The following is a 70,655-nucleotide window of genomic DNA, read 5'->3' on the forward strand; positions in this document are numbered from 1 at the left end:
TTTCAGGTGAGTTGGGAAAAGATAATGATACTGGGGTAACTGGGTAGTTATTTGGAAAAAAATTTATGGATTCCTGCCTCACATCTTACACTGAAGGGAATTTATGATGGAACAAAGATTGAAATGTAAAATATGAAACCAAGTAGAAGAAAACAGAGAATTATTTTTAGAGTATCAAGCTGGAAAAAGTCTTCATAAGAATGACATAGAACCTGGAAACCACAAAGGAAAAGACTCATACATTTAATTATATAGAAAATAAAAGTTTTCCTATGGTAATAAATAATATGTTGGGAAACTATTGATAACTTATATGTAGGGGAGAAAAAAAAAAGGATAAACATTCTACAAATCAATGAGAAAAAAGTTCAACAGAAAGACCAACTGAAAAAAAAGGGCGAGCAAAATAAACAGAGAATTCATCAGAACAAAACCTCACCCCCCAAAAAGACTCATATAAATATGAAAAATTGCTCAACTTCACTCAATAAAAAGAAATGAAAAATAAAAGTGCCTCTCAGTTTTTACCTATCAGATTGGCGAAGATAAAAAAGTTTGATAACACTCTGTGTAGCTCAGGATGTGAGGCAACAATCAGTCTCATGCTTTAATGCTGGGGACAAACTGGTGCAGCTGCTATGTAGAGCACATTGCCAATATCCATTAAAACAAAACCAAACCAAATTCATATATTCAGTTACCGGCAATTCCACTTCCAGGAATTTACTTAACAGATAAACTCCCACATATGCAAAATAACCAATGAACAAGTTATACCTTTATTTATAATAAGATAAGACTGGAAACTACCTAATTGTCCCTAAATAGGGGATTGGGCAAGTACATTACGGCATATCTTTATAAAGTGTTAGTCACTCAGTTGTGTCCGACTCTTCACGACCCCATGGACTGTAGCCCACTGTCCATGGACTTCTCCAGGCAAGAATATTGGAGTCAGTAGCCATTCCTTTCCCCAGGGACTCTTCCCTACCCAGAGATCGAACCTGGATCTTCTGCATTGCAGGTGGATTCTTTACCGTCTGAGTCACCAGGGAAGCCCATATTTTTATGAAGTTGTGTGTTAATTTAAAAAATTAAGGGAGAGTTATATGGGAAAAGAATCCAAAAAAGAATGGATATATGTATAACTGACTTTTTTTTTTGCTGTACATCTGAAATTAACACAACATAGTAAATCAATTATACTTAAATATTTAAAAAATAAAACAAAAAATCAGGGTAGACTGAAAACAGCACTCAGCAAAAAAAAAAGCAAGATGTAGAAGTGTTTATAGCAAGTTACCAGTTGTGTAAAACATTTTTACGTATACATTTGCTTGTGAATACAGTGACCGTCTCTGAAAGACTCCAGAAGAAAGGCTTGAGAGTGATGATCTCTGAGACTTGCCTGATGGTCCAGTGGTTAAGACTCTGTGCTCCCATTGCACGGAGCATGGGTTCAATCCCTGGTTGGGGAACTAAGATCCCACATGTCACCCAGTCAGCAGAAAAATTAATTAATTAATTGTGATGATCTCTGTGAGGGAAATCAGAGATTAGAAAGCAGGAGTGGGAAGAGGACTTTCTATGCTCTTTGGTATATATTTTTTTTAATTTTATTTTATTTTTAAACTTTATATTTTTAATATTCTATTTTTAATCAACTAAATTACCACAAAATAAAACTTTTCAATGTTTAGAATCAATTCCAACTCATTCCCTTTAGAATCAATTCCATCTCATTCCCACGGTCAACTTCTCAACATCCTCTCACATAGTATTTGCCCTCCCTCAGTCACAGTGCTTTTCCTTCAGTTTCTGGGACATGCCAGAAGCTTCCTGCCTCAGGACACATTGTACAAGCCATTTCCTCTGCTAAGGCTGATGTTCTCTACACTCTTTCAACGGGTTGGCATATTCTTACACTTCTGGTCTTGGGTTCTATGTCATTTCTTCAAAGAGGCCATCTCTGGCACCCTACACAAACAATTAAAAAAAAAACAGTTTAAAAAAATGTGTTTCCCTCACTGGGCAGAGAGGGCACCCATTTTAATGGACCACCTATTCCTTCAACCTCCTTATGAAAATACCCTGATTTGTTTTCTTCAGAGCCATAGTCACTATTTGAAATTACCTTGTTTTCCCAGTCGGAGAAGGCAATAGCACCCCACTCCAATACTCTTACCTGGAAAATCCCACGAACGGAGGAGCCCGGCTCAGTTATTTACTATCTCTCTCCATCTCAAGGGTTTTAGTCTCTATGAAAGCATGGGTCATGTCTTGTCTTGTTCCTAAGTCTATTTTCAGCAACCCAAACAATAAATATTTGCCGAATGTATTTATGCAGCAAAGACTATGGACTTCACAAATAACTCTAAAATCACCACAATAACTCAAGGAGGGAGGCTGGTTTTTACTCTATTTTTAGAGTTAAGGATAATTGAGGAGCGCAGCAGTTGAGTAACTTGCCAAATCGGCAAGACTAGAATCCCAAACACAAGGTTCTTAGCCACAAGGCAACGGTTTTTCGATATACAAACTGATCGGTGGATTAAACTGACCAAAGGAATGAATGGAAATGTGAATGTTTCCCTTGTGTGTCCGGAATCCTCAGATCTATCGCCAGGGGGCGCTCTCGCCCAGTTCTTGACGCCAGTCCTCCAGGCGCGCACTCCCTCTGCGTCTCGGGCTCGCGCGCGCTGCCGCGGCACCGGAAGTGACTGAGCTTGCAAGTTCCCCCGGTCTCTTCAGGGAAACTGAGGCCGGCTCGTTCGGAAGAGACAGCGCGAGCCGTCAGCCAGGTAGGCCGGCCCCGGTCCGCAGCGCGGAACTTGGCCGCGAAGAGCACTCGCGCCCGGAAACGACCTGGCCGATGAAGGGGGTATGTGGCCCCCCACGGCTCGCGGGGCTCGCAGGTGAGAGCGCCGCCTCTCCCGTGCGTGGCAGGCGCTGCGCCCAATGGGAGCCCTCGCCGTTCTGCTTCCGTGCTACCTGGGCTCACTGATTGGCTACGCTGGGGCGGGCCGCCGGGGGCGAGACCCCACCTCCCAGAAAGGTCTAGGGGGCGCCCCTGAGGGAGAGCGGTTGCCTAGCAACGGGGCGGTGGCCAGGCGGGTACCCGGCCTAGCGCGCGGAGGAAGCCGCGAGGCCGCAGCCCACCCACCCCGGGCTCTAGAGAGGTGCAACCCCGGGCCCCTAAGCCCTCCCGGGGGTGCCAAGAAGCCGACCTGGGCTTGTCCCCAGGAAAACGTAGTCTCAGCTGTGGGGGCTCTCGAGCAGGCCTCGACCCTTGTCTCTGACCGGTGGAGAGGCTCGGCGCCTCACCCTCGCCGGGTCTTTGTGCAGGGCGCCGGCGGCCATTGTGTCCGTGCGGGGAATGGAGGACCCGGCAATCCCCCACCGCCACCGCCACGACCAGGGCCTTTGGGGAATTCAAAGAAAGCCAGCGGCGTTTCTGGGGGGTCTCCGGCTTTCAGCCTCCCAGAAAGATCCGGGGATGGCCTTTCCAAACTCAGACCGCAGATCCAAGGCAGTGTTCCCCTCCCTCTGTTTCTCATCGAAACCTTGAGCCCCATCGAGAAGTCCCTTCAGGGTTTCTTCGGAAGCCTCACCCAGGGCTGATACTGAAATAGAAAAAAACAAAAACTAAACCTCACACCAGCCACCTCCGAGAGAGTTCTCCTAGCTCCCAGTAGGAGGCGGAGAGCCAAGGGGCGTGCAAGAGCGAGGGGGCTGGGCTCCCGGGTGGCAGGAGGCCGCGGCTGCTAAGCGGCCGCCCTCGATCGGGGCGATGGAGGAGGAAGCAAGCGAGGGGGCCGGTTCTTGAGCTTCGTAATTCCTGTGTCGCCTCCTGAGCTCTCAGTCCGCCGGGTCGCATGATCCCTCCAGCCGGAGCTGCTTTTTTTGCCAGCCACCGCCGCGAGGCCGGTTGACTTACCGGCATCCCCGCTGCCACCTCCTCTCCCACCTATGATACAAAAGATCTTCCGGGGGCTGCACCTGCCTGCCGTCGCCTGAGACGGATTTGAATGTAGGTGGTGAGGGGGTATGGGGGTGGGGGGCAGACTGCCCATGGGGGTGACTTTTCGAGGAAGACATTTCAGAGAAAAGGGGGTGGCTGGGATAAAAGGGGAGGGAAAAAAAAAAGGCCGGTGTGATGATTCAGAGCCCACTGGTGCTTTCAAATTGACTTCATCGAAGTACCTGGGAAGCTAGACCCAGATCTTCATAAGAGCGGCAAAGAACCCAGTTCAAGTACCTGGAGTGGGGAATGGGATGTTGTAGGTAAATGGCTTGCATATTCATTTTTTCCCCCTGAAGCTCTTTCTCTCCCTTCAGAACCTTGTCTTGGCTTTGGATCTTCGAAGAGAACCACTAAGCAGAGACCAGACCCAGTGAGTGAGCAGGTGTTTTGGACAATGGACTGGTGGAGCCCATCCTTATTATAAAAATGTCTCAGAGTAACCGGGAGCTGGTGGTTGACTTTCTCTCTTACAAGCTTTCCCAGAAAGGATACAGCTGGAGTCAGTTTAGTGATGTGGAGGAGAACAGAACTGAGGCCCCAGAAGGGACAGAATCAGATATGGAAACCTCCAGTGCCATCAATGGCAACCCATCCTGGCACCTGGCGGATAGCCCTGCGGTGAATGGAGCCACTGGCCACAGCAGAAGCTTGGATGCCCGGGAAGTGATCCCCATGGCAGCGGTGAAGCAAGCCCTGAGGGAGGCAGGCGATGAGTTTGAACTGAGGTACCGACGGGCATTCAGCGACCTGACATCCCAGCTCCACATCACCCCAGGGACAGCATATCAGAGCTTTGAACAGGTAGTGAATGAACTCTTCCGGGACGGGGTGAACTGGGGTCGCATTGTGGCCTTTTTCTCCTTCGGTGGGGCACTGTGCGTGGAAAGCGTAGACAAGGAGATGCAGGTATTGGTGAATCGGATCTCAACTTGGATGGCCACTTACCTGAATGACCACCTAGAGCCTTGGATCCAGGAGAACGGCGGCTGGGTAAGAACCACGCCCCTTACATATTCATTTTCCTTGGCTTCTGGTCAAATCCCCAACAACCTTTCCCCTGTGTCTGTTGTGCTGGGTGATTATTATTGTTTGTTAAGGAGACATAATTGGCCTCATTGTATCACAGAGGTTAACTTCTGAAATACAGATAACCTAGTTCTGTGAGGACCAGACATCTTCATTCTGTCTTCCTTGTGACCCTACTCTGTCATATTTGTGTTCCAGTTTCTCTGCAGAAGATAACATAGCCTGTGTGTTCATTTGGCCCCAAACCTTTGAGAATGCAAAGGTAACAGGTTACTCCTCACCTTGACATAATGGCTCACAACGTTAAGGGGATGATGAGTGGAATGCCTGGAGAAGATAGTGAATATCAGTGACCCACCAGCCCCTTCAGTCTTACTCCATTGAGATGTCAATCCTGTCCTGGGCTCCCCTCCTCAAAATCAGGTTCCCTTTATTTCAGAGTTTGCATGGCCTGGCTTTGCATCCCTCTGGCTTGGATGGCTGAGGATTGTCTGATTTTAGGTTGTAAGCTGCGCCAGTGGGCCAGTTATGTTTGTGCTATGCCCCATGTTTATTGGCTCTAAAGATGTGACTTTTCTGTGTGGTTGGCCAGTTTGCGGAGCACTTGCTGTGTCACGCATAAGCCCAGGGACTTTGCACCTCACTGCCTGGGTTGGTTGGGGAGCTCCAGCTGTTATGCTTGTCACTTTTCTGCCATGGCCCTGGGGCCTCTTCACTGAGCACTGTTTGCTGGCAATGCAAGAACCTGGTCTTTGGGGCTCCTTGGGACATTGAGATTCAGTGACAGACTTCAGAAACAAATTGACACGGGTGAGTCCCAGCCCCGCCACTTAACTAGGTGTGTGACCTTGGACAGGCCAGTTTACCTTGAGCCTCAGGTTCTTCCACTAAAAAAATGTGGCCAACCCTCCTTGCCTTGCAGTCCTTGTAAATCTTGGAGCTGATGTGAGCATAGCAACAGGAAGTTTGCTCTAGTAGTTATTGTCAGATCCAGGTACACTTTCTGAACCCGAGTCGTGCCACATTCCTTTGCCAGGGAAGAGAATTCCCTTGCCCTGATATCACCAAGTCAGGATGAGCTGGTGTGGAGGGATTCTTTACCTGTGGTCACTGTCAGCAGCTTTTGCTGTTTTGCAGTGAACTCAGTCATATCTCCTCGCTTATCTCCCTGCCTCAGGGAGGTGTAGGGCTTATGAGAGGTATTCATTCTGTCCTTCAGAAATTGAGCAGGCTGTGGAAAATAAGTCATCTATTGAAGGAGCTGAGGTGGAAAGGGCCACGCACCATGGACTCAGGAATGTTAAGAATGCAATTATCCAGAGGCTGGGCCTAGGGTGTGGCAGCCACTTCAGTTTACCACTGAGCAAGGGACCTCCAGGTACACCACCCCCTGTCTTATTTCCCATTTCTTTGCAACTTCATCAACTCTTCCCACTGCCAGTTCTTATAAAAAGCAGAGTAGAGGTCAGATGACCGGGGTGGGGCTAGGAAGGTAAAGGTGGAGGGCTTTCTTTGGCTAAGACTGACCCGACTTGAAAGCCTTTCAGTAAATGAACTCCCTGGGGGAATAAATGATTAAATAGTTCCTGTTGGTTTGTGTGATGACCTCTCTTATTCCCGCCTGCTTTGATTTTCTTTAGGGGCAAATATTTGTTTAACTTACTACAGGAGGGACAGGATTCCAGCGTTTCCGACACACCCTCTGAGGCCTAAGTAGAGACTTGGGCCGTTTGCCCCTCACTGTTATCTGGCTGGTGGTCCTAATACCATGTGGGTTGTGGCCAACTGTTAACAAAAGGCAACGTGGGAGAGGTTCCTGGCCTGGCAGCCAGTGTCTAAGAGTGCCACCTGGACTAGAGAGTTGTTGTCACCCAGTGTTACGTGTGGAAAGAGGTCTTTGACACAGCAACACTGGGCAAGATCATTAGGTCACCACTGGATTGACATTCCATCTTCTGCTGTCTCTTTGCCCAAGAGTTACCAGAGCCCGTTGGACTGCATACCATATGTTACTTCCTCTTGGTGGACAGAGAGGATATGTGCAGAAGAGCCAGTTATGTCAGAACCATTTCTGGGCACGTGTTCTTCCCAAGGCCAAGAGATAGAGAACATGTGACATTGGGATCCTTTGGGTAGAAGGTACCCGCCCACTTCCTCTCAGGGACCATCTATTTGAGCTGCACACTGGCTGCTGCAGGGGCATCTCATACCTTCCTGGAGGCTGTGCCTGGGGAATCCATGAATGTAAGAATTATGGGCCATTCCACTCTGGGATATGCTCTAAATTTAGCATCCTTGCAGGAAAGGAAAAGGAAATGTGCTTTTATGGAGTATATCTTATGCATGAGGCATTGTATTAGGTCTTTTACTTATGCAGCCAAAATTCACTGAGCATCTTCTGTGAGGCAGGCATGTGCTAGGTATTGGCTATAAGCCAGATATGGTACTTTATCTCATGGAAATAACATGCTATTTCATATACTCCACACAATTACTTTCTAAGATAGGTAGGTTTATTCTCAGTTTATATATGAAGCTCCTGGTAGCTTAAATGACTGGCCCCAAGTATTCCTCAGCCAGTTAGGTGACTGAGTGAGAATTTACCCCAGGTGGGCCTAATTCCAAAGCCTATAATCTCTTCCCCTCCATATCACATTGTCTTAGGAGTAATAATGTGAGCCAGAGACGCTGTTGGGCCAAGCAAAACATGCCTGTGGAGGTGTTCACTTGAGTCTGTGATGCTGGCCTTGTTCAGGAACTGCAGGAAGAACAGCACCTGTGTTGGCAGTAGCAGGCTGCCAGAGGCATGTATGCAGCTTCTGGATTCTGTCACTGGTAAAACTCAAGTCAGTATCAGGATTTTGCCCAGTGAGAGTGGGCTTCTTGTTAATTTTTTGTTAAAACCGTCTCTGGCCCTCCCGGCAGGTAAGAATTATGTGCATAAAGGGAGAAGATGGCCTACTCCGAGTATGTCTGCTTAATTGTGGGTGATGCCCCAAGGACTGGAATTCCTCATCTATATAGCCACACCACTGCCTACCTAGAGTCCCCTGGCGAGATGCTGAACCTGTTTGTCTCTCTTGTCCATTCATCTCTCCCACCTGTAAAGTGAACTAATGATAGCCACCTGCCATAGCTTGACTCTAGTAAATGATGTAGAACAAAGGCTCTCCTGGGCCTTAATTGTATGGTGGAGGCACTTCTTTTAATGAGTGGGCTACCTGCCTCCAAAAACTGAACTTTGACCCCAGAGTTTCTTCAGAGACAAAGCCAGCCCTTGAGATACTCAACCAGAATAGCAGAGATTGAATGTTTCTGGGGCTTTCCAATGGGAATGTGGGCAGTTGGGTGGTAGGACCCAGGTGGGCCAGGCCATTTTGGGATCACTGTCCCTGGGAAACCCCTTAGCTTGATGGAAACACCATTGTTGAACAGTTTTTGGGGGGTGGGGGAAGAAAACATCATTTGGCCTTTCCCCAGGCTGCATGGCTCTGTGGTCTTCTAGTTTCTGTAGGTTTCTTCTTGACTGTTCTGGCTTCATTGGCACTGATGTATGCTTTGCTGAAGCACCTCAGCGACCTTTGCAGATCTCAGCAGCTGTTGGCAATTCTGCGGTTTTCTTGGGGAAACCCCATTAGAAACCCCAAACGTGGAAATTTTCAGTAATCTCATTCAGGTCCCGAAGTGAGGTAGAAGTGTCTCAGGGGCTCCCCCTCAAAATACTCGGTTCTTCTGGAGGTACATTTGAAGTTGCCCTTAAAACTCCATCACCATCATAGGGTTTTCCAGGCTTCCTAGGATTGATTTCCGCAGTAGCCCCACAGAGCCCTTCAGCTTCTGGTAGAAAATCACCCCAGGTTTTTTCAGGGGCCTTCAGTGGAACCTGCAGGGCTTTCTCGGTTTTTGTGTGGGCTACCAGAAGGTGCAGTTGTCAGTTGTCCCTTCCCCAGCAGGTATCTGTCCTGAGGCTAGAGGCTTGAGCATCCTTCCTGGTTTTTTCCAGTGCCCTCAGCCTTCCATCACAGGGCTTTCTTTCAGCAGCCATCATTTTGTCTGGGTTTACCATGGATAGATTTAGGGGTAATTCCCAGTGAGCTGCTCTTCTAGGGAAACATAATCTCCTACTGCCTTAATTAGCCGGGCTCTCTCCCCACCCCCAACCTAATCCCATGGAGTCCTCCCCAAGGACTCCCTCTCTTTTCTTTGAAGGAGTCAGTCTGCTCCTGGATCCGCTTCTCTTCTGTCTCCCTGGCTGACAGTCTGTCTTCCCTGTTCCCAGTTGGCAGATCTGAGTCAGACAGTCCCAGTGGGTTTTTTTGTTTAGCCTGGGGACAAGAAGACCCAGGAGACCATGATCACTGGTTTCAAATATCTGCAGGAAGAGGGGCTAAGCCTTTTTTATTAGTATAGTACAGGAGAGCTCGGGTAGGTTAATCACACTGATAGAGTTTAAATTACTATCAAGACATTTCTGACACTACCATAGGAGTTTCCATTAGGTTTAGGAGTTTCCTGAGAGTAGAGTTCCACGTCTTGTCAATACTTGTTAAATTGACATGGAGCAGAGGCCTTAGGCATAGCAGGTATGTAATGACAAAGAAGCCCACTAAATTTCTGAAGAAACAGACACTTATCAAACCAAAATAATAGTAATGGGAATTGCCCTTTATCTAATTATTTATGCATTGATTTAGATAGTATTAATTGAGCTCCTGTTGTGTGTCAGGCTGTCCTAGGCACTAGTGGTATAGCATTAAATAAAATTACGTTTCTATGTCGGGAGCTCATATTCTAATGGGGAGAAACAGACAACATGTAATTGTTGTTGTTTAGTCTCTAAGCTGTGTCCAACTCTTTGCGACTCCGTGGACTGTAACCCTCCAGGCTCCTCTGTCCATGGCATTTCCCAAGCAAGAATACTGGAGTGGGTTGCCATTTCCTTCTCCAGGGTGTCTTCTCAACCCAGGGATCCAACCCAGATCTCCTGCATTGGCAGGCAGATTCTTTACTTCTCAGCCACCTGCTGCTGCTGCTAAGTTGCTTCAGTTGTGTCCGACTCTGCGACCCCATAGACGGCAGCCCACCAGGCTCCCCCACCCCTGGGATTCTCCAGGCAAGAACACTGGAGTGGGTTGCCATTTCCTTCTCCAATGCGTGAAAGTGAAGTCACTCAGTCGTGTCCGACTCTTAGCGACCCCATGGACTGCAGCCCACCAGGCTCCTCCGTCCATGGGGTTTGCCAGGCAACAGTACTGGAGTGTGTCGCCAGTGCCTTTTCCTCTCAGCCAACTGGGAAGCCCCAATTATATACATATGTAACATATATCAGTTGAGACTAAGTGCTATGAAGAAAATAAAGTACATTGAGGTACAAGGCATGCCTAGCAAAGGAGATAAGGCTGCAGTTTTAAAAGAGTGCCTAGGGAAGGCATCACTGAAAGGTAATATTTGAGCCAATATTTGAAGAAGGTAAGTTGGTGGTTAATGTGGGTTCCTTTAGAGAGTGTGTTATAAGCAGAGGGATGGACTCAGAAGGGAGTGTGCTGGCCAGGCTCAAGGATGAAAGAGAAGGCCAGTGCAGCTGGAGAGAATACAGCAAGACGAAGAGTGGTCAGAGGGGAGAGGGGAGAGTGGGTGGAATTGAGGGGGCAGAGTAGCCAGGGGCCAGTCTCACAGCGTATCACAGGCCGTGATGAGGACTCGACTTTGGCTGAATGAGAGCCCAGGAAAAGATCAGGAGCAGGGATGAGCTCCACAAGTTCTGAATTCCACAGGGGAACCCAGCGAAGAGGCTGGCGCAGCATTCAAGTGAGGAAGAAGAGTGGCTTGAATCAGGAGGTAGAGGTGGAAATGGTGAAAAGAGACTAAGGAACAAGACCAGACTCACATGGCGTATTGATGGGTCCGACCACCTTGAAAGCCACATTTTTTAACCACTTAGCTTAGTAATCATAGAATCAGGTTTAAGTATGCTAGATGTTCTTTGGAGATAGTCTCTTCAAATGTGGTATCCTGAATGGCCCTTCCCTCTAGCACTCTTGCTTCTGAATAATTGCACCGTGTCTGGATTGAGGTCCCAGATCACCTGTGTCTAGCTCTGTGACCTTGGGCAAGCTTCTTGAACTCTCTGAACCTTAGGGCAGGTATTACCTGCTTCACAAAGACCTAACGAGATCTGCCTGAGATGCATAGAGTCTGTCAGTAGTTGGTATCGTAATTCTGACCATCTTTGCACAGAGCTTGTGTCAGAGACCTATTCACAGAATCTACAGTATCTGTTCTCCCTTGTTTGGACTCCACAGTGACCTGGCACACCCTTAGGGCAGGCAGGCAGGCCCCGGCAGTGTTCCTGTCCTGCCAGGAGCTCTGTAGTGCTCCTTTGCCATGTTAGTCAAATGCTGGTCTTTGTTAGGATCCCAGTTCTAGTCTCAAATCTGCCTCAGCTCACTGTTTCACCTTGGCCACATCACTTCTAGGCCCCAGTTTCCCATCTATAAGATGGAGGTTTGAAGTTGAGTCTAGGAATCCTGCTTCTCAATGGCCCTAGGCCTTGTGGTGGGTTCCACCATTGTGGCATATTTCATGATAGTTATGCTGTAGGATGGCTCTTTCCAGGGATTGAACCCATGGCCCCTGCAGTGGAAGCTCGGGGTCCTAACCACTGGACTGCCAGTAATTCCCCCCACCTTGCCTTTTTGATGCTTGTAACCGACAACCCGGGAGGTGAGCAGAGGGAAATCAGGCTGAGAAAGATGAAGTGACTTGCCCATCAGGAGGAAGATGCAGGGTTTGGGCTTTCAGATCTAGATTTGATCACTTGTATGCTGTGTGACCTAGGGCAAGTCTTTTACCTTGTAAATGGCTGTAATAATGGTGCCGTGTTCTGAAGATTCAGTGAGTTAATTCCTGTCGTATGGCTCTGCATAGTGACAGTTAGTATCAGCAGTCACATCTTAGGGTTCCTTCAATCACATCACCTGGCTTCCCATTTATTACATACTGATTTTTGTAAATAGTATTTTTGCAGAAAGAAACTGCCTTTGGGACCTTCTGCCTCATGGTTTCACCCCTGATGAGACTCAGGCCAAGCCAGAGCTTTGAGACTGGCTCCCCACTGCAGGACTTTTTGGTCAGACTCCAGAGCTCCCCTCGGAACTAGAGGTTTTTTTCTCCCTCTTCAGGAAATGCCATTGCAGTGACTTCCATGGACTGCTTCCTGTCCCAGCCCTGCAGCCGGATTCTTGCTGGCTAGAGTGTGGAAATTGGAAAGTAATATTCCTAAAGGCTCTCCCCACGCACAGACTCCTTTTTTGCCCATGTCTCTCCCTTTCCTCTTGTCAGTTAGTTTCTTTGTTCCCTCCCCTTTGACCCTTCACCGTCTTCTCTCTCCAGCTCATGATCATCCCTTTCGGATTTAGAAAATGCTTTCCACTGAGTTCTGTCACACCTTTCCACCCACCCTTTAAGGGGGGTTGTCCAAACTCCTGGATTCTCTCCTGGCTCCACACTAAGTAGCAGTTAGTAGTAGTCTTGAACTTCCCCTAGAGGGACATGAAACCTGTCACTTGCGGTGCCCTATGTCATCCATTAACCCTCAGGGGTCCCCACCCCACCCCCTGCACAGGCCTGGGACTCCTCAGAGGTTTGGCACGTAGAAATCCTACCTCTTGGAGACGATTGATAGAGGGTCGAGTGGAGCCTGCCACCCCCTCCCCGCGGTCACCTTTCAGGAGGAAGCTAAAAGATTGAAAACCTTGTTGGACAATCATCTGAGGAATGGGAGCTAGCCTGGGAGGGAATTGGAACGCACTCAACTATGCCTCAGATCCTTTGTTCCACTCTTGAAAGGGAAACATTCCCCTCCCTCCTCCCTGGCCACACACACGTGCCTTTGTTCCCCCGAGTCAGGCGGGGCCGGGAACACTGTGTCCTTCCAAGGAGCCTGACTGGCCTCCCCAGAGGCTGGCCTCTTGGTCAGCAGGACTGAAGTTTTTGCTCAGGAACCCTCAGCCTCATGTCTTTTCTATAGAAGAGTCTTTCTGCCAGAGGCTGAGAACTTGCCTACAAACAGCTGCCCAGGGACTTCCCTGGAACTCTTCCACAGGATGCCCGTGTCCCAGGATTATACAGTCCCTCCCTCTTATTCCACTTGGTGATTAATATTATTGTTAATGTTACTATTAATAGTACCTAACATTTATCAAGTGCTTATTGTATGCCAGGCATTGTTCACAATGCTTTACATGTATTAATTTATTCCGTTCGTAGACAATATTCTGAAGTTGTTGCTATTATTATCCCTGTTTTTCAAATGAGGCAACTGAGGTACAGAGATGTTAAGTAGCTTATGCAGGGTAGCACGGTTAGTAAGTGGCAAAGCCTATGAGGGTAACTTCCAAGCTCCCCCTTTTAAACACTACACTGCACCCCCTTCCTCGAGTGTGTCTGAATGGTTGTTGGCGTTTATCCAGTGCTTACTATGTGGCAGGGCTTTCCCCAGCTTCATTTCTGTGTTGCTGTCCAACAACCTCAGCATTACTGGACAATGAGATTTGGGGGGACTCAGCTAGTAAGAAGCAGAGTTAAGATTTGAAACCATGTCTGTCTTACTCCAAGCCTGTGTTCTTTATCTCTAAACCATCTTAAAAACCCTGCCAGGTAGGTAGTGTCATCTTCACGGTAGAGTTGAGAAGACTGAGTCTCAGAGAAAAGTGGCATGCTCGGAGCCTCACAGACTATTACCAGGACGACCCGGGATTCAAACCTGAGGTGCTTGTCTTCACAACACTTTACTGCCTTGGTGGTCTGTAGCATGATGATAACTGTTTTTATGTGCATGATAACACTTTATAATTTACGTCTTATACACATCATTTCATAATGAAGTGAGTGATGTGGGTATGTTCAGTCCCATTTCAGGGAGGAAACTACAGCAGGAGTCTTATCCCACAGTAAATGGCTTAGAATTCTTTTAACTCACTCTTATTGATGTTGCTTTTAGTAAGTCTGGATTCGTTGCTCAGAGCTGTCCTGAGTTTTGTTTCATTTGTTAAATCAGCAAATACTGGTGCGTGCTTTATTTGTGCTGAGTGCTGGGGACGCTGTGGGTACTGCAGTGAGGGGCCTGGGTACCCTTCCTCAATGATCTGTTTCCATGCCCCACACCCTGGGCCATGCTGGTGTTCTTCTGCCATCTGAGTCAGGCTGTGTGCGGCGCCCAGCCGTTCCCTCAGCTCCCAGACACACCAGGCAAGGCTAGTTACAGGATGTATTGATCACTTTCTACAAAACCTTAGATAAAACTCTGCACTCAGATTTGAAGCTTAGCTTAATTTCTCGCTGGTGGTGCTGCTGCACTATGCGAATCAGCTTTCCAGCCTCATCCACGCATCTGAGAGAATAGTACCAGCCCCACAGAGTAAGCAAGGCTCAAATGAGAAAGTGAAACGCACAAGTGTTCCTTAGTAATAACGACAGACGCTGTGTGTTGAGTGCTTGCTCTGTGCCAGGTGCTGTGTTTATGCCCTGACATAATCATCCTCTTTGGTCCTCACAACTGCTTTGGCGTGAAGATGGAGAATTCAGAGCTTCAAGAGGCCCTATAATAGCATGTCCAGAGTGACTCACCTTGTAAGAGGCAGAGCTGGGTCTTGCACTCAGCTGTATCTGATACCAAAGCCTACCCTCAAACCACAGCGTCATTGTTTCTCTGCAGGCCCAGACTGGCTTATTTCACCCCTGAGTACCTGGCACAGGGCCTAGGGTTGGGCACAGGCTTGGCCAGGATTTGCTCAATGAACATGAAGGGTTGTTATTATTAGATGCAGGTTAGGCTACAAACAGAGAAGGCGATGGCACCCCACTCCAGTACTCTTGCCTGGAAAATCCCATGGACGGAGGAGCCTGGTAGGCTGCAGTCCATGGGGTTGCTAGGAGTTGGACAGGACTGAGCGGCTTCACTTTCACTTTTCACTTTCATGCATTGGAGAAGGAAATGGCAACCCACTCCAGTGTTCTTGCCTGGAGAATCCCAGGGACAGGGGAGCCTAGTGCGCTGCCGCCTATGGGGTCGCACAGAGTCGGACACGACTGAAGCGACTTAGCAACAGGCTAAAAAAATGTCTCTGTCCTTAAGGGAGCAAACTCATTTAAAGCAGTAGGAATACACTCACAGCCCTTGGTGAACGGCTCCAGGCAAACGATGCCAAATCTGTAGTGTAGACTCCAGAAATGGAAGAGGACAGACCCGCTGGCCACATCCCACGGGTACCTGGACCTCTGCCAAACCAGCCCACTCCCACCATCAGCTACTCAGTTGGTGACTCGGCCCAGTGGCCTCCACCCTCAGCCTGCATCATCCTGTGCTCCTTCTCCATCGCCAGCTGCACTGCCAGCTCAGACCCTCTTCTGTGCCAATAGTGGAAAGTGTCAGGAAGGAGAAAGTTCACTAGAGGCTTGAATGATAGCTTTCCCAGCAGTAGGACTTTTGTGCAGTTCACACCAAGTCCTCAGTTTCCTCGTCCATAAAATGAAAGGTAGTAATCATCCCTTAATGAAGACAGCAGTGGCGATCTTTTTTGCTTGGGCTTGCGTGGATCACTCTTTCCCTAGATCTGATCAGGGCTGTCTTAGCATTTAGGTCTCAACTCAAATATCACCTCTCCAGAGGCCACCTGTGTTTACCTCCGTACTGTCTGTCTCCTTTTGTAAAACCTAAGCTCCCAGAGTGCAGGAGTTTTGTCTCATGTTTCCTTCATCCCCAGCATCTCTCATAATGCTTGGCACAAGGGATCCACTCAGCAATACTTACTTAAGGAGTGAGTGACTCTAGCCCACCTAGCACGGTGCCAGAATACAGTATGCTCAGTTAGGCGTCGTTACTACCTCCGAGGAAGATGTGGAGCGTGAAGGCTTACAGTAGGTGAAAAGAATGTGGCAAGGGCAGCTTTGGTGGGTAAGAGCAGTCCAGACAGAAGTGGAGGCTGAACTGTGTAGGAAGCATTTGGGCGACAGTGAGGGGGCAGACCGGCAGAAGAGGGTCTGGGTTGTCATGAAGCCGGTAAGGGAGAAGGGAATGGTGACTGATGGTGGGAGCCTGTGGACAGAGGGATGGGATAGTTGGCAGTAGAGGTGGGCCAGCTGGGGAGAGGCCTAGCACCAGAGTGATGCAGCCAGGTCCCTAGTCATCACTGGAACAGGATCCCTTGCCAGCCAGGGCTCAGCAGACAGAGCTGCAGGGAGAAAAAAAGCCAGAGGCACCTGCGACCTGTGGATCAGGTAGGCAGTGCTGGTTGTTATTTTGGGGCTCTGGGCCAGGTGCAGATTCAAAGGCTTGATTGAAGCCTTTTGGCAGCTCTGGTCTTAGCCGGGTAAACATCACCTGTCTTCTGCCACCTGCGGCAGCAATGCCAGGAAGGTACCCTGGGCAGGCCCAAAGGGGCCCAGCTTTCTTACTGCCCTTGTGGCATAAGAAATCCCCCCCAGGAGAGGCCACTCTTTCCCTGCCCCACAGCTTCCTTTCCAAAGGGCTCAGGTAGCAATAAGGTACCTCCTGTCCAAGAGGCCCCTGTGGTTCCGGCCCCTGGAAGGCAGGGGTGGGGCACTGGGAACCGTTGACAGCTGGGCCCAGCTGGGGGGAGGGGTCAGTTTGGGAGCAGGTGCAGATTTCAGGGAGGGCGGGGCCTGAAGGGAAGTAGGGATCTTCGTAGGCTGCAAAATTTCCCTCCCATCCCCCACCTCCCAGTCACAGCTGGCTTCTCCAGGAACCTGATGACCTAGTTACAGTGCTTAGAAATTGTTAGCTTAGCTTGCAGTTCAGAGCTGTGCCAGTCTCTCCTCTCTGAGACTTCTTGGGTCCGAAAGGTATCCTGGCATTTCCCCTGAGGGGTGTCCATGTGCAAGACATGCACCATATCACATGTGCAGACTTCTTGTCCAAGAGAGGAAAGAACCAGTCAGGCTTCTTCCCAGGTGGGCCTCACCCTTCCCCAAGCCAGGGAAAAGACTCCCCTGCCCCTTCCTCCCCACCACCCCTGCTTCTGTCTCTCTCTGAGGGGTTAGTGAGTGGCAAATGAAGGTCACAGACTTCTTTCCTGGAGGTTCAGCAGGGACTCTTGTTGCCCTAGGGATAGCTTGAGCATACCTAACCTAACGTTACCTGCTTACCTTTCCTCCTCGTACTGATGTTCAGACCTGATAAAAGAGGGTGAGGAAGAATCTGTTGGGGGCTCTTGAGGCCCCAGCCCTTCTAGGAAGCAGCTGCTCTTGGTATTCTTGATGTTTGCCTCTCCAGTGCTTCCCTGGGAGAAATTCTATCCCTGTTAAGAGCCAGATACAAAATGTGACAAACCAGTGCTGCATCCTACTTGCTCTATAGTTAGTTACCCTTGGACAAATTACTTAATCTCTCTCAGCCTTAGTTTCTTCATCTATAAAGAGGCTAAAATAATGTAGTACTTTTCTTGGAAGACTCTTTTGATCATGAAAATATGTGATAAGATACATGGAGCACTTAGCATGGAGCACGGGTAGTTGCTCAGCATGACAGCTACTGTTCCAGCTGTTTCTAGCAGGTGCCATCACAGGTGATCAGAAGTTGTGGTCACAATTGGAGCTACTCTCCAAGAGCAAACTTTTAGGCTAACAGAGTGTGTGGATACGCTTTGAAGCAAGAACTGGAGATTTTAAGGTTCCTGAAGCTGGGGACTGCAGCTCCTAACCTTGTTCCTCATATCCTCCACAAGGGCCCCTAGTCATGCTGTACACTGTGGGGGTTTGGCCAGTGTTGCTGCCTGGGCATTTGGTAATGGGGCTTATTTTCTTCAGTCTTTGCCAAGTATCTCCAGGAAGGCAGGGATCTCCTCCTCTGCTTTTTTTACTGCTCTGTCCCTAGATCCTGCCACAGAACCTGAAACATAGAAGACAGGCATCTGTTGACTGAGGCAAGACTTAATGAGTTGAATATTTAAAGAGCATAGGAGCTTGCCTAGCACATAGTAGGTGCCTGACTTGCGTCTGAATGATTAAACAGTGTTGTGGGGACGCTGGCATTTTCCAGAGTGGCCTCACTCCTTGTTTGCTGTGTGGTTGTAAGCCTGTTGCCTCATCTGCTAGAGAAAGATAACACCCACCCTGCCTCATTCTCGTGCTAGCTGAGAGGCCCAAGGAGATGATAGATGAAAAAGCACTTTGAGAACTATAAATGTTTGGTCTTGTTGCTGCTCCTTCCTTGACTGAGGTCAAACCATAACTGTCATTCATTCATTCCTTCAACCACCAAGCACTTTTTGGGTGGAAGCAATACCCTAGCTGTTTGGCTTATCTAACTTCATGAATTTGGACAAGTTACTTTACTTCTCTAAGCTTGGACATCTATAAAGTGGAATTACTAATCATTTCACAGGATTGTTGGGAGAAAGATTAAGCCAGGTACTCTGAGCTGATTGAGGGTGGAAACCACATCCCATTCACTGCCATCAGCTACTGCCAGGCTGTGTGTTTAGTGTCCAAGTTGATGAACATTCCTGTTGATGAGCAGTGTATGTAGAGTGCCCTGGCACAGAGTCTGGTGTGGAGTAAAAGCTCCCCAAATACAGGGTCTTTCCTTTTCCTCTCACTGTGAAGTTTGGTCATTTATTGATTCAGCCATTGGTTGCCTTCTGCAGTCTAACTACGCAGCAAAGCCAGACCTCTGAGTAATAACTCAAATGGGAAGGTGAAATGACTACTAATTCCTCACCCCTGGATGTCCTCACCCACCTTGGCCAGACTGCTGAGTGGGAACTCTGACTGGCCAGGATCAGTACTGCTTAAATATAAAACTGGGAGGCACCAGTGGGCCTCACCCCACGCTCACCTCTGATTCAAAACAAGAACAACCACCCCTTGTTCTACCCACTCCCTGTCTGCTACTCAGTGAGAAAAAATTTCCTTTTGCTCACAACACCCACATTCATATGGAACCCTAGGGATTACCATATCAAGGAAGTCCCCAGGGAGTCACTGAGAAATGGCCCTTCGGGGCAGGGTCCCCTGGGACTGGGTCCAGCAGCAGGTGCAGGCAGAGGCCCCAGGCTGGTGGCTAAGTGATGAAACTGAGAGACAAGTAGGGCCAGACAAGAAGTCAGCCTGGAGAAAACTGCCTGCCTGTCCACGCAGGTGTCCAGGCACCTGGGAGCAGTTTCTGGGTCTGATTTAGTGGTGGAAGATAGGGTTCCAAATTAGTACCCCAAGCTTCAGTATGGAGAACCCGTACAACTCCAGAGCAAAGTCTACACTTGGCACCCAGGTCAGTGTCCTTTGAGCCCTTCTCAAACCCCTTCAAGGTGAAAGAAGTGCTTCCGCTGGGCATCACAGCACCTCCTGCTGGAAGATCTTCAGCAACCATGGAATGGTAACCAGAGACCTCTGCTATGTTTGGGGCACTGTACTGTGCTGGGGGCTTTTGAAGAGAGTGAGATCATTTCATTATTGAAAGTATGGGCTCTGGAGTGGGGCAGAGCTGAGTTTGAATCTGGCTTCTTCACATACCAGCTGTTTGATTTTGGACTCATTCTTCTTTCTGAGCCTCAGTTCCCCTGTCTCAACAATGAAGACGATAATACCTGATTTGTAGGGTTTTTGTAGGATGAAATGAAATCATACATGTTGAGCTTGGCACAGATGTTACAGTAATTTTAATAATGAAAAAGTGAAAGTTGCTCAGTAGTGTCTGACTCTTTGCGACTCCGTGGACTATAGCCCTCCAGGCACCTCTGTCTATGGAATTCTCTAGGCAAGAATACTGGAGTGAATAGCCATTCCCTTCTCCAGGGAATCTTCCCAACCCAATGATCAAACCCAGGTCTCCTGCATTGCAGGCAGTTTCTTTACCATCTGAGCCACCAGGGAAGCCCAATTTTAATAATAGCTAACATTTACAGAGCACTTATCCTTAAGTGTTTCATATGTATTCATTGAATTCTCAAACAATACCATTGAAGTAGGCATTCTTACTATAATTCTCATTTTACAGAGGAGAAAAGTGAGACATGGGGAAGTTAAGGGGTTTGTAGAAAGATGCTAGGTTGGTAAGTGGTGATTGGAACTTCCGTCTGGCACCAGAGCCCAGTGTTCTACTTCTGGATAAAGAGGGCCTCATCAGTGTTGCTGCTGTTACTCATTGTAGCTGTCTGTGGTTTTGGTCCATCTGCTGAATTCTGAACTCAGTGAAGGCAAGAACTCATCTTAATCACCTTGTATCCCCAGAGACCCAACATAGTACTCATAATACTCATTAATATTTGCCTAATGGCTGGGAATATTCCCTTTCATCATTAATCAATCAGTAGCTCTTTATCGACCATTTCCTGTAGGCTAGATTTGAGCTAAATCCTGGGAGGAATGCAAAGTACAATTCTGGCCTCTGTAAACGGAAGATTGGGTGTGGGGAGGTGGGGAGAGCATTCCACAGCACTGTGTCATTGGGCAGAAACTTCCACACAGGAGGCAGAAACAATACAGGTGGCTTGGCGATGCTGTTTTCCAAGCTGGGATTCCCACCCCTCCCTGATTGGGCCACTCCCTCCATCTGCGGAACAAGGTGGCACATATTCTTTGCTTCTGCCCCAGGGCTGAAAATGCTCCTCCTCTTTGCTCCTCTTTGTTGAGGAGCTTCCAATTCATGGGAGCCTAGAATGACAGGGGAATCAGATATTGGAGCTAAAAGAGTACCTTAAAAAAAGCACTTCTTCCCAAACATTGCAGGCAGAATGGTCTTTTGGAAACCAAATTCAGATCTTGTCACATTCTTGCTTACAACCCTCCACCCACTTGGAATAAAACCCAGAGTCCTTACTGAGGCCTTCCTAAGGCCTGCACGATCTGATACTGGCTGCCTCTCCATCCTTTACCACTTATTTTCCCTCTCTGCACGCCTAGCTTAGGGGCTCCTGCTGTTCCAGGCTTACCTGTCCCTGCTGGAGGGTCTTTGTAGTTGCTGTTGGGTCTGCCTGGAGTGCTCTGCCCTTGGTGTTTGCCTTGCTGGTTCTTTCAGGTGACTCAGCTCACAGGTCATCTCCTCTGAGCAGTTCTCTTTGACCTTTGATCTAAAGTAGCCAAGCTTTGTACTACTTAATTACTCTCTAGTCTTTTACCTTCTTGTATTTTTATCACAGCACCAACGTCTGTCTGAAATTTTCTTTTTGCTTACTTGATTTTTTTGTCACCCTTCTAGAATATATAAGCCCCATGATTACAAGGACTTTAGTTTGGTCATCATTTTATCTCTAGTACCTAGAACTGTTCCTTACAGGTAGTAAGCATTCAGTGAATGATTTTGGAATGAATGATTGAACAAATGAACAAACCTAAGACATTGTTTTTATTTTACACATGAGAAAACTGAGTCGGCCCAGAGAAAAAAAGCTAGTAAGAATTGTGAGGTTCTTTCAACTTAACCTTTTGAATGCTCACTAAGTGCCAAGCACTCTGCTTAGTGATTCAGGCATTATTTTTGTCACTGCTCTGTGTCATAATGAAGTGTTTGGGATGTTGTTTTTGTGTACCATTGTAGCATTTAAAAGAGAAATGGACCAAGTCATATTTTATTAGAGCCTTACTCTGTTTTACAAAAAAGTTGGAAACTTAGTTGGCAACTTAGGAAAATTCATATGATCAAAAGGATAAAAGAGTGAGTGGAGTCAAGGGAAAGGAAAGTATAGATAAGATGAGGGCCAGGACTAAGCTTATCTTAGTTCACAGAAGCAGATACCACTAAGTCCTTGGAACTGAGCAAAGTTTTTCTATCATTCTTTATGATTGGTAAGTAAATTATGCCCAGACTTGTGAAAATGATGGTATATTTTAAAAATCCAGTCATGTGCATGACCTTGGGATCATCCCAGACTCCATGTGATTGTCCAGGGTTTATTGGATCCCTCGCTCCTGGACTAAGGCGGCATGATGATCTCTTCCGCTTCCTTCACCAAAGGGGCCTGGCCAGCAGACCCTTTCTGGACCCAGCCAGCTTTGTTTCAAAGAGAGGCTTTTCCCCAGATTTATTAATTGAGATATCACCATTTGAAGAGCCAGTTCTGCCCTTGAAGTACTTCCAGTTGAATTAGAAAAGATGTTATGAACATGACAAAGAGATCTTGAGAAAACCAATAATAAATGCTAAATGCCAAATAAGAGCAATACTTCACAGAAGAGGTGAGTTTGTGCAGGGACTTACTGCAGAGACAGGGAAAAAGGGGGCTTGTGCTCCACATGACCTCCGTTGTGCAAATTGGGATGGACTCTCAAGGAGGGAGAGACCCATAGGAGTGGCAGTCTGTTTTGGAATGTGTCTGGAAGGGTCGCTTATTAGGTAATAAAGACCGAAAGGTCAGCTGAAGCCAGACTTGCAGGAGAGTCTGAGGCCCTCCTCAGCAGTCCTGGTATCCCAACATATGAGTTATTACCAGGTATGGATGCCCATCCTGGCCACCTCTTGGTCCACTCACTGATTCCCAGGTAGCAATCCCAGCATCTGGAATGAGAGCCAGGACCTGACAGCAGAGGAGTAAGTGTGGGGTCCTTGTCAGTTTAGCCTTTGGCCATTGCAGGTGCATTCATTCATTTGTTGATTCAGCAGATGTTTATTGAGCACCAGAACATGCCAGACCTGTGCTAAGGGCCAGGGATGCTGTGATGAACAGGACAGTCAAGGACACTGTTTTCACAGAACTACTGTATTAGCTGGGAAGCCAGCTACCCCAAGAAACAAGATGATCTCAGATGAAAATGAGACTGAGTAATGCAGTCTCAGGGAATCTAGGGAAGCAACATTAGATGAGGAGGTCAAGAAGGCCTCTCTGAGAAGGTGACTTTTGACCGGAGTGTAGATGAAGGAGAAAGCCAGCCTGAGAAGATCTGAAGCAAAGATTTTTGCAAACAGAAAAGCAAGGCAGGTTAAACTTGGCTCGTCCAGGCTTTAGGCCCATGCATATATTCGGCTCTCACACTAGTGGGTCCAGTGTGGGCATTGGTTTCCCTTTGTGGTACTGGTATTTCACTCCGACCCAAAGGGAGTAATGGCGACCACCACTTACTGAGCATCTTTCCCCAATCAGACACTTTATGTCAGTTGTCTTGTTTATTCTCCTACCCAGCCTGTGTGATGAGTGGGCTGTTAGCCCCTGTTTCTTTTCCATGAGGAAGTTGAGGTTGAGAGAGATGATGTTCCATGCCCAGGGTCCTGCAGCTTGGACATGGTGGAACCTGGGTTCAGTTCCAGCATGGTCTGGCTCCAAACCCAGGCTTCTTTCCAGGGCTCCACCCTCGAATAAGTGAAGTGTTGTTAGTTTGGGATGTGCAGAAAGCTGCTGAGCAAAAGGAGAGTTAGGGTAGTATCCTGGCATGACGGTCTTGAAGGACACCTACTATCCTGTCATCTGTGAGGACTCTTTTTGCTCAACTGCAGGAGGATGCCTCCAGAGCCTGGGGTTACTGTTGGCCTTTGCCAGAGGCATGTTCGGGCTTAGCCAGCTGAGTAGCCTCCAGTTTCCTGCTTTTACCATCTCAGCTGCTGGTCAGGAGGTTTGGGAAGGTGACATCATCTAGCTGAATCAGCTGCTGCTTCTAGACACAGTAACGGGAACTGAAAGTCATTGCCCCTTCCTTCCCACTCCGCAAGTCTCTTCAGAACGAGACTGGGGTACGGACATTCCACCTGTCTACAGGGTGTTAGCTGAAACAGTGCTCCCCATAAAGAGTTGGAAGGTGCATTTTCCCAGACAAAAGTGTCCTCAAGGCTTCTCAAGCTAAAGGAACTGTGCCATCCAGGTGTAGGATTCATAGGAGGGCCCCTCTCCTCCACCTTCATTTAGCCCTGTGACTTTGACAAGAACTCCTGACCCTTCTCATCTCCTTTGCCCAAGTCCAAGACTCAGGTCCAGTGCTGTAGGATGGGCAAACAAATGTTATTTGTGGACTTTGACCTTAAGGCATTTAGCATCAGGTCAAGGGGACAAAAGACATCTGATACTTTAGAGCAGAGCATCCACCACGCTATGATCTGTTGGGTATCTTCCATTGACCCAGTGACTGAAAAGGAAGAAAATAGAGAAAAAGAAAAATAGTAAAATGATGGCTCAGTGGCAGGTGAGTAGGACAATAAGCTTACTTGTTCTGTGACTTTTGCCTCTCTCAGCTTTGCTGTTCTCATGTGTAAAATGGAAGTCACCAGGGTATGTGACTCCTTTGATCATTGGAATATTACATAATACAGGTACAGCGTTCAGCAGTGCACTTAGTGCCCAGGGAGTACTCAGTGAATGGTAGCCCTGTAGACAGGTCCTCAAAAAAAGGCCATTGAGCAAGTCTGGGAACTGGGCTTTGGAGTCTGGCTAGGCTATGGATGGATGCTGGCTGGAAGCTGACTGCTGTAGAATCTTGACAGGTGACTTTACCTCTTCGTGCCTTCGTTTTCTTCTCTGTAAAACTTGGGTATTGCTAGAATCTGCTTTACTAGGACTGTTGAGGGGGTTAATGAGGTGCTTTATTCATAAGGGAAATTGCTGAGGAAGCCCCAGCATGTGCTGTCACTGTTTCTCATTTGGCAGGAGAACTTAGCCTGGTTAAAGGCCGGCAGTGGGAGGTGAGAGGGCAAAGCTATTGCTCATTCCTTCTCCCACCTGGACAGCTCTACAGCCGCCTCCCTGCTTCTGCCCTTGTGTCCACCCCCCCCCACCCCGCCGACCCCCTCAACCATCTATTATCCAAATAGCGGCCATGATCCTTCTAAAGTAGAGATCAGACCCTGTCATTCTTCAGTTCAGAATCCTCCATTCTGAACCGATGAGTGACTCGTCATTCATGAGAATGAAAACCACCATGTATATAGTGCAGGGACAGTCCCCTAGACACATTCCTAATCAGAAGTGGCTCTTTTCCAGCTCCTGTGGCCCAGTGTGTATGTGCATGTGTGCAGGCACAAGCAGATGACACAGCGGTGATGCTCTGCACCCAGGACATTTCCTAATAGGGAAGGACATTGACCACTGCCTTGGGGTACCAAAGGTCATCTTGGCTGAGAAAACTAAGGACACTCAGGCCTTCCTCCCTTCTGAATCTGAGTCATTTCCTGAGAGAGGTTGGTCGAGAGGTTGGTCATTCATTCATTTGTTCATTAAATATTTTTGAGTGGCTGCCATGTGTTAGGCATTGAGTAATAGGTTGGGCATACGGCATTAAACAAACCAAAGTCCCTGTATTCACTGCATGAGCAAGAGGGGGAGCGTGAGCCCAGTGAGAAGCTGGGCAGGTGATGAGGGTGGTTTGTATGAGGGTGGAGGCGTGGTCAAAGTGGTGAGCTGTGGTCAGTGCATCAGTATAATTTGAAAGTCAGGTCCAGTGGATCTGCTAAGATTGGATAAGGGGTGTGTGAGAGAGAAGAGAGTCTGGGTTTTTGGCCTGAGTAACTGGAAGAAGCTTGCTGCTGTTTATTGAGAAGGCGAAGATATCATCATGGCCAGTAGTTTCTTGCGAGGGCTGCCTGCATGCAAGGCCTCGTTTGTTTACTGTTTGACTTTGGGGCAAGTGTTTAAGTTACCAAGCCTGTACTTCGCATATAGTAGGGCCTCAGTAAGAGCTCTGATCATTATTATTGTGGAAGACAGGGAATCCCATGACCAAGCAGGCATCAGCTCCCACCTCACCTCCACCACCCTTTCAAGGAGCCCACCCTCCAAAAGACAGCTCAGACACCATCTGTCCAGCAGAGAAAAGCCACAGGGAGACAGCTTTTTTTGGGGGGGGGGCTGGGGGGACATTAGAGAGATGAGCCCGTCCCGAGAAACCTAATCTCATTCTCAGCAGGTGCTAATCCCAGCAGCCTCCGGTGATATCTGAGCCCAGCCCACCCAGTTCCTTGCCCACCCCCACCCTGAGTCCCAGAACCTCGTCCCCTCCTCACCAACTCCGAAATGCCACCAGCATACTTTCTTACCAGATGGAGGGGCTCCTAGAGGAGGAGGAGGCTACCATCCCTCTAACTGGGCCCAGTTCTTCACATGGACAGGTCATCAAGGGCTTCAGGTGCCACCTGTCCGGAGGCCGTCCCCCCCCAACACACACACACACACACACACACACACACACACACACACACACAGGTGCCAGTTCCTGGGCGTGGTGCTTGATCCAAGCAGATCTAGGCTGGAGCCAGCTGGAGCCAGGGACTCCCACTGTGCCCCAGCTGCTGCCTGCCCTCCCACTGGCAGGCCAGAAACAGGCTTAACTCTTTAGACACCACACATGTAGTCAGAGCGAATGGTTGCAGTTCTGACTCCAAATATTGCACTGTTTCAACATATCTTTTTTCTTTTTTAAAAAAGAAATTTATCATAAATACAACAGAGAATATCTTATGCATATGTAAAGTTTCAGTAGGAAAATGATCACCTGTAAACTGGTAACCGAGTTTAAGAAATCAAACTTTTATGAGTACCTCAGAAGCTCCCTCCAGTTACAGCTACCCCCTGCGCATTTTCCTGAGATTTGTGTTTACCGTTCCCTTGCCTTTTTTTAAAGTTTTAATGTGTATGTGTGTGTGTGTGTATGCTTCTGCATGCTTTTAAATTTCATTTAAATATCATAGTGTGTGTATTCATCTGCAGTTTACTCTTTTCATTCAATATTGTGAGATCCGTCAGTGTTACGTGTATAGCTGTAGTTCATTTATTTTCATGTCCCTTTGTATGATTATGTCTCAAATTATCCATTCTATTGTCAGTGGTTATTTGGGTTGTTCCCTTGTTTTTGCAGTTTCAAACAGTGTGATTTTGAACAACATCTGTGTGTGTCTCCCCCTCACATGCACGTGTTCAAGCATCTCTCTTGGGCAGTGGTTCCTACCCCTTAGCTGCTCATCAGAGTCAACTGGAGGGCTTGTTAAACCACAGATTGCTGGACTCCACCCTTACAGTGTTTGTATCTGTCTGGACTGGGGCCTGAGAATTTGCATTTCTAACAAGTCCCCAAGCCATACTGCTGCTGCTGGTCTTTGGTCCACAGTGGGAAACATTGCTGTAAGGATTGGAATTGCTTGATGGAAGATAATGCCCAAATGTTACCCTATGTGTTTGTAAGAATTTATGCTGCAAGCAGAAGCATATGAGTTTCCATTGCTTTACATCTTAATAATACTTGATACAGTCAGACTTTAAAATTTGTATATAGCTGGTGGGTGTGAGATGGTATCTTGGGGTTTTAATTTGCATTTCTCAGATTACAGGTGGAGTGGAGAATCTTTCCTTACATCTATTGACCTTTCATGTTTCCTCTTTTGTAAAACATCTATACAATTCTTTGCTCTGTTTAGTGTTGATATGCCTTTTTCTTATGGATTTGTAGGCATTCTCTACATATTCTGAACATTAATCTTTTGTCTGCATGTGTTGTGAATGTAGGCTCTCAGTTTTGCATTTTGCCTTTTCACCTTATATGTGATATCTTTTAATGACTGAAATTTCTTTTTTTTTTTTTTTAAAGTGTATTGTATTTGTTACAACACTGCTTCTGTTTTGTGTTTTGGTTTGGTTTTTTGGCCCCGAGGCATGTGGGGTCTTAGCTGCCTGACCAGGGATTGAACCTGTACCCTTTGGACTGGAAGGTAAAATCTAACCACTGGACCATCAGGGAGGCCCCCTAAAATGTCTTAATTTTAGTGTAGTTGAATCTCTTCTTCCACAATTTACACATTTTGTGTTATGTTGAAGAAATCCTTCCTTAATCTGTAGTCCTAAAGACAGTTGTATTTTCTCCTTAAAGTTTTAAAGTTTTGCCTTTCACATTTAAGTATTTAATAGATCTAGAATTGACTTTCATGTCATCTTAGTATTTTTGTTGGTGGAATACCTTTATTTCAATAGGCTTTAAACATCTATAAATCTGAATTATTTATAACTTCAGTTGTACCTAGAGCTTATTATATACACTGCATTAATATTTCATGTTGAACAAAGGTGCCCTCTTTGGGAGTTTTGATCACATTTAAAACCCTTCCATGACTTTTGTTGGATTTCTTCAAATTTTAGATACAATAATGGTATTGTAATTATGGAATTTTTTTTTTCCTTTTTTAGAAGCACATATTAAACTATGTCTAGAATTTGCTTCAGAATAATACAGGGGTAAGGGAGAGTGGGTTTTCCAGGTGGCGCTAGTGGTAAAGAACCTACCTACCAATTTAGGAGACACGGACAGGTTTGATCCCTGAGTTGGGAAAATCCTCTGTAGGAGGGCATGGTAACCCACTCCAGTATTTCTTGCCTGGAGAATCCCATGGACTGAGGAGCCTGGCGGGCTACAGTCCATAGATCGTCAGTCCATAAAGTCACAGAGTTGGGCACAACTGAAACAAACGACTTAGCATGCATGCGTGCAAGGGAGAGTGGAAACACGTAAAATCCGATTGGTATGAAGTTGATAATTGTTGAAGCTGAGTGGTGGTGGTTCATTTTATCATTCTGTCTACTTTTGTACACGTTTAAATATTCTCAAAATCAAAAGTTAAAAATATTCAAGGACTATTTCAGGGTTACTTATGAAGTAAAGCATCTTTTCTTACATTTGATTAGCCATGTATATTTCTTCCAGAGCCAGTTGGGTCTCCATTTACTTCTAGGAGTCCCTGATAGAGTGTTTTTTAGCATGCAGGCAGATTGTTAAGGAAAACAGGAGGAGAAGGAGTGGTTGGGGGCTTAGGGGAAGAAAGGTGGGAGGAGGAGGGGGGTTTTCAGGCCTGCTTGCCAGCCCTCCCCCTAAAGCCTGACTGCCCATGTTCCTCCAGAACTAGGTCCCCGCTTTTTCATTTTTTCTCCTGAGACTGTCAGGGATAATTTTTACTTTAACTAGAACCTTCTTTTCCCTGTTATTCTACCTGGACAAACTTAACCTAGAGGACAGAGAAACTTCATCATGGCACCTGGTCCTTTCCTGGGGCCAAAGGGTCAGCGATGGGGGCAGCCCCAGTGTAGCTGGTCATACAGTAGTGGTGCTATTTTGGTGTCACAGGATGCAAATACCAGAATTGTCTTTTTTTTCTGATAGTGTGATAACTGGCCACAGGGTCTGTCTTTGGGCAGTCCCAACTGCTTCTTATGGGAGAATTCATTTCTCTTTTTCTCTTCTGTCCTCTCTCAAACCACCCTGCCCTTAACTTTTTATTAGTTTTCTTGGAATAGATAATATATTCATGGGGTTCAAATTTTGAAAGGGACAAATGTCTCCTTCCCACTTTTTTCTCCTAGCTACCCAGTTCCCTTCCTGGGAGAGTGGACTCTGTAGACATAAGCAATCACATATATTTCCCATGATATACAAACAGTTATGTGCTATAAATACTGTTTGGTACCTTGATTTTCTCACTTAACAGTATCTCTCAGAGATCATTCCATATCAGTCCATCAAGAACTTTCTCATTCTTAATAGCTGCAGTATATTCCATACACAATACTGTCCTTTATTGAACCAGTTCCTGCTGCTGCTGCTGCTAAGTCGCTTCAGTCATGTCCAATTCTGTACGACCCCATAGACGGCAGCCCACCAGGCTCCCCCACCCCTGGGATTCTCCAGGCAAGAACACTGGAGTGGGTTGCCATTTCCTTCTCCAATGCGGAAAAGTGAAAGTGAAGTTGCTCAGTCGTGTCCGACTCTTCGCAACCCCATGGACTGCAGCCTACCAGGCTCCTCCGCCCATGGGATTTTCCAGGCAAGAGTACTGGAGTGGGGTGCAGTGGTAGACATTTGGGAGGCAGTTTTTTAGCCCCATTAGGGCTGCTCACTGAACAGCCCTCTATATTTGTCGTTTGGCCCACGTGTGACTACAGGGTGTCTGTGGAGGATCAATCCCTCAAAGTGCAGTTGCAGGGTCAAAGGGTGTGTGCTCTTGTGATTTGATAGACATCACCATCGTGGGCCAGTAGCAGCAGTGCCAGCTCACAGGAGCATCTTCCTCCCTGCAGCCTCCCACCGGGGCAGTCAGGGCCTGATTCAGCATATTTACTGAGTGCTTTCCCATGGCAGGCTCTAGATACAAAGATCACACTTTTGTGTATCAAGTGATACTGTTACTATGTGCCAGACCCAGTAATACAGCCAGCCAACAAGGAACATTTTTAGATAAAAAAAAGCACAGGAAGGTTTAACAGTGTACTATGGTCAGTGACCCAAGCTATTAGGTTGGTGCAAATGTAATTGTGGTTTTGGACCATGTATTTTAAATCATTATAACTAGGCTCAAACATGTCCTTATTAGTCAAAATAGGAACCATTACAATCAACACATTTTTGCCAATGAGAAATAACTTTGTTTATTCCTGTAGCATAAAAATCCATGCTTTGGAATTCGATGAACTCTTAGAAAGCGTTTTCTGCCTCCTGCTGGTTGTGGAAGTGTTTTCCCTGCAAAAAGTTGTCAAGATGCTTGAAGAAGTGGTAGTCAGTTGGCGAGAGGTCAGGTGAATATGGCAGATGAGGCAAAACATCATAGCCCAATTCGTTCAACCTTTGAAGCACTGGTTGTGCAGCATGCGGTTGGGAGTTGTGGAGAAGAATTGGGCTCTTTCTGTTGACCAGTGCTGGCTGCAGTTGCAACTTTTGGTGCATCTCATCGATTTTCTGAGCATACTTCTCAGATGTAATGGTTTCACTGGGATTCAGAAAGCTGTAGTGGATCAGACCGGCAGCAGAACATCAGTGACCATGACCTTTTTTGGTGCAAGTTTGGCTTTGGGAAGTGCTTTGGAGCTTTTTCTCAGTCCAGGCACTGAGCTGGTCATTGTCAGTTGTTGTACAAAATCCACTTTTCTTCACACACCACGATCTGATTAAGAAATGGCTCGTTGTGTGGCATAAGAGAAGACAAGCACGTCAGTATGATGATTTTTTTGATTTGCGGACAGCTGATGAGGAACCTGCTTATTGAGCTTTTTCACCTTTTCAATTTGCTTCAAATGTCAAATGACTGTAGAATGGTCAACATTTGAGTTCTTTGGCCACTTCTTGTGTAGTTATAAGAGGATCAGCTTCAGTGATGCTCTCAGTTATCATTGTCAGCTTCCGATGGTTGGCCACTGCGCTCATCGTCAAGGCTCTCATCTCCTTTGCAAAACTTCTTGAACCCTACTGCACTGTGCGTTCGTTTGCAGTTTCTGGATCAAATGTGTTGTTGATGTTTCGAGTTGTCTCCACTGCTTTACAACCCATTTTGAACTCAAATAAGGAAATCGCTCAAATTGGCTTTTTGTCTAATATCATTTCCATAGTCTAAAATAAATATAAAATAAATAGCAAGTGATAAGTCTTTAGTGGTGGCGGTGGTGGTTTAGTTGCTAAGTCATGTCCCACTCTTACAACCCCATGGACTAGCCCACCAGGCTCCTCTGTCCTTGGGATTCTCCAGGCAAGAATACTGGAGTGGGTCGCTATTTCCTTCTCCAATAAGTCATTAGCAAAAAAATAAACAAAGTGCAAAATGCACATTAAAATGATGTATAACATAACCACATTTATTTAGAATGTATTCCAATATTAAAAGGTAAATTTCCATAATGCAAAAGCCACAGTTACTTTTGCACCAACCTAATAGTAAGTTGCAGAGCTGGGATCAAACACAGGTTTAAATTCTCTAACACTTGTGCTCTTAAATAACACGCTGACTGCCCCTCAGGAGGAATAACACATGGTCTCAGAGTCTAATACAGATGAGGAATCAGACTCAGAGTAACTGGCCTGAAGAACACACAGCCAGGAAGCTGTGGAGTCCCCAGAGGGGACTCACATATGTCTGAGCTGAGGTCTCTGGTCTGTTTTGAGCTGAGAGTTCTATAGTTTCCAAATCTAATCAGGATTCTGTCAAGAGAATTTTCTCCATCCAGAGCTCCAGTTGCTATAGAGAGCCATAAGTCTTATTGGTTCTTGGTGTGCAGTCTCTTGGCTGGCAGAGGGGCCCAATGACATAACCCATCTATGCTGAATATACTAATGAAACATAATTGCTGACATTTATTGAGAACCTGTTACGTGCAGGGTGCTTTAAAGTGCACTGTGTTGTATTTTTAAACCCTCACAGTAATCCTGCTTGGGAAACATACTGTCCCTGTTGTCCAGAGTAGTGAACCGAGAGTAAGACAGGTCAGATGCTAATAAGGACAGAATCCAAGTACAGTCTAGTAGACTCAGATACCCTCACTCAGTCAGTCTAGTGTCCATGGATATCCCTTGGCTCTCTGCCTCTTCCACTTTTCTGTATTGTTTGATGCCCTCTCAGATGGAGAATCGGGCTTCTCCACCTCACAGTGACTGCTTTAGAGGAGAGGGTCTACAGCTCCCCTTTACCTCATACTCCCCACCCCTGTCCCCACCATTCAGGACAGGGTGGCAAAGAGTGGGCTGCAGTGTGATGCCCGAGGATTGGTGAGTGGTCATTGGCGATGGTATCCCACTGATGTTGCCTCAGAAAGGACCCTTCTCCCAAACAGGTGCTCTTTGCACACCTGTGAGGTGCTCACTGCTCCCATGGGAGAGAAGATATGTATAAAGTATAGGCATACCTCTTAACAACTTAGGTCATGAGACTGTAGGTACCTATAAGTAAAGACCCTGAGACTCAGAGTTTAAGTGACCAGCCCAGAGTGCACAGCGAGTTAGCGTCAGATTCAGGACTCAGCCCTTCCACAGCCTCTCAGGGAGAGCACTGTGGGCTCTGTGCTGGGTGGCCTGGAGACTCCAGGTAAAGGGAGTCTGGAAGGATGGACAGATACGGCTAAGAAGAGAGAGGCCAAGGTGTTCAGGACAGAAGACTGAAAAGTGGAGCTGTTACACCCCTAAGATATTACAGCTGTGTCTTCCGCTCTCCTTCATGCTGTGGGGAAACCCAGGCTTGGGTCACAACGTAATAGCACAGGGTCATTGACTGAATTTTGTCCAGTGCTGCTTTGCATCCATATATTATCTCACAGGGGCTTCCAGGTGGCTCAGCAGTAAAGAATCCACCTGCCAATGCAAGAGATGCAGGTTTGATCCCTGGGCCAGGACAATCCCCAGGAGGAGGATATGGCAACCCACTTCAGTATCCTTGCCTGGAAAATTCCATGGACAAAGGAGCCTGGCAGGCTATAGTCCAAAGGGTCACAATGAGTCAGACACAGCTGAGAACTGAGCGCACATGCGTTATCTCACTGAGCCTCTGATTGTCCCGGGAGGTGTAGAGGAGGTCTTCCGCTCAACCATGAAGGGAACTGAGGTCTTCTGACTCCAAATCCCAAGTCCTTTCCACCATCCATGCCACCTCCACATTTTTGTAGTCGGAGAACACAAGCTCTGCAGTCAGATAGAAGGGGTTTAGAGGGGGGTTCTCACACCTTCCCTCTGTTTTGTCTCTACAGTCTTATGATTTGCAGGTTGAGGCAATTGCAGGGGAAGAACGTGCCCTTTAGGAGGCAGGTGTATGCTAAGGGGTCAGTGACATAAGGGAGGCACAGTAACACTGGAGTTCCTGTAGAGCTTTTTTCAACCCACTTTCAAGTCTGTGATTTACATGTGAAAAAAGTGATGTGCCCCCAGAGTTGCAGTGACTTGCCCAAGACTACACAGTGAGTTAATAAATTGCAACACTGGGTTAGAACTCTGGTCTTTTGTCACCAAAGAGAGCTTACTTTTTTCTTACACAATGTTGCCCCTGCCCTAATGGGGGTGGGGTGCAATCCTGCCAGAGGAAGGCCTCAGGGATCGGATCAAAGCACTTTGAAGCTGCAGAGAGAGCCTTAGAGATCCTCTGGTTCCTCCTCCACGCTTGACAGATGAGAAGAGCGAGGCCAGGGTGCTTAACTGACTTGTCCACAGCCAGATAGGTCTCTGCCCACTACAGAGCAGTAATAAACACAGCATCCTGATGCTGAGGTCCCAGGTTGTTTTCACACTACCTTGCAAAACTAGATTCCAAATTGTCTTTTTTTCTATGCAAACCTAAAGTCTCCTTCCAGATGCCAACAGTTTACAGTTAGAACAAATGTTTAGTTTGGGCAGTTTTTTCCCAAATAGAATTTCATTCTCATTTTCTCTTTCTCTCTCAATTCTTATTAAGGGTGATATACTAAAAGGGGGGGCAGGGGGAGCTTCAGTAGATGACCTTGGTAGAAAAAAGATAAAAATTTGATAGATTCTCTGAAAGCTAAGGAGGTCCTCAAAACCAGGAAATAATTCAGAGGCCAGCCCCTAGCCTGTCAGCCAGCTTACCACTTGTTCCACCCCACTCACAACAGGCCTTCAAAAGGCCCAGCCTTCCCTTGGCAGCTGCAGTGGGTGAACACCAACGGAAATCCCTGGTATTTTTCTTTGCATGACCAACCATGGAGATGTAGGTCAGGCGTTGCTGGCCTGGCAGTTATAACAGCTCTCGATCTACCCCCTGCACCTGCAGCCATGTGTGCTCAGCCCTGTGGGGATGGGAAAAGAAAGTACCCCTCCAAACAGGGGTCCAGTCCTCAAGGGCCCAGGTAGATGGAGCTGGCTAGGACTTAGGAGGGTGCTGGGAGAGACCATCTGGATGTGGGGACTAGGAGGGTGTCCCTGTCTCTTTCCCCGCTAATGTCTAATGCCTGCTGTGGTTAATAGTAGCAGGGTTGGCAGTGCTCTGCTCAGGGCAGCTTGGCCTCATCATAGCTGTTGGAGGAGACTGGGAAGGTCTCGTCTTTCCCCTGGGCTCAGTTGGGCCCCTAGGCCTGCACCCGAACCCCCACGCCTGTCTGGTGTTTACGGGATTGAAGCTACCACCCTTTGGGACCTAGCCTGTTTTCCTTTCTGCTCTCAGCTGTCTGGTCTCCATGGACCTTGCCTACAGGTTTATGCATGCCCGTCCCCCACGGTGCAGCCCCATGAGCCTCCTCTAGCTTGGCCTTTGTTCTCTTCAGCAGAGCTGCCAGTTCTGTGCCTGTCCAAGGGGTGAGCTTTCCTGGCCCTTCAGATAGGCTCCATTGGTCCAGCCTAGCTGTGCCCATCCCAAGATTCAGTCTCTTCGCCTGCAGTCTGGAGGGCAGGGCCATGGTTCCAAGCCAGGGAAAGGGCACCTGTGTGGCTGCTCTGAACTGGCCTCTAATTGACTGGCTGATTTCTTCCTGAGCTTTCTCCACCAGAGACCTCATGTATCTCCTTTATAAAGATGTGGGACCAGGATCGGTACCAATTACCTTCAAGATAACTTACAGATGATATGCAAATAAACATTAAAAAATTTTAATAGTGTTTTTATTTTATGTTGATTTTCATTTGTGGCAAATGATATTAGTTTTCTGTTTATATCAATAATAATATGTTGCCTTTTCATTCGAGTTTTTCATTTAGCAAATACTTACTGAGTGTCTGCCTATGCCAGGCACCATTCTAACTACTGGGAGATATGCCTTCATGGAGTTTTTACATTCAGAAGAGACAGGGAATGGTGGTTGGGATGGACAGTGGCTAGGTAACACTTGGTATTTGTTTGTTTTAATAAAGAGTGATTGGGAAAGGCTTCTCTGAGGAGGAGCCATGTGAGCAGAGATCTGCGTGACCTGAGGGAGTAAACCATGTGACAGTCTGTGGTAAGAACATTCTAGATGGAGGGAACAGGTGCAGAAGCCCCAAGGTAAGAAGGGTGTGCTTGGCATGTTTGAGGAAGACCAAAGATGAGTGTGGCTAGAACAGAGTGCACAAAGGAGGGTGGTAGAAGACAGAGGTTTGTGTAAGCCGTGGTAAGACACAGTGGCTTTTCCTCTGAGTGATATGGGAAGGGTAGGCAGCGGAGTGTTTTAAGCAGACAGGTTCGGATCCTACTGCCTTTAGAGGACTCTTATGCTGGCTCCGGTGTGAAGGACCAGAGAGGGAAGAAACGGAGAAATCAGGAAGGATGTGGTTGTAACAACACAGGCAGAAAAATGATGTTGGCTTGGACGGTGGGGGTGGTAAGAAGTGGTGAAATTCTGGATAAATTTTGAATATATATTCAGAGGAATTTGCTGACAGATCAGAGCTAGAGAAGACTTAAGGATGACTGCAAGGTGTTCCAGGCTTCCATACCTGGACAGATGAAACCACTATCATTCAGTAAAAGGAGGAAAGATGCAGAAAGAACAAGCTGGGGAGTAGGTTAAGACTTTTCCGTATATCTAAGTGTGTACGGAAAAAAGTACTTTAAAAAGTGAGTCAAACTTGTGGACACAGCGGGGGAAGGAGAGGGTGGGACGAATGGAGAGAGTAGCATGGAAACAAATACACTATCATATGTAAAACAGATAGGCGGTGGGAATTTGCTGTATGACTCAGGGAGCTCAAACCGGTGCTTTGCGACCACTTAGAGGGGTGGGAGGGAGGTTCAAGAGGGAGGGGACATATGTATGGACCTGTGGCCAATTCATGTTGATACATGGCAGAAACCAACACAATGTTGTAAAGCAATTATCTCCATTAAAAAATTTTTTTAAAAGAGTGAACTCTAATGAAAATAAAAATAAAAAGTAAGTCAATTGATAGGAAAATGTTCATAATAATCATGACACATAAATAAAACTCAAACAGTGATGGCTGAAATTGTGTTTAGAGGGGATCAGACGTGTCTCTGCTTCCTTCCAGCCCTGAAAGTCTACTTTGGTGATTTCAGATATTGAAGTCTCCCATTCATGAAGAACGGGAACTTGAGACTCAGCCCATGTAATAGATGCAGAAGGAAAGCTGGGAGAGGAATCCCTTGGGCCAGGCTTCTTTTGTTAATTTGGAAGGACCTGGAACGTTCTTGCACACATCCTGGCCTCCCAGCGTTGCCTCATTCACTCACACTGAGCACTTTCTGCCTAGCAGGCCCTAGATACACATAGCACAGCTCTGATGCCCCACCCCTCCCCTTATCAATAAAGCTATGCCCACCCCTACCTGGGTCTGGCTACTCCATGATCCTGCATGTGCCTGGAGGTCAGGTGAGCAAATGGCTTTGACAACAGAAGTGGTTTTATCTCTTTTTTCCTCCCACAGGGTTCCCATAGTTATCAAGCTGGGAAAAAAATCCTCAAAGGCCTTTTACCCTGCCTTTTGTAGATGAGAAACAGGGCCAGAGAAGCAAGCAACTCGTGTGGTCCATATCCAGTCCATTAGGAAATCCCTTCAGCTTTACTGTTAAGAAATAAATTCTGAATCTGACTGCTTCTCTCCAGCTTCCCTGGCACCATCCTGATTAAGCCACCCTCATGTTCTTCCCGGATGGCTGCATCAGGTCATCACCAGTCCCTTATGCCTGCAGGTCTCTACCCAGCAACCGGAGGGCCTTTGTTAAAATCAAAATCAGATCATGTCTCTCCGCTGCTCAAAACCCTGCAGTGTTCACTCAAAGGACAGGCTCAAGTCTTTAAATGGCCTTCAAGGCCCTGCACATTCTGACCCTTGGCCACTACCAGACCCCACTCTGTCATTCTCCCCTCATTCACTCAGCTTTAGCCACACTGGCGTCTTCCCTGTTCTTGGAGTGCCCTGAGTGTGTTCCTGCCTCGGGGCCTGGCCCTTGCTCTTCCCCTGCCTTTCCTCAGATCCTTGCAGTGCCTGTTTCCTCACTTCATTCAGGACTCTGACCAGATATCACCTCCTAAGGAAGTTTTCCCTGACCAGGTTTTAATTCTGCCCTCTAAGTGTTTCTTTTTAACCCCTTCTCTCGTTTAGTTTTCTTTTTGCACTTAACCACCATCTGACATTTGTTTATTTCCTGTCTTGTCCCATTAAATTATAAACTTAGGCAGGTAGGAATTTTCTTCTAATTTAGTCACTGTTTTATCTCTAGCATTTAACATGGTGCCTGGCATTCAGTGGGCTCTTAATAAAGATTTGTGAAATGAATGAGTGTCCAGAGCTAAGCAGGTAATCCTCCTACAGCCCCACAGGTCAACCCACAAAAGGGTCTATCTTGGACCTCAGCTAACAGCTCCACCAAAGCTACTAGGCATGACTTTTGTTTCCAAGATAATGACCAGATGGAGGGAGGGGGTCTCTTCAAGGACTGGCCTTGCAGGGGCTGGGTTAGGAGACAATAGGGAAGCACAGAGCAGCCATCTGCATGCTTCTCTTCTTGCCACCAAGAAACCCAGGGGGGCTACCAAGGAACATGCCTCTGCCCTGGCCTCAAAATGGCCTCTGATCCAAGGCTCAAGATCCTCAGCAAGTAGTGGGCACTGGGTGGGTAGGAGGGGAAGGAAGGAAGAGCTTAGTCACATCCTTCTGCATCTGTCCTATTGCACTGGCAGACTTAACGTGCGGTGGAGTCAGACACCCTCACTGGGTAACCAGATCTCAGACAAAGTTTCCTCACCTCTCTGAGTCTTAGTTTCTTCTTTGGTAAAATGGGGACAACACCTACTTGGAAGATTTTGAGAATTCAAGTAGGGGCTAAGTCAGTATGAGCTGTGGGGGTTTTTGTTGTTGTTGTTTTTTGTTTGTAGCTATAAGTAATGAGACTACGATATGAGAAGCACAAATGGGGACATTCATTTTTAGCTATAAAAAAACAACAGCTAACAATTATTGAGCACTTTCCATGGACCTTTTAATCCTTGCTGCTAAGGCTGTGATGGCAGTATTCTCACTTTGTAGACAGTACCCTGGGCTTGGAGAGATAAAGGATCTTGCCCCAGGTCCGGCAGTCACAGAGCTGGGGTTAGAACCCATGCTTGTGTGTGTTAGAACCCACACTGTTGGACTCGAGGAGTCAAGAGGCCTTGTGAGGGGGGGTCCCTTTGCCTCCTCAGGTCTCCGTTTCCCATCTGTTTAGAGTAGAGGTTGAACATGCTGCTGCTGGTGGTCTTCTGCAGTTTGTTGGTGCTGTGGGCACTGACTGTGAACAGCAAACCTCCAGGTGGCCCCTCCCTCAGTATTATGGCTACAGAATCCTCCAGCTTTCATGACACCAGTCTCAGGCATCTTGCTATTCTGCGCTTTGAGGGGGCTGGTGGGCTGCAGTGAAGATGAAATAGGGAGGCTGCAGCCTGAGGGAGCCTTCAGCACTGAGGTTTTGGTTACAAGGCTGTACGCGAGGGGCTTCCCTGGTGGTTCAGACAGTAAAGAATCCGCCTGCAGTGTGGGAGACCTGGATTTGATCCCTGGCTTGGGAAGATCCCCTGGAGAAGGGAATGGCTATCCACTCCAGCATTCTTGCCTGGAGAATCCCATGGACAGAGGAGTCCACGGGGTCGCAAAGTGTCGGACACGACTGAGCAACTTTCACACGCTGTATATGAGAGCATTCTTATGTGGTGGGGGGTAGGGAGGGGTTGCACGGATTTGCTCTGTCCCCGAATCCTCCAGAGCTGTTGCCTTCTGCTGTGGAATTCCAAACATTTCCGATCAGATAAAGGTGGCTGAAAATACCCGGACTTGTCTGGACTAGTTGGAGGCGGTGCTGGGGTGAGGAGGTTGAGGCCACTGGGGCAGAGCCTGGCAAGATCTGGCCCTCTGAGGAGCTGGCCCTGGTCATAGATATGCCCAATGCCCTTTGCCCTGGAATCTGCAGGTTGGACGGCAAGGCTCAGCAGGCTTTGAAGTGGAGGCAACAAGTCCTTCTTGGAGAGAATGTTGCATCTCACCTTCCACACTAAATGACTGGATCTTTCAAATACCCCTGAGAGAGAACACAGGTAGTCAGTTATTTGCCCATGTGTGAGTTATTTTCATCTTCCTCATGCTACAGCACTGATGAGAGTCCTTTGAGATGATCGCCTTCATTGTACAGACGAGGAAAGTCCCAGACTTTCCCAGCATCCCAGACAGCGGAATGGACTCACCCCCAAGCAAGCCAGTGACAGCGCTGGGACACAAAACCCACACCTGCTGATGCCCAGCCCAATGCGCTTCACAGCGCGCAGCACTGATGCTGTCAGTAGGGCAGCCCTGGGCACAAGGGAGGAGGGAGTGGCTGCTTTGCACCGAGGAGTACTTGGAGGCACAGACCCCAGAAGGCAGAGGAGAACTAGGAAGGGGGTTGGCCCCAGAGATCAAGCCTCTGTTCCTTATAGATTGCTACCCTAGTCCCTCCTGCCTGTTGTGTCAACACAGTGCAGAAGATGTCTTTTCCAGAACTTTCTCCTGAGCCTGGGAGAACTTGGTGTCTGGGGAGCCCCAGGTACCCTGCCCCAGTCACCTGGTATCTTGGGGCCTCCTCCTAGTTTTTGCAGGCGATGAAGGTGGGGCTTAAGAGAGAGAGGGAACTGGCCTTCTTTCCTTCCCACCACTCGGCCTACTCATCAGCACCTTCTCTGGGCCCAGAACTGGGCTCTCAGCCTAGGAGACAGAGCTCATGGTCAGAAATGAGCAGCTCAGCAAATGGGTGAGAGAGCTCAAGGAGACTTGGAGCAGGAGAGCAGAAGGCCTCCTTAAGGCCTGCAGTTTGAGCCCTAAGAGATAAGTAGGAGAGAGCTCGGCATAGGGACCAATGTGAGCAAAGATCTTGAGGCTGAACAGATCATGGTGTGTGAGGAGTAAGCAGCCTGGCCCTAGACAAAGCTGAAGAAACCCTGCAGACCATGGAGAAAGATCTAAGACTCAAGCTGAGCCTTGGTCTAATAATAAGAACAGTAATAATTACTTAAATTACTGCAAATCTACTAGGTGTCACATATAGTTCTAAGTCCTTTATATGAATTACTATTGAATTTTCACAATGTTCTTGTGAAATGAGTACATCTTTAATTCCCATATTATTAATGAGGTCCAAAGCTAAACATCTTAGTCTAATTGCAAGACTTATTGGGTCCCTGCCTGTTCTTTGCTGTAGGAGCCCACCTTGGTGGAGAAAAGGAAGATAACTTGTCACCATCCTTGGCCTCATCTAGATAGCACTCCCATTTTATAAATGAGGAAGCTGATACTCAGAGAGCAGCAGGACCTGGCTCAGGGCCTTAACCTTTCTCTGCTAGCTCGTGTTACCTTCTTGGTTAGCCCTTGGGAGAGTTGGAAGAGAGCAGCAGAGGAGAGAGAACCAGAACTAAGGCCAGCTAGGACAGGCGGTAGAGGGAAAGAGGCAAAAAGTTTTCCATTAGAGCCGATCAAAGGGAAAAGTTTTCCAAAAGAGCTGCTCAAAAATGAAATGATCCACACAGGACCAAGGGAGCCCCTTCTCACAAGTGCGTATGTGTTGTTGTTGTTTAGTCACTAAGTCTCATCCGACTCTTGCGACCCCATGGACTGTAGCCCGCCGGGCTCCTCTGTCCATGGGGTTTCCCAGGCAAGAATGCTGGAGTCGGTTGCCATTCTCTTCTCCAGGGCATCATCCTGACCCAGGGATGGAACCCACATCTCCTGCATTGGCAGGCGGATTCTTTACAGCAAGTGTGTAAGCAGACAATGCCCTGTCGATAACTCCATGGTTCTGGACCATCTGGAGTGAAACAGACCTACTGTGTAATCAGGGCGCTCCAGTTTTCCTTTTGTTTGTTTGGTTTTTTTCCTTTCAGTTTTATTGAAATGTATTTGACATACGTACTGTAAAAGTTTAAGGTTTACAGCATAAAGATTTGATTTCCATACATCATGAAGTGATGACCACAGGAAGTTTAGGGAGAATCTATCATCTCATAGAGGTACAAAATCAAGTAGAAAAAAATTTTTCTTCTTATGAGAACTCTTAGGATATATTCTCTTAAAACCTTTTATATATAACATACAGCAGTGTTAATTGTATTTATTTTGTACATTACATCCCTAGTACCAATTTATAACTGGAAGTTTCTACCTTTTGGCCACCTTCTTCCTCCCCCCTCCCCCCATCCCTCCAAACCCTGCCTCTGGTAACCACAAATCTGCTCTCTTTTTCTTTCTTTTTTTAAAAAATATTTATTTGGCTGCACTGGGGTACGCAGGATCTTTAGTTGTGGCATGTGGGATCTAATTCCCTGACTAGGGATTGAACCCCAGCCCCCCAGTCCTCCACATTAGGAGCATGAAGTCTTGGCCACTGGACCACCAAGGAAGTCCCTGTTTGATTTTTTAAATATAATTGACCTACAACATTATGTTAGTTCCTGTTATGCAGCATAGTGATTCAATAATTCTATACAGTGCAAACCGATCACCACAATACGTGTAGTTAAGGTAAGTCACCATACAAAGGCGTTACATAATTATTGACTATGTTCCCCACACTGTACATTTCATACTCATGAAGACTCATATATTTTGCAACTGAAAGTTTATGTCTCTTCATCTCCCTCACCTATTTCTTTCCAGTCCCTACCCCACTCCCTCTGTTAAACACCTGTTTGTTATCTGTATCTATATCTCTGTTTTTGTTTTTTGTTTGTTTGTTTTGGATTAGAGTCCACATATAAGTGAAACCATACTGTATTTGTCTTTCTCTGTCTGACTTATTTCACTAAGCATAATACTCTCTAGGTCCCTCCATGTTGTCACAAATGGCAAGATTTCATCCTTTTTTAATGGCTAGTATTTAGTGTTGTGTATTTGTATTATATTTTCTTTATCCATTCATCTGTTGATGGGCACTTAGGTTGTTTCCGTATCTTGGCTGTTGCAAATAATGCTTCAGTGAACATAGAGGTGCCTTTATCTTTTCTAATTAGCATGTTTGTTTTCTTCACATAAATATACAGAGAGTGATATTGCTAGATTCTGTGGTGTGTGTGTGTCCGTGCGCGTGCGCTCAATCATGTCCAACTCTTTGTGACCCCATAGAATGTAGCCCACCAGGCTCCTCTGTCCATGAGATTTTACAGGTGAGAATACTGGAGTGGGTTGCCAAGATCCCTTCTCCGGGGGATCTTCCTGACCCAGAGATCGAACTTGCATCCCCTGCATTAGCAGGCAGGCTAGATCATATAGTAGTTCTATTTTTAATTTTCTAAGGAATCTCCATGCTGTTTCCATTCCGTAATGGTTGCACCAATTTACATTCCCACCAATGATACATGAGGATTCCCTTTTTTCCACATCCCCATCAGTGATTGTTATTTGTTGTCTTTTTGATAACAGCCATTCTCACAGGTGTGAGGTGTTAGCCAATTGTGGTTTTGATTTGCCTTTTCCTAATGTTTCTTGATGTTGAGCATCTTTTCATGTACCTGTTGGCTATCCGTATGGCTTCCTTGGAAAAATGTCTGTTCAGATCCTCTGCCCATTTTGTAATCTGGTTATTTGTTTTTTTGATGTTGCATTGTATGAATTCTTTGTATATGTTGGATATTAACCCATTATCGGCTATATCGTTTGCAGATATCTTCTGCCTTTTAGCTTCTAAAAGGCACCTTCTCCCTTTTAGTAGGTGGCCTTTTAGCTTTGTTGATAGTTTCCTTCTCCATGCAAAAGCTTTTTAGTCTAATGTGGTCCCATTTGTTTATTTTTTCTTTTGTTTCTTTTGCCTCTGGAGATGTACCCAAAAAATATCATATTACAAATCAAAGAACATACTGCCTGTGTTTTCTTCTAGGAATTTTATGGTTTGGGGTCTTAATTTAAGCCTTTAATCCATTTAAAATTTATCTTTGTGCATGGTGTGAGAGAAGCGTCCAGTTTGAGTCTTTTGCGTGTAGCTGTCCGTGTAAGTGTGGGTTCACTTCTGGTCTCTCTGTTCCACTCATCTATGTGTCTGTTTTTTCTGCTGGTACCAACCTGTTTTGATTACTGTAGCTTTGTAGTATAGTTTCAGATCAGAGAGCATGATGCTTCTAGCTTTCTTCTTTTTTCTCAAGATTATTTTGGCTATTGGAGGTCTTTTGTATTTCCATACAACTTTTATGATTATTTGTTCTCATTCTGTGGAAAATGACATTAATATTTTGGTAGGGATTGCACTGAATCTATAGATTTGTTCTCCATCTTTCTGAACCTCAACTGGGAAGTGAGGATGTTAGGACTGAGCTTGAGCATCACATGGAAGGTTGCTTGGGCATCTTTTAAGGTCACTTTTGAGTTTCTGATTCTGTTTCAAGGCTGAGCCTTGGTCCTTCTCACCCTGGACACTGGGAGAAGAATGAAAGGCTGTGGCCACCTACTCATGAAAGATAGGGAGTTCCTACTGCAGCCTGCATACCCTGGAGCCCATGAGCCACAACTGCTGAGCTGTGTGCCACAACACCTAAGGCCCAGGCACCTAGAGCCTGTGCTTCGCAGCAAGAGAAGCCACTGCAGTAAGAATCCTGGGCCGCAACTGGAGTAGCCGCACGCTCTGCAACTAGAGAAAGCCTGCACACAGCAGTGAAGACCCAGAGCAACCAAAAATAAAATAAGTCATAAATAAAAATACCTAGAAAAAAGTGAATAGGGAGTTAGTTACCAAGGGTAAAATAAGGTTGAGATGAGGGGAGTTTCAGATTTCCAGGGAATGAATGCATATGAGCAGGTAGCAGCTGCCCAGGAGCCATTAAGCCTTTGGGCTCTGGAGCCAGACTGCCTGGATTCAGATCCCTGCTCTGCCATTTATGAACTGGATGGCCTTGGGAGGTTACTTGACCTCTCCGTGCCTGTTTCCTCATCTGTAACATGGTGAGTAATGATAGCACTTACTTCATGGGGTTCTTATGAGGATTCAGTGAATTTACATACACAATGAAGCTCTTAGCACCATGCCTGGTGCTTGGTAAGTGCTCAGTAAATCTCAGCCATCACTTCCTGGGAAGGAGATTGAGAGCCCCTAAATGAGCATCTGTGCCCCCAGTAAATGCTTTTCTGAATTACCTCTCTCTGCCTCCACGACTGGTACCCTGCTTCTGAGCTGAGGCGGTGGAGAGCCTGCGCTACACTGCTGGGCCTGATAGCTTTCTCAATTCCCTAGCGGAGGTGTTATCTCCTCCCGGCACAACCACTTCCTTTTCTGAGAAATGAGCACATCTGTCAGGTTTAGCTTCTTAGAACTAATGGAGGGGGAGGAGGTGGGGGGGGGGGCGGGGGAGGGGAGGGGGGAGAGGCTGGCAGCTGACAAGGGCAGACTTAAAGAAAGATTACCAAGAAGTTTGCTGTGAGGATGCCTCCAAATAGCCCTGACAGCCCAAATGGCTTGGGCTCCCCATGCCACCCTCTTCCACCATAACACCAAGGTCACTTTGCTTTACCAGTGCTTTCATCCCCTTTCCTCACTATCACTGCCTGTGAGGTCAAAGCAGGAGAAACTGAGGTTCAGAAGTAGAGAGGCCCGCTGTGCCACCCACCAGCTGGGCTGACTCAGCTGAGGTGTCAGCCCAGCTGTCTAGCCACCCATCTCTTTGTCCCTGCCCCATGGAGTCACCTCTCTGAGTTGCCTGCATCCAGGCCTGTGGTCCCCAGGGTGGAGGAGAGAGGCTGTGTTCCTCTCATTTTGCCGAACCCCACACACAACCCCTGCCCTCCTCCTCCCACCCCCCTAGGAAAGCCAAGGGAAGTGGATTCCAACCACAAACCTCACTTCTTCCGAGTCTCCGCCTGCAGCTCCCTGCTGAGAGAGTGATAAGGCCTCTTTGTTTGCCCCACTGCCCACTTGCCTGCCATCTCTGTGAGATCTCCTAGCAAGGCCTCATTTGTCTATTTAGTTGGCATTTGTCAGCCTCTCCCTCAGAGAAACTGAGTCCAAGAGCAGAAAGTGACTCATGGCCTGCCTGTGCAGGGCTTTGATGAGGCCGGGTCAGGTACATTCTTGATGTTCGTGGCACTTTCCCTGGGCTGCTAGGAGCCCCTTCCTCTTCTCCACCTACCTCTTTCCACAAATAACCAAGCAGGAAGGAAGCAGTGGGCCTGGGCTCTCCAGAGTCACACTAGAGGAAGGAAGGGCCTGTCTGGCAGCGGTGCTTGTTCTCCACTAAAGCCAGGACGGAAGGGTTTCACTTTCTCTCCTGGCCTTCGTCACATCCTTTTCCTGTGGCACCCAGTTCCCCTCAGTTGGCCTGGGGCCAGAACTCATTCATTCAGCTGGTGCTTCAGGCCACCTTCCTCTTCCTAGCGGGACCCAGGGCTATAGGCCTGGCCCCAGAATATGAACTGGTTCTTCAGTTACCCACTTGAGACAGGTCTCTCAGTATCTCTGAGCCTCAGCCTACCTGAGCTTAGAGTGAGGCCCTCCTTCAGTAATAGTGTGTGCACCTGGCCCGTGATAGGGCCTTGAGAACAGCTGTCCTTTTGTAAGTGAGCAGAGTCCTGGGTAGAGGTTAGGAGCAAAGGCACTGGAGCCAGATTGTTGGTGCAGGCAACCCAGTCATGTCACCAGACCATTGTGTGACCTTGGGCAAGTCGCACATTATCTGTGGGCCTCGGGTCTATCAGCTGTATGGCAGGTTAACAGTAGAACCCACTGGCCCACAGAGTGTAGAGACAGTTTAAAGAACCAATCCATAGAAAGGACCAAGGAGAGGGTCTTGCAAGGTAAGTGCTCTGGAAATGTCAGCTGCTGCTGCCGCCACTAAGGAACCTAGTTCTCTGTGGGTGGAGACAGCAGGGACCCAAGAAGGCAGGATTGGACCTCAGCATGAGCAAGAGGCCAGAACTCAGACAAATCCCAGTCCTCCCGCTTGCTGGACAGAGACTATGGGAGAACACTGAAGCCGCCATCTTGACATCTGTAGAATGAGGCTCCGATAAAAATGTTCTGAGGGCTGACTAGACGTAGTCATTTGTTCATCTCAAATGGATTCATCTAGAACAGCACCTGCTGTGTTCTAGGTACAGCACCAGCCTCTTGAGGTACAAGTGACAAAAACCACACACAGTCTAGTTGGGGAGACAGGACCAAAAACACTCACTCGCGAACGTGACTGTGCATGTGCCCTGGGAATATGCCTTCCTTGGAGTAAAGTGCTTCAGCTCAGTGCCTGGAGCAGGCAAAACATTCACTTGTGTGATACAAAGGTCAGCTGCCATCATAACAGATATTATGTTTTTTGGTTTTTTTCCTTTTTGGCTGCACTGGGTCTTCATTGCTTTTTCTTAGACTTTCTCTGTTGGTGGTGATCTAGGCCTGCTCTCTAGTTGCAGTGTATGGGCTTCTCATTGTGGTGGCTTCCCTTGTTGCAGAGCACGGACTCCTGGGTCACGGGCTCCAGTGGTCGCGGCTCCCAGGCTCTAGAGCACAGGTTCAGTAGTTGTGGCGCACGGGCTTAGTTGCTCCACAGCATGTGGGATCTTCCCAGACCAGAGAGCAAACCCATGTTCCCTGCATTGGCAGGCAGATTTCTATCCACTGCACCACCAGGGATGTCCCAGATATTATACTGTTATTTAGAAAGTCGAGGACACTATGGGCTCAAGAAGCGAAGTAACCTGCTCAAAACCACGCCTCTCAGAAGCATGGAGGTGGGGGAGGTGAGAGGGAGGGGTGAATAGTGGAGAACTGACTGGGTTCAAGCAGGAAGTGCGCTCCAGTCCCTGGCAAGGCAGGTGGTCCACTGGCACTTGGACCGCTGCCCAAGGACAATGCTGTGCCAGCCTTTCTCCTGACTTCTGCAGGATTGCAGGTGGCTGCAAGGTAACCTTCATCGTGCAGTTGACTTTCTCTGGGCAGAGATCTAGCTGAAGCCAGTCTGTGCCTGTCTGGATGAGCCCCTGGCTTCAGACATGTCAGTCTTGATCCCTGCCTATACCGAGTCCCCGGACTGACAGGTGAGACTACCATACAGATGGCCTCAACCTGGGGATGCTGCTGCCTCTCCTTCTCACCTCAGGGTGTTGGCACTTGGTACTTCTGCTAGAACGTGCTCTTTTTCACCCAAGAGTTTTGTTTGTTTGTTTGTTTTTTTCTTTGCATTTGGCTTCACTGGGTCTTAGTTGTGGCACGTGGGATCTAGTTCCCCAAACGGATCAAACCTGGGCCCCTGTGTCGGGACTGCAGACTTAGCCACTGGCCCCCCAGGGAAATCTCATCACCCAAGATTTTTGCTCCTCCCTTGGCCACTGCCACCTAGTCATTCAGGACTCAGTTTAGACTCCCCACCCTCCCCCAGAGAGACCTTCTCTGACCACTCCACCTGAGTCAGTCCACTGGTGTTCTTTACCACCTGCCTAGGATTTACTCTCTTCAAAACCCCATCATATCTGAAATTGTCTTGCTTCTTATTCTCTTTGCTTCTCTCTAGGACTGTGTTTCTCAACGTTACTTTCTCCTCACCACTCCCTACTAAGGAGTCTTTTTAGTTTTTAGAGATGTTTATCTTAATTGCCCTGGCATAAGTTTGAATACCACAGCTGTGCTGTGTATCTCTTTCTATGCTATGTCCTCACCCCACCCCCATGGAGAATGCATGGACTAGAACATAAGCTCTGTGAGAACAGGGACCTTATTTGTCCTGTTCAGTACTGGGCCCAGGCATGGTAGACAACGAGTAGTTACGGTATGAACGAAGGTCCAAAATCTCTGGGAGTACAAAGGAGATGTTCCTGCTGGAGTTGAAGGAAGGATAAGTAGGAAAGTCTTGGAAGACAGGACTCCAAAGTGGTCACATAAGCTGGGTAGGGTTGGCTGATTAAGGCGGAGGTGGGGAGGATTACCAGATAGAGGGCTCAGAGCTGGCAGGCTCAGGGGCCTGAAGCACTCCGGGCTGTGGGGCTGTGGCCATCCCACGCGGGTGGCCGGGACTGATGGAGGTAGGACCTTGAAAGTGGTCCCAGCCTTACTTGTCCTGGGGACCCTGGTTCTTGTCTAATCACTCTGAAGGGCCCCAATGCTAGATGGTAGAGCCCAAGCTCTCCCACAGACTGGCTCTTTGAAACTGTAGAGTGGGTGAGTAGGTGGGCCTTGTTGACTTGCGAGTCTCTAGCCTAGGAATCCATGGTTCTCCCATGGAGGTCATTAGCCACCCCTGTCCCCAGTGGTCCTGAAAAGCCCTACGTGGATCCCATGGTAGCGATCACAGCTGCAAAGAGAAGCTCACCCCATTTTGCCCTGCCCCACACTGAGAATGCACACAGTCCCTTAGGCTGGGTCTCCTGAAAGCCTCTGGGACATCAGAGGCTGACCTCCCTGCTGCCCACCTTACATCTGACCCCCTGTCTACCACGGCAGCTCTGGCTCAAACCAGTGGGAGCCACTGAGCAGCAGTGGGGGCTTATCTCTGCTTTTCCAGACCAGGGCAGCTCCGCAATCCTGTTTGTTTACCCAGAGCAGCCGCCTGCCGAGAAAATGGCTGTGTTTGTTTCCAAGTGTGTCGTGTGAACCGTGGGCTAAATATACCCTCACCGCTGCCTCCCCAGCACCCGCCCTGGAACAGCACACCCCGTTTTGCTCCTGCTCTCTCTGTGAAAGCAATCCCCAGGATCCTCTCCCCCTCCCTAGGAGGAGCTTCTGAAATGGAGATGAAGATTGTCCAAGCGTGCTAATGCACGGGTGGGGGCTGGGCCGATCAGAGACTTGTCTCCGTGGCACCGACAGGAGAATGTTCCCTCCACCCTGGAATGACTGTTCCTGGACAGTGAGTGCTTTGTGCCCTTGCAGGGACGGGGCCTGTTTATTCCAGCTCAGCCCAGAGCTGAAAATTTCCTGTGGCTGCCAGCCCTCTACTTCAGGAAAGTTCCCATCGAAGGAGGCCTCTCCCACTTTGGCTGCAGCCCAGTGTCCCTGGTTTCTTGTGGGACATTTGGCCCCTCGGGATAATTTCTGGCCATGGCTCCCTCTCCCATGCTCCTCACAGCCCAGGACTCCCTCATCACAGATCAGTCTTTTTTGTGACTTCAACTGGGGCCTCCTTCGCTTAGGACCAGAAAAATTTCAGTTCCTGTAAGAATTTTCTGGTCCAACAAGAAACCCATGGAGGCTAAGCAGGATGAAGGCCAAAGATTAAGGACTCTGGCTGCTGCCACTGCCCTTCTCTTCCCAGGCCCAAGGCCCCCCTCTACCCCGGGCCCCACATAGGGAATAGTCCTGCTGTAGCAGCGCCCTCTGTGGCTCAGCTGGTAAAGAATTCCCCTGCAATGCAGGAGACCTGGGTTGGGCAGATCCCTTGGAGAAGGGAAAGGCTACCCACTCCAGTATTCTGGCCTAGAGAATTCCATGGACTGTGCATAGTCCATGGGGTCGCAGAGCGACTTTCACTTTGACAGCAGCACCCAGGTTGGGACCAGGCAGTCCTGGGCTTTGATCCTGGCTCTGCCCCCTGTTAACTGAGTGACCCCAGGCAGGGTCTGTCCGATTCTCTACCTCAGTTGTTTCATCTGTGACATGGGGCTCAGATTGCTATATCTGAGGATTCTGATGAAGGTGAAGGGGATGACAGTGTCTGGAACTTAGGAGGCATGTAAAACCTTTGTTCTCCTCATGTATTTATTGATCACTGACTCTGTGCCAGACACTGTTTTGGGTTCTGGGCATACAGAAACAGGACAGCCTCTATGCCTCGTCAAGCCATGACAACTGCAGGAGATCAATCAAAACAAAGACCCAAAAGAGCAGGCTCTGCTTCCAGAAAGTGCTAAGAAGAAAAATAGAGCAAGTTGAGGGGATAGGCAGCGAGAGATCAGGGTAGGGGGTACCATATTAGACAAGATGGCCAGGGAAGGCATCCCTGAGGAGATGGCATTTGAACAGAGTTAGAAGTGAAATGAGGGAGCCTGGGGTCGAGTGTTCCAGGCCACAGGGGCAGTAGGTGCTGCGCTCAGCAGATGTTGCAGCAACAGCCCAGTCAACTAGAGTAGAGTGTGCAGTGCAGAGTGGCTGGGGCCTACTGGGCCTCACTGGTCTTGGTGAAGACTCGATTCTGTGTGTGATGGGGAGCCTTGGAGAGCTTGAGAGCATGGAGTGACAGGGGCTCAGTGGTGGGGTTTTCCCCACCTGCCCGCCTTCCCTTCCCAATGCCTTTTCCCCTTTCTAGAAGGACTCTGCTCTGGCTCACACATCACTGCTGCCTCCCTAATGGCTTAATAAATATAGAGGATTCTTTGAGTCAGGTTGTCAGTTCAGTGTGTATGACCCTCTTCTGGGTACCAGGGACATGAACGGACAAGACACTGGCATTCTAAGTCCGAGGAAAAGCTGTGGGTGTGCCACACTCTGACCTGTGTTTTAAAAAACCTTGGCATGGAGTGAGGGGGTGTCGTCAAGACTAGAAGTAGGGCCCGGCACATATCGTAGTGAGCAAACTGTCTGGGTGGAACGTGGAGCCAACCAGAAATGGCAGGCATGGTCTGAGGGGGCCACCCCACGGCTCAGCCACTCTGGCCCAGGTAGGGTGTGGGCCCACAGTGTGAGTTCATGGTGGAGAAGCAAGAACACAGTCTCTGGAACCAGCCAGTGGTCTCTTCCCTCCCGGGGGAGTCAAAGCACACTGATCCTAGATGCCAGACACCAGCTTTAGATTCCGGCTCCTCCACAAAGCTGGGTAACCTGATCAAGTTCCTCTGCACTCAGAGGCCGGGCTTCCTGGTCTGCCAGTGGGGAGAGACAGCCCGCACTGCAGCATTATTGAGAGGATTAAAGGACAAATGGGGTGCAAGGCACCCTCCTTAAAGGGTGCTCCAAGCTCCCCTCCGCCTGCCCCACAGATTGGTTCCACCCTAGGTTGGGCCATTCAGCCCTCAGCCCCTCCTTTGTGGTATCATGTGCTTCCCTCCTGACTAGCTTCAGGGCAGAGGACTGTTGCTCCCTCCTCCTGGGCCCCGTCATGCCCCCTGGGTGGGGGACGGGGCCTCATGGACCCACCCCAGTCCTGCACTGCTGCTGCCCTCTCTGTTCCGCCCTGCTCTGCCCACCCATCAGCCTGCCCTGGTCAGAGGCTTCCTCCAGACCTGCGCTGCCCCGGAATCACTCTGAGAGTTTCCCCTGTCTCTTTTCTCTCCCTTCCTCCCTCTCTCCCTCCTTTGCAGCAGTGGAAAGGCTGAGGCCTCGTAGTTCTGCACTGCCCTCAGGCTCTTCCTCCAAGCTTCCAGACCACAGGTGGTCCAGCTCTCACTCACCCCTTCAGGCTCATCTCCTCCCCTCTCCTCCTCTCCTGTTCCAGCCCCTTGGTCTCCCTCAGTTCCCTGCCCATCTCTTTCCCATCTCAGGTTCTGAAGGACCACTTCCTAGCTGGCTGACCTTGGACAGAACTCTACCCCCACTTTGCACCTGTTTTCTCAGCAGTAAAATGGGTTGGTTATCCCCAGCTGAGGGTCAGGAGGAAGAGCCGCCCTTAACCCTTTATCTGGCCTAAAGGGGGCATGGACAGCTGCAGTTTTTCAGCTCAGCAAAGTCATCACACACCGACCACCCACTTTGTCCCAGCCACATTCCTGTTTGAGAACTCACACAGTTCCCTTCTCTTCTGTCTCCCGGCAGGACACTTTTGTGGAACTCTACGGGAACAATGCAGCAGCCGAGAGCCGGAAGGGCCAGGAGCGCTTCAACCGCTGGTTCCTGACGGGCATGACTGTGGCTGGTGTGGTTCTGCTGGGCTCGCTCTTCAGTCGGAAATGATCAGACACTGACCACCAACTCACCCACACACCCCCGTCCTGCCCCCACCACATCTCTCCGTCCAGCCACCATTGCCACCAGGAGAACCACTCCGTGGAGCCCACAGCCACCCACACATCACAGGGTTGGACCTAGACCTGGTCCCCCGCAATTAGTTTTCTAGAATTTACATGCTTCTGTGAGAGCCACCTTCCTCAATTGTCGTGGCATCAAAACCCACAAAATTCCCTAGAACCTGCCCCAGTGGAAGCTAACAGGTGTGGGGGGTTGTGACCGGGGGCCGGAGTGCCCCACCCGATTGGTGGGTCCCCTTCCGCATTTAGGGTCCCTGAGCATGCTTTCTTGCCAGGGAGCTGGAAAGTTTTCTGACCCTTTTCCCCAGAAAGAGAGACAATAGATTGCCTTCATTTTGATGTCTGTGGCCTCAGAATTGATCATTTCCTGTCTCCTCCCTCCTCCCGGCCCTGGGCCCCCGTCCATTCATCCCCACCCTCCAAGAGCCACTTAGGACCCACTTCTGACTAATTAGGGATTCAGGATGCTTGGGATAAAGAAATAAGGACCAGGACCCCTCCCCCTCTCTGACCTGGCCAAAGTCCCTCCCCCAGTCCCAGTGTCCTCTGGAGGTCTCTGGCTAGAGGCCGGCCTCGCCCGAGATGGGGGACTGTAGCTGTAGGAAGCACCCCATGCCAACGCTGGGCTGGCCTTGCAGTTTAGCACCACCCCAGTTCTTCCCCTTCCCGGCTCCATGACCATGACTGAGGGACCAACTGGGCCTGTGATAGGTGCCGCAGAGCTGTTTATGGCCTCAGCTGCCTCACTTCCTGCAAGAAGATAAGCCTGTGGCGTCTTTGCCTTGGGCTGCTGCCCATGGGGTTCAGGGGCCATGGTCCAGAGGTGAGGGGGAGCTACAGGGAGCAGCTGTGGGAGCCCTAGGGTCTTCCTACCTCAGGCAGGAAGGGCAGGAAGGAGAGCCTTGTGCATGGGGTGGAGCTGGGACTGGCCGGAGGGGCCAGCCCTGCCTGGCCTGAACAATTGGTACCCCACCCCCATTCAGCCTGAGCAGCCGGGCTGCCAAGGTCGGGATGGCCTGGCCAGGAGCTCTTCTGACCTCCCTCTCTCTCCTCTGCTCCACCCACGGCCTGTCTCATCCCTGGGGGTCCAGGCCTAGCCCCGGCCACCCCGGGCTCTCTGCTGTACATATTTGAAACTAGTTTTTATTCCTTGTGAAGATGATATACTATTTTTGTTAAGCGTGTCTGTATTTATGTGTGAGGAGCTGCTGGCTTGCAGTGCGTGTGCACGTGGAGAGCTGGTGCCCGGAGATCGAACAGCCTGATGCTCCCTGCACCCCCAGCCCACCCCACCCCCCGCCCTGGTCTGGGGAAGCCAGCCGGGGTCCTGGCTCCTGAGAGGCACCTGTCCCTCCCCCAACCCCCACCCCACACTTTTTCCAGCTCTTTGAAATAGTCTGTGTGAAAGTGAAGGTGCAGTTCAGTAATAAAATGTGTTCTTCGTGAGCAAAGGGCCTGGGCTCTTGTGTGCTCTGGGAGGGGACGCTTGGCTAGCAGAAGAGGTGCAGGAGAGCCGGGTACCTGTGCTGACTCTGCTGCCCTAACCTTGGACAAGTCCCTTCTTCCTCTCTCTGGTCCTGAATTTCTCCACCTGTGCACTGGGTTTTTTTGAGCACCTGCTATGTGCTGGGCACTGACTATGTGTGAACATGACAGGCACAGTTCCTGCCCTCAAGAGTTGATATTCTAGTGAGAGGAACAGTCAAGTGGCCACCTGGCAAGTGTTTACTGGGCCCTGCTCTGTGTAGGCACAGTCCTGAACGAAAGTGAAAGTGTTAGTCTCACTCAGTTTTGTCCAACTCTTTACAACTTCATGGACTGTAGACTGCCAGGCTTCTTGTCCATGGAATTCTTCAGGCAAGAATACTGGAGTGGGTTGCCATTCTCTTCTCCAGGGGATCTTCCTGACCCAGGGATTGAACCCAGGTCTCCTGCATTGTAGGCAGATTCTCTGTCTCAGGCACCAGGCAATCCCAGCCCTGCTGCTGCTGCTGCTTCTGCTGCTAAGTCGCGTCAGTCGTGTCCAACTCTGTGCGACCCCATAGATGGCAGCCCACCAGGCTCCTCTGTCCCTGGGATTCTCCAGGCAAGAATACTGGAGTGGGTTGCCATTTCCTTCTCCAATGCATGAAAGAGAAAAGTGAAAGTGAAGTTGCTCAGTCGTGCCCGACTCTTAGCGACCCCATGGCTGCAGCCTACCAGGCTCGTCCGTCCATGGGATTCTCCAGGCGAGAGTACTGGAGTGGGGTGCCATCGCCTTCTCCGATCCCAGCCCTAGGCACCGGGAATTCTGCAGAGAAGCCTTTTCCTTTATGGACCTTCCATTCTGGTCTGAGAGACAGGGAGATGCATATAAGGATGGCTCTGACTGTTGCAGGGCAAAGGTGGAAACAGAATGACTCTGAGGAAGCATGGCAAGACATGAAAGACCTAGTCGGGAAGGAGATAAGAAGGGGTCAGATAACATTTTAAAGATAATCCCAGAAGATCAGCCGATGGATTGGAGAGAGCTCTAGAGAGAAAGAGGAACCATGGGTGATTCAAGGTTTTGAAATAGTGACACCATTATAATCCCAAAGTGAAGCACCCATCTGAGGCCAAGAAGTTCACAGTGAATGCTCTAACAGCATGTAATGTGGAACCTGAGCTTGTCTGGGAGTCAGGGAGGGCTCCCTGGAGGAAATGATAACAGAACCAGAGCCTTCAAGTCTGTAAGAGTTCTCCAAAAGAAATGGGGAGGCAGGAAGAATGGTCCTGCTGAAGAAGCAAATGCAAGGACAAACAAGAATTCTCTTCAGGCTGAAGGAAAGTTGGTGTGTCTGGGGGCTTCTGGGTCAATATGACGCTAGAGAGGTGGGATGGGGGTACTGGATTTGATCCTGAGGGCAGTGAGAGCCAGAGGAAGGTTGTTAGGGGGTGATATACCACTTAGACCCCAAAGCGCCCTCTGGCTGCTATGTGAAGAAGGCTCTGGAGGGAGAGCAGAGTGGAGAAACCATGGCTCAGTTAACGCTCCAGTTCTGAGGGTGGTCAGCCAGGTGTGTATCCTGGGTTGCCATTCCTGGTCTTTCGTCAAGTAACCTAGCCTATGTCCTAGCTTTCCCATCTGTGAAATGGGTAGGATTGCAGTACCCATCTCAAGCGATAGTGGTCAAAAGTGAATGAGAGAGGACCCAACAAAGCTTGGGTGAACTGGAAGTTGAGGGGGTATGCAGCGATGACCCTGCCATCAGGAAGACCCTCAAAAGGAAGAAGGAGGTGCTCCTCAGGGTGTTCAACTGGCTGTGGCCGGAGATCCCGGAAGGGTCTGAGAAAAGGAGCAGGACTCCAGAGGCAGGCCCTCCAGATAGGGAGGCAGGCTCTCCAGCTGGGGGGTGGGGGGGCGCGCCTCCCCGTCTGCTTTCAGGAGCGAGCTTGACTGCCCCCTGGTGGCCAGGGGTTTCCACCTGACAGCCACTCCCACCCCAGATGCCTCCCAGTGCTTCAGAGGATCTGTCATCTGACTGGCCAGCTTTCCACTGTGTCCCCATCCTCTGCCCTGTTCACCAGAAGGATGTCTACACTTCCAGCCTTTAGGTACCGAATTCATAGCTTTTCACGGCTCCTGGCTCAGTGTCACCATTCTCCAAAGCCTCCAGGCTTCTATATCTTTAGGCCCAGGATGTGCCCGTGGCCGGTAACCTAACCACTCAAGTCCCCTCTCCAGATTCTTGAGATTCTTCCAGAAACTTCTTTTTACATAATTTTGTTGTAAAGCTGCTAAGTCGTATTCAACTCTTTGCAACTCCAGGAACTGTAACATGCCAGGGTCCTCTGTCCTCCACTATCTCCCAGAGTTTGCTCAAATTCATGCCCCTTGAGTCAGTGATGCTATCTAACCATCTCATCCTCTGCTGCCCTCTTCTCGTTTTGCCTTCAATCTTCCCCAGCATCTTTTCCAGTGAGTCACCTCTTCACATCAGGTGGCCAAAATATTGGAGCTTCAGCTTCAGCAACAGTCCTTCCGATGAATATTCAGGGTTGATTTCCTTTAGGATTGACTGATCTCCTTGCAGTCCTAGGGACTCTCAAAAGAGCCTTCTCCAGCACCACAATTTGAAAGCATCACTTCTTTCACATAATACATAACTATATTCTGATCTGTTTTTTTACACAAAGAGTAACAGACACACTGTGCCTGTTTTTTTTCTGCCTACATAGTTTATCTTATAGAAGTTTCCATGTTCATACATGAATCCCTGATTGTTATACAGCTTCATCAATTAACTCATGGCAGATTAATTCTTTTTTTTTAGCTGTATAATATTCTACAAATGTTTTAACCAGACCCTGAACTCAGTGATTCCAACCTTAAACATGGCGTGAAAAGTGAAAGTGAAGTCACTCAGTCCTATCTGACTCTTTGCGACCCTATGGACTGTAGCCCGCCAGGCTCCTTGGTCCATGGAATTTTCCAGGCAAGAATTACTGGAGTGGGTTGCCATTTTCTTCTCCAGGGGGTCTTCCTGACCCAGGGATCGAACTCAGGTCTCCTGTATTTCAGGCAGACTCTTTACCCTCTGAGCCACCAGGGAATCCCAAACATGGCATGGCACACACATAAAATATTGGAATTGCACACTGAGGAAAAGCTGGAAGGGATTTTGGACGTCTATGTGGGTCCTGGGGAAAAATTCATTTCCATATATTTTTATGATGAGAAAAATATAGCAATATGACATGTCCTAGGATATGAAGAATTAATTTTGACTACTAATCTAAATATATTATTTAAAATATATTCCTTAAAAAACTTGATCTTATTCCTGTGAATACAACTTTTTTTTTGTCTAATTCATTTTTTTAAATTTTTTGCAACTTTTATATATAAGAGGTTTTATGATCAAAATGGTTTACACAATTCCTGATCAAGATTAATGATAATCTCTTCAAATTCTTGTTAGTCAGCACTACCAGACTTTGTCACCTCTGGTAAGTGATAAAATGTTAAACTATTCCAGAACAATTGAAATTATGTTTTTAATGTTCCAATTGTTCTTCCCTTTTTAAAATTGACAAATACAATGTTGTAATCAAGTGAATTTCAAATCCAAATGAACTTTTTCATTCTGGGTATTTAAGAAAATAACTGTGCGTTCTAGAACACAGGAAATGACCTAAAGCTTTCAAGGTCTTTTTTTTTAATTATATAACTTATTAAAACTGAGCAAGGCTGTACAGCACAAAGGAAGAGAAGGAAGAAAGGGAAAGAAGGAAAGGAAAGCAAATTCTAAACCAATTCACTCATGAACATGCAAGCCAAAGGTCTAAGTATAATATTAACAAATGGAATCCAAAAAAATATAAAAAGAATACCTCATGACCTACTAGGGCTTATTCCAGGTAAATAAGAATGCCTCAGTATAAGAAATCTTTCAGTGTAATTGTACTGAAGCATTAATAAAGAAAATCGTTATGGTATTTCAGAAGATATCAAAATAGTATTTTGTAAAATTCAGCACCTATTTATTGCTTTAAAAAATCTTTTATCAAGCTAAGAGTTGAAAGTTAGCTTTCACTTTTTTATACCCTTCTGAATATCTTAAAGTTTAAGATAATGATTGTGTGCTTTGCTTGTGTAATTCTTTAAAGTTAACAAATCTTAGAAAAATCATCAACTTATGATCAAATTCATTACATAATATCCAGCTCTCCATTTTTCTGTCTCCACCATCACAGCCTTTGTCATGAATCGGGGGGGGGAAAAAAAACCAAGAATTTTTTCTTAATCTATAATAAATAATAGAAATGAACATATATGATCCCTACTAATTTGTCTTCTTTGATTTTTAATAGATATCCATGTACTAATGTTAGAATTCAGGGCATATGGAGTATTAATTTCCTCCTAAATTATTTAAACCATCCCATTTCAGTAGGTTCACACATGAATAATTAACTTAGTAATTTCATGATAAAGAGTCTTGTGAATTCTTATCAACTTAAATGGTCTTATCACAGAGTTTTAACAACTCCGTCTTGAAGTTGGAGGGAGTCAATCTTGAAACACTAAGGTACTGAGAATACGGACATAAAGTTAAGAAAACAGTCTTCTAAGAGTAAAATTTTAAAGTATAACAATGTAGTGGCCTAGTCCGCCACATTTGTCTTACATGTTTTTCATGGTTTGTAAATTTGCTGCCGAGTGGGAAATGACCAGTGCCCATATCAGCTTGGCTTAAATTGTGCTGATGTGAAAATGCTGCCCTCAAACTTCAACCCCTGCACTCACCGAAGGAAAAGAAAACAGCTGTGCCCCCATCCAGTTGCACTGTAAAAATAATAACAATAAACAACAACAATAATAAGGCCCTTATCTGCAAACCATTGATACGGTGGAACATTCCCCTACAGCTAGCTGGTCATCACTTTTATGAACAACAATCTCCCCCAGGCTTCATGCCAAGCTCCCTGCGCACCTGGAAAGCAAACTCCTCCAGTGGCTCCATGACCTTTGTGAAGGGTCCTTGTGGAGGTTAGGCGGTCCTCCCAGATGGGTGGTTGTGTGCTGTGCAGGTGACAACTGCAGTTAGATGTCCAAGAAAGAAGAGCCCAACCTTGGCCAGGCTCATCTCATTCTGGTGGAGCAGCAGGGGCCGGAGGAGAGACGGGCTGTATAGCAGTATACAGCAGCAAGACTAGAGGAGAAGACAGTGGCACCCCACTCCAGTACTCTTGCCTGGAAAATCCCATGGATGGAAGAGCCTGGTAGGCTGCAGTCCATGGGGTCGCTAAGAGTCAGACACGACTGAGCGACTTCACTTTCACTTTTCACTTTTCACTTTCATGTATTGGAGAAGGAAATGGCAACCCACTCCAGTGTTCTTGCCTGGAGAATCCCAGGGATGGAGGAGCCTGGTGGGCTGCCGTCTATGGGGTCGCACAGAGTCAGACATGACCAAAGCAACTTAGCAGCAGCAGCAGCAAGACTATAAAACCAGACTGCCAGGGCTAGCTGGGAGCCCTGGGACAAGTGACTTAACCTCTCTGTGCCTGAGTTTCCTCATCTGTAAAATTATAATTATACCTATCTGATGGGTAGTTATGCAGATTTCATGCAAATTTTTATGCTTGTAAAGTGCTTAAGAAGGGTTTCTGGCACCATAAATATTATATAAACTTTATCAGGCTATGTTGTCAGACCTCCCACCCCTTACCACCAGTGCTCTAGGGACTGGTGAGAGGACTAGTTTTGGGGCTAAGCTCTAACCTTATCATGGATACCTCCCAAAGGCAAAGCCTAAAATAAGGATTCAGATAGGCTTGGTGGTAAAGGCTCCACCTGCCAGTACAGGAGGCAAAAGAGGCATGGGTTCGATCCCTGGGTCAGGAAATCCCCTGAAGTAGGAAATGGCAACCCACTTCAATATTCTTGCCGAGATAATCTCGTGGACTTATAGTCCATGGGATCGCAAAAAGTCGGACATGACTGAGCATGCAGACTAAGTTAAGTCTAAGTGGTTTAAATGGTGATCCCAGGGCAGTGGGGACAGTGAATCAGGGGTTGATCAGGGAGGGACTTTGGAAATGAACAGAAGATGCAATGATGAGTAACCTGCCACTTCAGGCAATGGGGCTCCTTCTCAGAGGATCCACTGATAGACCCATGGAGCATTCTAGAGGCAAGAACACAAGGTATTTATACACTAACTCCCATCCCTCATCTGCCTAGGGCAGCTCCTAGGTCATTTCTCCTCGGTACTTGGCACTTCCTACCTGTCAAGCATACACCTATGATCAAGAAGACCCAGGTACCTGTTTCTTAAATGAAAACTGTCCACCAAAGCTGCACATGACCTTTCAGGCTGGTCTGAAGACACATGGTGGGACACCATCACATCTACCACAACTTATGAAAAACTTGGTAGCACGTCAATTGGAAAATTCAGCTTGAGGGAGGCACCACTGGTGGTTCTCCACTTTTGCTAATCCAAACCATACTGCAGTGAACAACGGGTCCATCATTTTATACATGTACATGCCCAGTAGTAGTAGTAGCTAGTCACTCAGTTGTGTCTGACTCTTTGTGACCCCATGGACTGTAGTCCCCCAGGCTCCTCTGTCCATGGGATTCTCCAGGCAAGAATACTGGAGTGGGTTGCCATGCCCTCCTCCAGGGAATATTCCTGACCCAGGGATCGAATTCAGGTCTCCCGCATTGCAGGCAGATTCTTTACTGTCTGAGCTACCTCACGGATCCATCGTTTTGCACACATGCATGTGTATCCACAGGCTATTTATAGAAGTGGTATTACCAGGCCTTTTGTCACTTTGATGGAGACACCCAAAACTGGCATCCTGTGACTGCCTGTCTTCTGAACCCTTGCCAATATCCTTGTTAACACTCCTTGATCTTTGTCAATCTGGCCGATGGAAAAATAGTATCCCATACTTTAAAATTTCATTTTCAAGCCTCTAATTGAGGTTGACATCTTTTGATAATGTGGAAGCCATCTGTACCCCTAATGAGTTAATGAATCTACACAATGACCAATGAAGGCTGCAAATGGCACACAAAGACGGCAAGGCATCTTGAGCCTCCTGGCAAAAGAACATTCACGGAATACTCTTGCCAAAAAGTTAAATCTGAATCTGGCCAAAGCCTCTAATTGTGACCACCCCTGAATGGAAGATATAGGGGACAGAGGAGCACAGTGAGTGATACATGGGCGAGCAATCAGTACAATGCAACCTGGAGGACACTCCTCAGGACAGACGACGTCTCTTCTGTACTTCCACTTCCAGGAAGATGGAGAGGCTGTGCTTCCCTCTATTTCTCCTGAGAAGTAAAACTAAAATCCCTGGAAGTTGTATATGCAACAAGCATAAGAAAGCCCTGAAAGGTAAAAAGAAGGCAGGTTGGATGGGGAACAACACAGTGGTGAGTTCTCTGGGTTTTCTGTCTCAGAGATCCCAGACTTAGGGTTGAAGAAGTTGTAGCAGGCTACTCAAAAAAGCCAGTGGGCACAGAAAAGAAAAAACAGCCCCAACTGCAGCCAGCTCGGTCTATTCAAAGGATTAGGAGAGGAACATCCTAGCAAGATAGATGTTTTAGATGATTGCAGCTCTACTCCAGCCAAATACCACTGGGAAAAGAAAAAAACTATGAAAATTATGGCCAACTAGATCAACAAAGGGTGAGTGGGGACCCTAGGCTTCCTCCCTGATTCAAGGTGCCCCGACTACCCACTATCAATGTGGGGTGTTATGAGATAAGGCCAAGGGAGCAGGACTTTTCATCTCTGCTGGCCAGTTAATGAGCCCTCTCCTACCACCCCTTCTCCCCGCAGTGTCAGTGGAGACCACATTGGGAGCCTGGAATTCCACACCTACCTGGCAATAAGGAAAGTTTTGCAACCCCATGGACTGTAGCCTGCCAGTCTCTCTGTTCATGGGATTCTCCAAGCAAGTATACTAGAGTGAGTTGCCATGCCCTCCTCCAAGGGATCTTCCCAACCCAGGGATCAAACCTGTGTCTCCTGTATTGCAGGATTTTTTACCCACTGAGCCACCTGAGAAGCCCAGTTTCCAGTGTGCCCTGCCTAAACTCCTAACCTACAGAATTGGTGAGCCTAAGGAAATGGTTGTTTCATGCTTTTGAGTTTTAAGGGGGTTTGGAATGTAGCAGTTGTAACAGATGCACCACAGGACTTGCTTTAGCCACTGGAATTCGGTGCTCGCTCTTTGTGTGTGGTTCTGAGCCTGGGCTTTCAGAGTACCATGAGTCCCCACTGTATCTCTGCCCCCTCAGGAGTCTCTGAGTTCTGTCATGAGAAGAACACGTGCTGGGAGCCTGCTGGTGTCAGAACAATAAGACACATGAAAAACGCTAAACCTAAGTGTTATGGGCTGGCTTGTGTTTCCTGCAAATTCATATGTCAAAGCTCTAACTCCCAATACATCCAATGTAGCAGTATTGAGATGAAAGTGAAAGTCGCTCAGTCATGTCCGACTCTTTGCAATCCCACGAACTGTACAGTCCATGGAATTCTCCAAGCCAGAATACTAGAATGGGTAGCCTTTCCCTTCTCTAGGGGATCTTCCCAACCCAGGGATTGAACCCAGGTCCCCTGCATTGCAGGCAGATTCTTTACCAGCTGAGCCTTTAAAAAGGTGATAAACTTAAATGATGTCATTGGGGAAGGCCTTCAACTGATCTCCCTGGTGTCCTTATAAGAAAAGGAAATCTGGGGACTTCCCTAGTGGTCTGCTGGCTCAGGCTCTGCAATCCCAATGCAGGGGGCTCAGGTTTGATCCGTGGTCAGGAAACTAGATCCCACATGCCTCAGCTAAGAGTTTGCATGCTACAACTAAAAGGTCCCACGTGCAACAATGAAGATCAAAGATCCTACATGCTGCAACTAACACCTGGTGCAGCCAAATAAGTAAATAGTTTCAAAAGAAGGAGAGGAAACCTGGACACACGTGGAGACGCCATGGATATGCACACAGAGGAATGACCACGTGAGGACACCGTGAGAAGGAACCCATCTGCACGCCAAGGAGTCAGTTCAGTTTGGTCGCTCAGTTGTGTCCCATTCTTTGAGACCCCATGAACCGCAGCACGCCAGGCCTCCCTGTCCATCACCAACTCCTGGAGTTTACCCAAACTCATGTCCATTGAGTTGGTGATGCCATCCACCCATCTCATCCTCTGTCATCCCCTTCCCCTCCTGCCCTCAATCTTTTCCAGCATCAGGGTCTTTTCAAACGAGTCAGCTCTTCGCATCAGGTGGCCAAAGTATTGGAGTTTCAGCTTCAACGTCAGTCCTTCCAATGAACACCCAGGACTGATCTCCTTTAGAATGGACTGGTTGGATCTCCTTGCAGTCCAAGGGACTCTCAAGAGTCTTCTCCAACACCACAGTTCAAAAGCATCAATTCTTCTGCGTTCAGCTTTCTTTATAGTCCAACTCTCACATCCAACATGACTACTGGAAAAACCAAGGAGAGAGGCATCCAAAGAAGCCAGTCCTACCAACACTTCAATCTTGGACTTCTTTTCCTTTTTATTTATTTTCATTTTTGACCACCCTGCGTGGCATGTAGGATCTTAGTTCCCCAACCAGGGATTGAACCTGCGTGCCCTGTGTTGCGGTCTTAACCACTGGACCACCAGAGAATTCCTCAGTCTTGGACTTCTGTCCTCCAGAATCATGAGAAAGTACACTTTTGTTGCTTAAGCCACCCAGTCTGTGGTTGTGTTATGGCAGCCCTAGGAAGCTAAAATACCAACGGAGAGCCTGGAACTAAACCTGGCAGATCCCAGCAGAGCTTCTGCCAACCCACAAGCCCAGGAAAGACAGAAATAAATGCTCAAAGTTATAAGCCACCAAGTTTTGGGGGTGTTTGTTACACAGTATTATTGTAGAGGAAAAATGACTAGGAAAAAAAATTAAAATTTTCCCCTAGGCCCATTTTGACAATTTTATTTATTACCCATGACATAATTCCTTAGCAATTTATTAATCTAAACAAAGTTTACCACCTGCCTAGTTCAACACCTTCGGTTATGTCCAAACCGCTCCTGCTGCTAGCAAAAGGACAAAACAATGGGTTCAAAACATTCCATCAGAAATTCCTATAGCTCTTATTCCCTTAGTCTCTGATTGGCCAAGTTTATGCCAGTCCTGCCCACAGGCCAGGAGACCAGAAGGCCAGGGCTCCTGTCTGCTCCATGTCTGCATCCCCAGCATCTTTCATGATAAGTGACTAAAAGATGAATCCCTCATGCCAGACAGAAACTGGTGGGAAGGCAGATGCCTTTCTCAGATAAAAATTGAATGGATGGGGACTTTCCTGGTGGTTCAGTAGCTAGGACTCTAGTGTTCCCAATGTGGGGGGTGGGGGGGCTGGGGAGAGCATTCAATCCCTGGTCAGGAACTAGATCCCACATGCTGCAGCTGAAGATCCCACATGTTGCAGTAAAGACTGGCACAGTCAAATAGAATAAATAAATAAAAATAAATATCAAAAAAATCATATGGTACTTCCCTGGTGGTTCAGTGGCAAAGAATCTGCCTGCTAATGCAGGAGACATGGGATCGAGCCCTGATCAGAAAGATCCCACATGCCGAGGAGCAACAAAGCCTGTGCATGACAACTACTGAGCCTGTGCTCTAGAGCTCAGGAGCCGAAACTACTGAAGCCCACACACCTTAGAGCCTGTGCTCTGCAACAAGAGAAGCCGCCAACAGTGAGAAACCCACTCACTGCAACTAGAAAGTAGCCCCCGCTTGCCGCAACTAGAGAGAAGCTCCCGTAGCAACTAAGACCCAACACAGTCAAAAATAAATAAATAAGATCATTTTAAAAGATAGATGTTCAAGGCTCCCCATACTCTAGCCCCTTCCTGCTTTCCCCCAGATTTGTCTCTTCAGAAGAGGAAGCAGAGACTCCAGGGCTCCAGGTGAGTCTTCTCCTTCCCTGTCTCCCCTTGTCCATCTCTTCCTTCTCTTCCAACTGGCTTCTTTTATTTCTTCTTCCAAGCCGTGGTCCTCACTAGCACAGGGCATTTGCACATGCTTTTTTCTGCCTAAAATGCTGATCCACCACCCCTTTCACCTAGTTTATACCTAGTCATCTTTCATATTGTAACCAAACAGGATCCCATGAGGCCCTCTCAGAACAGACGCCTGCCTGTGTCCTCCACCTGCCTTTTTTCTGTGGAAAAACTTTAGTCAAAGAATAAATTTAATCAGAGAAGTGAGAAAATGCAGAAAGAAAAGTCAAGCAAGACAAAATAATAATACTTTATCCAGTAAACAAAGTCAAGGACTTTTAGTCCTTCCTCAAGGACTTTAGGGAGAAGGCAATGGCACCCCACTCCAGTACTCTTGCCTGGAAAATCCCATGGATGGAGGAGCCTGGTAGGCTGTAGTCCATTGGGTCACTAAGAGTCGGACACGACTGAGCGACTTCCCTTTCACTTTTCACTTTCATGCATTGGAGAAGGAAATGGCAACCCACTCCAGTGTTCTTGTCTGGAGAATCCCAGGGACGGGGGAGCCTGGTGGGCTGCCGTCTATGGGGTCGCACAGAGTTGGACACGACTGAAGCGATTTAGCAGCAGCAGCAGCAAGGACTTTAGGTAATATTCTGATCCATGTCCTTTGAGCTGTTTTGCAGACACTGAACCACCCATCAGGTGGAAGAAGTTAACTCTGTGCTACGCATAAGCATGTAGACCCCAGACGGGTTGGCACTGGAAGGTTGATGATGCTGCCTCCCAATTACCTCACCACCAACCAATCAGAACAATGTCCACGAGCACTCCTCACCATCCCCTTCAGGGCAGGTCACAGTCTTGAGAGCATTAGTCCACTGTGGCCCCCCTTTGCCTGGAAAAGCAATAAAGCTATTTCTTCCTACTTCTCTCAAAACTCTGTCTCTGAGGCTTAATCCGGCACCAGTGTACAGGGGCTGAATTTTGGCAACAATATCTCAACATGAAGACATTTCTTCAGGGACGCCCACCCTGACTTCTGTAGATTAGGTCAGTCCAAGTATCAGTACCACATACCTCCCCTCTTAGCATTCATTTGTTCTGTAATTGATTAGGGTGACAATTACAGACTTCCAGATTCATGAGGACCGGAACTCATAACACTGGAATGAGGTCTCATTCACTCAGTCCCCCAGAGTCTGCATGTGGTGGATGCACAGTAAGTATTCGTTGATTGAATGAATATTGTCCCAGCTGCTCTGCTGAGTCCCTCCATCCACATCCAGGGTGTCCGCGGAGGTGTGCTGCTCAGATGTTTCTCAAGAGAACCTGCTGTGAGGAGGGTAGGTCTATGACCATCTCTGGCTGCTACCCTTTCAGAGCTCCTGAGTGTTCCTGCCAAGCCGGAGTCCCCTGGGCTGCTCCTAGCCAAAGACTGAGCACAAGGGGGCTCTAGGGATGGGTCCATTTTTCCCAATACAAGACTCCTCCTTTTTTGGTCTAAAGCTCCCTATTGGCCTGGTCAAGACTTTCTCAAAGATGCTGTGCCAGTTATCAATGTATTGTCTCTCCACCCCAAACTCACCCCTCAGTGCCTGCTCTAAGACAATGAGCCCGACTCAGCGTTGTCCCCTGTACAGTGAGATGCTGAACTTTGCCAGCAGAGGGTGCTGGAGGGGACAAACCAAGAAGAAAGGAGTCTTCTTGGTTCTGGGAGGGGGTGTGTGTGTGTGTGTATTCCTATATAATCTGCTTTTTGCCCCAAGACCAGCCCTCTCCCTCAGCACACACCTTCTTGCTGCTGCTGCTGCTGCTGCTGCTGCTAAGTTGCTTCAGTCGTGTCCGACTCTGTGTGACCCCATAGACGGCAGCCCACCAGGCTCCCCCGTCCCTGGGATTCTCCAGGCAAGAACACTGGAGTGGGTTGCCATTTCCTTCTCCAATGCATGAAAGTGAAAAGTGAAAGTGAAGTCGCTCAGTCGTGTCTGACTCTTAGCGACCTCATGGACTGCAGCCCACCAGGCTCCTCCATCCATGGGATTTTCCAGGCAAGAGTACTGGAGCGGGGTGCCATTGCCTTCTCCGACACACCTTCTTACAATATTCCAAATCATTCCGCTCCAATCACTGTGGCCTCCTTGATGTTCCGCAGACAAACTAAAATCCTATCTCAAGATCTTTTCACTTGCTGTTTTGTTTTCTCATTTGCCACCTCGTCTAAGAAGCTTCACCTGCTGCTGCTAAGTCACTTCAGTCATGTCCGACTCTGTGCGACCCCATAGACAGCAGCCCACCAGGCTCCCCCATCCCTGGGATTCTCCAGGCAAGAACACTGGAGTGGGTTGCCATTTCCTTCTCCAGTGCATGAAAGTGAAAAGTGAAAGGGAAGTCGCTCAGTCGTGTCCGACTCTTAGTGACCCAATGGACTACAGCCTACCAGGCTCCTCCATCCATGGGATTTTCCAGGCAAGAGTACTGGAGTGGGGTGCCATTGCCTTCTCCGAGAAGCTTCACCTACCACCCTTCAAACCCTTTTTTAGCTCTGTCCTTTATCCTGCTGTTTTGTTCCTTCATAGCACTGCCTACAGTGTAACATGCTGTGTACTGTAATGACTTATTCCCTTTTCTGTCTCCCCCACCACGCACGTGCACACACACACACACACACACACATAAAGAAACGCCTCCTCCAGGAGGCCAGACACTGTGATGTGTTCACTGCTGCATCCCCAGGGCCTGGATTAGTACCTGGGACACAGCAGATACCCAGTAAGTATTTGCTAATTGACAGAATAAAGGAATGTCTTTACCTCTGCTCAAGCCATTCCCTCCACCTGGAATGCCTTCCCTCTCCCTCCTGCCATTCCGAATCCCACCTATCACTAAAGGCTCAACCCCAACCCCTTCTCCTCCAGGAAGCCCTCATTGATAAGTGGGGTCCTGGCAAGTGGCTTATTGCCCCTCACTTACTGTTCTGCCTAATCTTAGGTATAATGTAGGCTTTATGGCAGGTAGAGACTGTGGTGGAGACTAAAGGCAGATGAGAGCCACCAGCTTTATTGGGGTTAAGGGAGGGGAGGGGCCTCCACAGGCTCTGGACGAAGGTGGAGCTGCAGGGGGAGCCACCAGGATTCCATGTCACTTCTTCCACTCCTTCCTCTCATAGTCCCACCGGGAGGCCAGGCCTTGCACGGGGTTGCCCTTCATGTCCAGGATGCGCTGGAGCTGCTGGGCCTTCCACTCATCCGTCAGGGTGATGGGCTTCTTACGGAACACTGCAGGGAAGGAACCAGGTAGGACCCAGGGCATATGGGACCCTGCCAAGCCCACCCCCTTCCACTGAGTCAGGGTGTCCAGGCATGGGGTCGAGATGTCCTGCACTGAGGACCCCTCTCCACTCTCTCCATCCCCCACTAGACTCCCCACTAAAGCTGCACTCCAGGTTCTGTCCAAAGCTTTGCCTTGGACTCACTGGGGGAACTGGGCGAGGTCCTTCCTCTTTCTCAGGCTCAGTTTCCTCATCTACTCTGGGACCCAAGGATAGGAGGAGCACTGGCTTGAAGTCTTTTTGGGTCCAAATCTCAGTTCCACCATTCCCTTGCTGCGTTACCTTGAATAAGTCATTTCATCTCTGAGCCCCAGTTTCCTAACCTGTCAAAAACAAATCCTGTCCACTAGGCTCGTGGAGACTGAATTTGTTAATATTTATAATGCAATTAGCAGAATGCGGGACAGATATTAAGCTCCTAATACATGATAGCTACCATAGCTTCCCTGGTAGCTCAGTTGGTAAAGAATCTGCCTGTAGTGCAGGAGACCTAGGTTCGATCCCTGGGTCATGAAGATCTCCTGGAGAAGGAAATGGCAACCCACTCCAGTATTCTTGCCTGGAGAATCCCACGGACAGAGGAACCTGGCAGGCTACAGTCCATGGGGTCGCAAGAATCTGACACAACATAGCGACTAAACCACCACCACCATAGTTATAATTACTGAGTTTGTTCCAACTTATTGGGAAGCGTCCAGCATGAAATAGTTTCTTATGCTTCCTCTCAGGAAGAAGAAGATGAGAGCGGCCAGTTTTATTGGGGTTAAGTAAGAGGGAAGCATAAGAAACCATCTTCTATATTGTTTAAGCTCTTGAATATTGGAGACTCTTTGTTACAGCAGCTGAAACAATATGTTGAAAAGTTCATGACTAATAACAACAATTAGTAACAACACCATTCATAACTGTGTGCCTGGCACTAGCCAACAGCTCTCTCATTAAATCCTCACCAGAACCCTGAGATGTAGGCACTATTATTCCCATTTTATGGATGAGGGAGTTAAGACCCAGAGAGGCAGAGTCCCTACATTCCAACCCAGGCAGCCATGCTCTGCCCTTCACCCTACATCACTCTGGAGGACTTTTCAAAAACTCTTCAGATGAGTACTAGCTTAGTTCACTTATCAAAACTTGGCTGATAGCTATGACCACAAGGGCATGGCTGAAGACTGTGGCTGGGTGAGGCACTGCCACTCACCGTAGACCCGCTGCCACCAAATCAGTAGACCTGTGAATCCACAGAAGAAAAAGACACAGCCCATCACTGTCTTCCACTCGTTGGAGCGTCTGTTCATCTCCGCGAAGGTCTCATGGAACTGGAGCCGGTACACTGGAGGCAGGTGGGCCGGGGGTGGGGGGAGGGGGAGTGGGGGCGGCGCCTCAGATACATCCAATTCTTGGGCCAACTCTTGGCCTCGGGGACCTCCAGCCACCCTCTCCCTGCAGCAGAAGCTATCCATTCAGCAAATTCCTACTGAGTATCTACTGTGTGCAAAGCATGGCTAGGAGCTGATGATGAGGCTTGAGGCTCCCGGGGGCACTTCTGGTGGGCAGCACTTGGTGTCACACATCTTTCCTGCTTCTGAAAGCCAGACCCCTGCTCTTCCATCCAATTCACCTGCCTCTTTCTGCTCCATACCCCAACACCACTCAGTGAAGCCCAGGACTCCCCATGCTCTCCAGCTCCCATATCCTTCCCCATGCTGTTTCCACTGCCTAGCAGCCCCTCCCCCTCACCATCCAAGGCCAGCTGGAACAACCCTTCTTGGGCAAACCTACCAGGATGCATCTCACTCTCTCCTTTGGGTTCTCACAGCCCCATGAACACACCTCACCCAGCAGCATATCCTCTATTACAGCTTTCTAGGTTTGCATTGGTTCCCCCACTGGACCGGGTGCACCCTAGGGGCAGGAACCCTCCCCGTGATTCACTTCTGTGTCCCCAGCATCACCTAGCATCAGGCTGTGCTCAAACAGTTGTGTGAATTAAAAAATGAATGAACAAAAGAATGAATTTCACCACTCAGGTATGCATTTGAGTATTTGGGTGAGTGGGTTCTAGCTGTCTTGGCCAGGGTTTCTCCCTGCCGGCTGCTCCCTAACAGGCCAGGCCCTTCTTTGCAAAATCACCCCCATCCCCACCCTGAGACCTACAGGCCACCTTCTCGGCGTGGCTCAGCTGGGTCCAGCTGCCCTTCTCCTTCTCCTTGAGGGCCCGCTGCTCAGCGTTGAGTTCCATGCAGAAGGGCTCCTCGGGCATGGGGTAGGAGCGCTGGGCATGGTAGTTAGTGTAGGGGGGCATCTTCTCCTTGCCGTGGGCTGTGGGCACAGGGAGG

At 48.1% G+C, this 70,655-nt stretch overlaps 2 protein-coding genes across 8 annotated transcripts in view; one reads left to right on the forward strand and one right to left on the reverse strand.

Moving 5' to 3' along the window:
- Nucleotides 1-2,661: 2,661 nt before the first annotated feature.
- Nucleotides 2,662-53,958, forward strand: BCL2L1 (BCL2 like 1). 6 transcript variants are annotated; one of them, XR_006544467.1, is made up of 4 exons: nt 3,134-4,030; nt 4,339-5,014; nt 24,967-25,175; nt 52,296-52,401. XR_006544467.1 is itself a non-coding variant. In XM_006064439.4 (3 exons), exons 2-3 carry the CDS (start codon nt 4,451-4,453, stop codon nt 52,431-52,433), a joined length of 702 nt encoding a protein of 233 aa, XP_006064501.1. In that variant the 5' UTR covers nt 2,662-2,801; nt 4,339-4,450; the 3' UTR covers nt 52,434-53,958. The 6 variants fall into 6 exon arrangements, 4 of the variants coding, with proteins under 4 accessions (XP_006064501.1, XP_006064502.1, XP_006064500.1 ...); XR_006544466.1 differs by lacking the exon at nt 24,967-25,175 and adding an exon at nt 47,501-47,653; XM_006064439.4 differs by lacking the exons at nt 3,134-4,030; nt 24,967-25,175 and adding an exon at nt 2,662-2,801 and having other exon boundaries at nt 52,296-53,958.
- A 14,073-nt stretch (nt 53,959-68,031) lies between these two features.
- The window catches only part of LOC102389794, a 5,501-nt gene continuing 2,877 nt past the window's right edge, over nt 68,032-70,655 (reverse strand). The window contains exons 3-5 of one of the 2 annotated variants that reach the window (XM_006064442.4): nt 70,474-70,638; nt 69,518-69,547; nt 68,032-68,266 (exon numbers count right to left, since the gene is read on the reverse strand). In XM_006064442.4, the coding sequence (XP_006064504.3) occupies nt 68,130-68,266; nt 69,518-69,547; nt 70,474-70,638 (332 nt within the window). In that variant the 3' untranslated portion in view covers nt 68,032-68,129. Of the gene's footprint in view, nt 68,267-69,517; nt 69,650-70,473; nt 70,639-70,655 lie in introns of both variants that reach the window. The other variant, XM_006064441.4, reaches the window with a different exon arrangement.

Source organism: Bubalus bubalis, chromosome 14, assembly GCF_019923935.1.
Source record: "Bubalus bubalis isolate 160015118507 breed Murrah chromosome 14, NDDB_SH_1, whole genome shotgun sequence".
Taxonomy (NCBI): domain Eukaryota; kingdom Metazoa; phylum Chordata; class Mammalia; order Artiodactyla; family Bovidae; genus Bubalus; species Bubalus bubalis.

Coding starts and splice junctions, on each gene's coding strand:
- BCL2L1 (XM_006064439.4), top strand. CDS start 4,451: ATGTCTCAGAGTAACCGGGAGCTGGTGGTTGACTTTCTCTCTTACAAG. Junction 5,015..52,295: donor TCCAGGAGAACGGCGGCTGG/GTAAGAACCACG, acceptor GTCTCCCGGCAG/GACACTTTTGTGGAACTCTA.